This window comes from Brachionichthys hirsutus, chromosome 10, assembly GCF_040956055.1.
Source record: "Brachionichthys hirsutus isolate HB-005 chromosome 10, CSIRO-AGI_Bhir_v1, whole genome shotgun sequence".
NCBI lineage: Eukaryota > Metazoa > Chordata > Actinopteri > Lophiiformes > Brachionichthyidae > Brachionichthys > Brachionichthys hirsutus.
The window spans coordinates 10,140,874-10,209,570 of record NC_090906.1 but is presented as its reverse complement, the minus strand read 5'-3'; the positions used below and the strand labels follow the sequence as shown (position 1 = coordinate 10,209,570).

Genomic DNA, 68,697 nt, shown 5'->3' with positions numbered 1-68,697 from the left:
CTTTGGGGAACACGGAGCGAGGCAGTCACCTTTAAGCTGTGGCTGAGCAATCTGTCTCTGTCACACATCCCCTACACTTGAATCCAGGCAGTCAAGAGGATGAGGAGGGGATGAAGAGGAGGACCAGTGCGGAGGAGAAGATGAAACATTCCGGATTGTGATGAAAACAAAGGAAGAATTGAGGAGGAGGGACACAGATCCATTTGTCAGTTCCTTCTTATGTGAAATATCCTGTTTTGAGATGATGCTAAAGTGGTAATGTAGGTATCTGTATGTACTAATTAATACACTGGAATTGATCAATTGAATACATGACAATGATCTTGAGAGCTAGCGTATTTCATTTTAGCTTAATTGATATTGAGTTCTGCATTAATAGAATCCGGTATGAATGACAGCTTCATCCAGTACAGAAAAGCAGCACATCAATGAGCATTAGCATTAAACTTAGCAAAGGGTGCAACAAGTTTTCAATGCATGCTACCAATAGTGTTTTAGTTTTTTTGTGAGAGCTGTGTCCTGGAAATGATGCCATGTTTGCCCAGACCTGCGTCTGTATGTTCTTTTAAATTTGTGTTTCATCCCATTGCGCTTCCTGCTCAGGTCTGAAGCAGATCAGGGACGTTGACGACTGTAAAAATCACTGTAAGTGTGAGAGATTGATTGTCCATCTGTGTTAGCTCCAACATCGACCACCCAGCATCTGCTGAGATGGACCCACCGCCCCGCCCAGCCCTTTACCAATAGATATCAATAAGAATTAGCTGGCACAGTCAATGAATGAATGAATGGATGCCTGAATGAAAGCTTTGTGTTGGAGCCAACATTGCTCGTTGTAACTGCACAAATTCACCAGGGGTCTGTTGTGGGACTTTCAGTGGGATCTTTTTCACCGTGTGGAAGCAGGAGGGCAAAGAGGCGCACAGAGTGTAATTGACAGTGACAGATAGCAGTCAGAAGTGATTAGTTCCAGCTAGGTAAGCAGTCCATCAGTGGCCTGACTGACAGAAGAGAACAGAGAAGTGCAAAGGCAGCAGTAAGAATCAGATTGGACCGATCCCATCTATCCTCCCCAAAATAAATCAGTTCATTAAAGGCCTTAATTTCTTATCTTATTAATTCAGGTACTAAAAAAAAACCCTTTCATCTGCACCCAATGAGACTACTCTGTACATTAAACGCTAATTTTCCTCTCTTTTACCAGCCATTTGACTCATATTTGGACCGCCTGTCACAGAAATGATTTTTAATTTTCACAATGAATTTCCTGATGAAAATGCGCCAGCTGATTGGAAATGAACTAGAACCAATCCAATTTAACATGCTGAGGTGCGTGAGTAAATAAAACCTCCCAGTCCCACACTCCTGCTTTAAAGCTGCTCACAAACAGGGTTATCTGTTGCAAATGTACACATGAGATGGAAACACAAAGTAAAGGTTAGTCTATGGCTGAATTCTATTTATTGTCTCGCACTGTGCATAAAGTTGCGTGAAATGCTATAAAAATCAAACTACCCTTTTGGGATTAAAGCTAATCAGCAAATCCTTTTTGAAGCACAGGTAGTGATTACAGTTGATACGATGTGAAGAAAAGAGAATCGTGTAGACTTGCTGAGACCCAACAATAGCAGAGGCACTGGTGCACAAATAGCTGACAAAATGCGTCTGCCAAGCTGGAACATGATCTAAATACTAATCAAACATCATTTATAGCTGGCTTTATTCGAGGCCCCCGAGAGACTGTCCCATCCCGCTTCTTCGCCATGGTAACCAGGGATTCATTTCAGAGGTGTCATGCTGCATTATCATCTCACCAGCTCATCCACTCCCCTCCGCCCTCCGGTTCGCTCGCGTTTGTGCCTTCTCTGTTCAGATCCTTCAATCTGGAATCTGCTCAGCATTCTGGAAGGAAAACATCTTCAATCTCATTCTTGCTGACTGCACGCACACACACATACACATACACACCCGCACACACACACACACAACACACACACACAGTGACAAGGCTCCTATTAAGGACAAGTAGAGTAAAATTACTGGAGTGTCCTATACAATGGGCGCTATTTCCACATTTATAAGTAAAATAATAATAAGAATAAATTCATATGTGAGTAAAAAGATCATTCTTTAGCTGATCATTTAAAAGCACAACTTTGAGGTTATTAAAAATGTGTACTTCAATAGGTTGCAAAGCATGCTTAATTCGCCTTGCGTTATGTTCTTCACTGAAATACTGTATAAAGTCAAAAGCATCATACGACACCAGTGGAATTGCACTTGTATTGCATTTTTCACTTTACAAAGTGCCTCTCCTTCACCCACACACAAGCACGTTGGAGGTAAAATACCTGTAATTGGAGAACAACCTGCTCAGCCCACTGAGCCACAGCAGGGCCCTCGAAAAAATGAGGCAAAACAGGTCGTCTTTGTGACAGCTCAAAAACATAATGGGAAAGGAGGGCCCCCAAATAGCCATTTATATTGGCAGAGCACCAAAAAATAAAATAAATGAATATATATACATACATATCACTAAATGGGGCCTTGTCTAGCAAGTGTTTGATCATTTGTTATACTGGACACCTCCTGAAGCTTCCTCAATAGAGAGAAAGAAGAAAAGCAAGGCAGCGATGGGCTTCTTTGCTTAGCATCCCCCCCCCCCCCCCCAGAGCCTTGGATCGCCTCTCCAATATCTCAGCAAGCACCATGTTGTTTGTTGCAACTTCTAAACATGTTTTCATCACCATCGGCCATTCCTCTACCCGCCATTCTGCGCAACCACTCATCTTCGCATTTCCTTCAAAACTTGGTTTTCTGCACCCCCCCCTCTCTACCATCTCTCATCCAGGCTCGATACCTGAGTAACAGACGTCACGGCGTTGAGTCATTTTGTTCCCCAGGTTTCCACATGGGCAGCCCCATCCAACAACTGCTTTATTCTTTATTCATTGTCACAGTCATTTATGGTCCCTCTAAATCCATCCCTGACATGCCTTTACCAGTACATAAAACCTCTACACTTTACATGTAAAAACCTCCAAACGGTCTCTCTCTCTCTTTCTGTAAAAATATCTATCATTTTTTTTTAATCAAGATCAAGTTACCTTCTGACATCATGTGTTTCATTTTGTGTCCTTCTCCCATCTTCCTTCTGAATAAAATCAAATGGAATTCAATGCAAAATTCACATACATAAATGCAAGATATGAAAATGTATATTCCTACTGATTGTGCGCTCAGCCTTCCCAGCTGGAGTTCAGACGCCCGAGATGGAAGCTCACTCAAGCACTTCATTGTTTACACGAGCCTCGCTGATCCGAGGGCATTAAGGAAGCCCTGACCCCCTACACATCCCAGAGAGTGAGATTTGGCATCCTGCCACATCATGCCACACCAGAGACGTGCTGGGGTGTCACCCTTTGTTTTGTGGAAAATGGCTTCCTGAGGCAGCACTTTGTAATGACAACAAAGACAGCGAGCCATGTCTGCGTGATGTGACATGGCTGCCCGCCTCATCAATCCCTCCCTGGAGAAGCTGCCGAATTCTGTACGGTATAGAGTAGACGGGAGGATTTCCTCCCAAGGAAATGAGCAAAGAGAGGATGATGAAGGAGAGTCATGTATTCATTTGCTGTTTTCACCAATGAAAGCTTTATTTTACTCACTCATAAACACTGTGATTCCTAAATACATCTCCATTTGTGATTATATAAAAGATGTAGTATAACAGTACGTATTAGCTGCAGTGATAAGCTGTTATAAAAAAGCCCATAAAGTTAATGAAGGTTAAAAGCAATGCAACAACAATGTAAACTCAAAAACATGGGTGCCTTGCAGCTGTAAAAAAAAAAAAAAAGAAGAAGATGTGTAGCCACTCGTGTTGTCAGGTCTTTGTGAGTAAAGGTCATGTGTGTGACGGTGGCAATCAACCCTGGCACTGACCTGTTTTTCCTCCAGCTGGTGTTACCTGAGGAGAAAGGTGTTTTCAACCCTTTTCCAGATCCCATTATTGATTTGGTATTTCTCCTACTGTACTGTCCTGGTGGAATATTTTAATCAGATGTATGGATTCATAGTTCAGCAAGGCAATGCAGGGATGTCTGTCAATTTTTACACAACATTTAAAAAATAAAAAGTGCCAGACGCAAGACAGAAACAGACACAAATTAAACAATCGATGGCAGAAAGAAAGTTTTCTCCTATCAGTCGGTCAAATGTTGAGCCCAGAGGAAGGAAATGGCTTGAAATTCTAGCACAATTATCGGACTATGGTTCTTCGGCATCAACCCATGTATTTTACTTGGCATACAGCACTGCAGAACTCTCTGAATGGGTCATTATATTAAACTATCCTCCATAATAGGTATCCCTCGGCCCCTGTATGCCCTGGGGCTGCTGACACAGACAGGGAGGTCTAATGGTCTGCTGTATTAGTGGGTTAATTGCCGTGTCCTGGTCTCTACTGGGTTGTGAGGGGAGTGTTTTATTTAAAATGTGAACCAAACTGTCCTATAAAAGCTCTCATCAAGCGAGAGCATGATGGCCGTCATGATGCCGCATGAAGCAGCTGACCCCCTAGTAGTAGAAGACTGCCCCCTGTTGGTAGAAACATAGAACTATTGGTGTCGGGGTGTTAAGGATTCTGGCTTTTCATTAGCATATCTGTGCTTCTCTACACAATGAAATTACTTAATTGGGAAGGTGCAAAATACATAATGCATAACATAAAAGTTATTCATATTCATTTTTATTTTATTTTATTTAGAACCTTTTTTGGCTTTTCTGAAAATATATGTTTTCATTAGTTGTTTCCACATTATTTGATGAAGTTAATGGAGAAATGTTAGCCTATTAGTGATGTCACAATGTGCTTTTTATTTTTATTTTTATTTTTTACATGTGCTTCATGGCCTGCATGTTCTTTCTTTTAATTTATGCTATCATTAATCCTACTGATGTATGTATACTTTTTCAGACATTAAATATTTGATATTTGAAATTACATTCATTCATTAAGTTCATTTGTAAGATTTTTGAACACTTCTTGAAACGCAAACAAAACCGCAGTAATTTCAAATTCATTTCAAAGCAATACATTTTTTAATGTTTCTATTTTTAACTTATCATATCTTCATATCAGTGGCAAGTCCGTGATGGCAGACGTTCAGGTAGTCTGTCAGTGAAGTCAATGAAAAAGCTGATGCAACAGTAGTTCCTCAGATCGGGTCCTATTCTTCAGTCTGCGCAGAAAATTTACATTTTAATGGCTTGAACTGACCCCCCCCCCCCTCCCCTCCCTCCAAAAAAGAATAAAAGAACAAAAGCTGCCACCCTATATCAAAGTGAAAGCTCAGCTGAAATCTCGGGTGGCTGCCCTCAATGTGCCGCTGAAATAAACCGGCCCCCCACACAAGCATGGCCACAAAAACAGACGCCTTGGCATGTTCATAAGAACGCTTCATGTAATAAATCATTGCTCTAGACATTTACACTAAATTAATTTATACAACAAACCATTTTGCAGGATTTCTAAAAGGCCTTATACTATTAGATATTTTGACTTGTTGTGATAGAGAAACAGGCATCCCTGTCAGGATGTCTGGACAATATACCCCAGAAACCAAAGCAGCAGCTTGACCCTGAACATATATCTATATACCTGTATATATAAAAAAAAAGTCTAATCTGTATATTAGACTTTTATATGTTAGCTAGATGGGAATTTATGACAAATTATTAATCAGCAATGGCCTGTATTAGGATCTTAACTTTATAGTCTGAGTTACGGTTAATTGGCTGTGTTCATCCATGAGTGACTCTCAGCACTCATTAAAGAGTCAGCGACAATACGGTAAACAACAATTGATTTTATTATCATCCAGAATATTACAGATACTTAAGATTTGGTTTCCCGGATGTGGTTTCACCAGCTGTGATGGCAAAAGACAGATTCCTTCGAGTATAAATATGCACAAAGGATATGGTCTAACCACAGATTTACCTCGAGCAGGTGCACCACAACAATGTGACACAAAATAAAAACCCAGCTGTTGCACAGGGGATCGATATGATGTTTGAATGCATTGAACGGTAAGTCGGCTGAATCACGAGGTTACACGATGTTGCAAATGAAGGGTGTGGATGCTGAGTTGCGAACACATTTTGCACACTATGCAAATAAATAAAATGCTGCTTAATGTTTGAGGCAGTCTTTACAGTGTAGCTTGCATGATGCAGAGCTGATGGGTCCCACATGAAATCAGATATTGGAGAATTTCTCTGAGAATTAATAAATGCTGTCGGAAAGAAATCTGGCTTAATTTGCTCGTGTCTTCAGGAGAAGCTCTATGACGGAAAAGACTCAACACATATACTGCAGTGCTATAGGAATGGTAGGCCTGTAAATATAAAATAACATGTAGATAAAAGGTTCAGTTTTACAAACATTTCCAGGTGTGGTTTCTCAGATTACAGTCAGTCGTGAGGCACTCATATAGGGCAGGCAGTTTATTTACAAAAAGCACACTCATACACACGAGGAAAAGAAAGCAATGATGGCAAATTTCCAAACTGTTGGGTGTAGAGGAAAATTGTATCTGACGGATCTTAACAATCAAAGCATCACTTACTTCCATCTCTATTGGCGACTGGCCTGCAAAAAAAATACCAAAAACGTATTTCACCAACGGCCATTAGCAATTTCCTTTATAAAAATATCACCATGGTGATCCACAGATTCACAGATTAGACCGCGGCCCAAAAAACAATAATAGCAATATTTACAATATTTCAAGGGAAAATGTAAAGAAATCATTCGTTAACATAAAGGAAGGAGGAAAAGACGAGCAGTGCAGAAAGGGTCCCAAAAGGCAAAGCTTGCGATTCTTGCTTAAAGGTCTCTAAATGGACACCTCTTAATATTTTTCATTTGCCCTGTAAAGACCAGATAAACACAGCAGTTAAAAAGGAAGCAAATTATTACAGCTTATTGTCAGAAGATCCATCATTACATTTTAAACAAGATTATTGTCACATGAATTTATAACTCCTGGACAAGAGTTTTGTGTGTGTGGTTTTTTTTTTATTGTCACTTGTTACTGTCAAAATTCTTTTTCAAATTATTCCACATCTATTCTCCATTTGTTTGTCTTTTGACAGAGCTCATTAATACTTTCTTAGAAAACCAAAATAATTCATCAACACAATAATGACTTAAGTATACATAAAGAGGTGTTATGTACCTTAAATAAACACTAATCCATGATGGTACAAACATAGCACGCAACCAACTACATGAATTGTGGTTGAACACTATTGAGTTTCACATTCTCATGAACCAGTTGCATCCATGGTAGATCTGTGTAGTACTGTCTGTCTTTTGTGCTTTCACACATCTAGTGTAAGTAGATTGATTGATAAATTGTGTTAAGATCGAGTGGTTGTAGAAAACTAGTCCAAATAAAGCTAAGATTGAAAAGACCGATGTGAAATTATATCAGCAGAACAGGAAACAGTTAAAGCAACGAGGGTGAGTGAGTGCCCTGCCCTCAGCATCTTCTCACCTCATAGTTCTTCAGTTCAGCCAAAGTGCAGTGACTTAGACAGGGTTTAGTATCTAGAGTGAGACTGCCAGTGCTGGGGGGCAGGAAAAAGGACGAAAAGGTTCCAGTCACAATTAAGACCGTTACATATAAAGGGCAGTGCCGGAAAAAAAAGATTAAAATCCTCATATTCACACGGGGAACCATGGCTACATGATGAAATGAGTCAGAGGTCAAATTAAAGTCATTGTAAAATTTTATCATAGTGAAATTATGACGATCAATCAACCCTGTAGAAAATAATGAAGCGTATGTTGATCCTGAAGTCACAACTTTTGATGAACAGAAGTCGTCTATTTAAAATGAGCAACATGTTTTTGATGGATGATGACATGATTTGAAATAGGGCAGAGTTGGACCAACACAAGGCAATCCATGACTGAAAGTGGCAACGCCGTGCAGAGTGAAGGAGTGAAGGAAAGGGCCCTTTCTTTTATGTTCTTATGTGCAGCATCCTCTGCTGTTCACCATGCGGCGATGTGACATGAAGTGGGCGGGCGCCCTCTGCTGGTGAAACATGCGATGACAGCGGGTTTGGCAGCCAGATGGGAAGGGATCACGACAGCACACTGGTGTTCTGTGAATCCACGTCTCGCATGCGCATGACATCTGTACTTACTCCGCTCTCGTATACCGGGTTGTCGAAGGCTGACTCTTCGGTCATGTTGTCGTACGGCGGCAAGGATGTTGGCATTCTGATTGACTTCCCTTGGAATCTGAGTAAAGAGCAGTGAAAAACGGAAACATCCTGTAAAGACTCCTTTGATCATGAATCCAGATGAGCTAAATACACCTCTAAGGTATTGCTTACTTTGCAAAGAAGATGTAAATCCCAAGGAAAATCATCAAGATAATTGCAGTTGGAATTAAAACTGCAAGGACAATGTTGGTTTCTTCCATGCTATAATCCATATTTACAACTAGAAGAAACAAAACAACACACCAAAATGAGTTATTTATGTGAAACACGCACAAGAGAAAAATATCAATACACTGCTATTGCAGGGTTTCAAGACATGCCTCACCATCTAGCCTGCGCTCATTCACAGATGTGGTTGAGGATGCTACAAAGACATGATTGAAGTTTAGTGAGTACTTAGAACAGAGTTGTGTGACCACACTTTGCATTACACTTACAAAATGGGTGCAAAGGCTTTGCAAAAAGCAACACAATCATCAAAATATCTATTTCTGTAGTTCCAAATGTTGAGCGTTTCAAACGGAGAACAGTGAAAACTGAAGGGTTCGCTTCAGTGTGTTGGCATGATTTACCTCTGCATGCAGGTGGGGTGCTGTTCCACTGGGACGGGTGTCCAGGAATACAGTGGATGGTGCCCACGCCCTGCAGCTCGTAGCCTGAATGGCATGAGAAGGCCAGCGTCTCTCCTGCTTGGTAAAAAGCTTTTTCAGAGCTCTGAACACTGGTGGAGGCGGCGCCAGGGTTCCTGCAGGGCTCGTACTTTTCCGCTGAGAGGAAAGGGTTAAAAATAAACATTTAAATTTGTTTCACATATCATTTTTAACAGTAGAAATAGATAAAGGCAATAGAAATGGCAAAATAGACTGTAATTTGAATGTCATGAAACTATCAACGTGTCCCTGGGACAGTTTGTTGCTGGTGACTCACGGACACACTTGGGTAGCCTCTCGCTCCACTTGGGTGTCGCTGAATCTCGGTTGTAGCAGGTGAGGAGGCTGTTGCCAGACAGGACGTAGCCTTTGTTACAGATGAACTGCACAGTCGAGCCGACGCTGAAGCGGCTGCCCGTCTGCACCTTACGACTGTGCTCCACTTTACCAGGGTCCTGACATGTCCTGACTGGTGCACAAAAAAACGAATGATGGACGAGGATTATTTGCCATTCTTGCCATTAACAGAGGCAGAGGCGGGAGGGGATATGTCTAACATAATAACAGTCATTGAGATATTTATTTCAGAGTATAAATACATATAAATGAGTAGTTTAAGCACAGGTACATTAACTGTGCAGTTATAAAAAAAAAATGTGGACACTCCAAAAAGGCATCAAAATGAAGAATCGTCTTTTTCAGCCCACATCTTTCCGCCTTGCCAAAACCTGGCGTTCACACTACTCAGATTGTACGTGATACTTCCCTTGCATGTTCAGGCGTGTTGTGTTAGCAGCAGCCAAACTGGTCTTAGTCACCAGCCTCAAACACTTTTCTTTTTTTTTGAGTTGGGAATTTGTCATCTTTTGCCAATGTGGACCCAAGCTGCATAACAGATTCTTCTGTCATTTGGTCAACGATGCAGAACAAGCGCTATCCAAAGCCCGAGGATGCACTTTATTTCATCCTCTGCTAGTAATCGGGGTCAGCGGTAAGACCAAGTCAACCAGTGAAAAGGATTAAAAAAAAGGCTTGGCTGCAGCAGAGAGTTTCTTTGAAATGACGCATGCCCTGAGTAAGCATCACTTTGATGATGTTCCGTCAGTCTCGTGGGTTTCATTACATGAGTAAACTAAAATAGATTTTCTTATTACGTAGTCACCTCACTATGACATCGATTCTCAGAGGTGAGGTCAGTCTCGCTCCATCTACACACACACACAAGAAATGTATCGTACCTTCCTCGCATCTCGGTATATCAGCGCTCCAAGTGAGATCCCACTGACACATGACGATCTCCGACCCCACCAGCTCATAGCCAGGGTAGCACTGGTAGGTGATGATGGTGCCGTGGATGAGGTCGGGGTGAGACGTGCTCTTCCAGCCATTGGCGATCTCGGGCAGCTCGGAGCAGGTGTCATTTCTTGGCACCTCTGGTGGCGGATGATAGAAGACGGGATGATATATGAGAAAGTTCTAATCATGGATACTCTATTCATGAGGAACGTTCAACATGAATTTTCATTCTCTATATGGGATCAAGTTTCTAAAGGGACAGATCAAGGTATTTGTTACATTACAACATTATTATGCAGCATCTTCTTCTGCAGAGAATGAACACAACTGTAAAAGTGTGTGTTCTGTGATCCCCCTAAGCAGCAGCAGTCTGGAGTAAGAGTGTAAATAGAGGCTTGTGATGTTTACTGGGAAGTGAGCAGCATGTTGTTTGGCACCAGTCGATACACGGTTCCCAAACTGCAATGCACGTGGGCAAAAACACTGGGTAAAATCAACTGATGTGTAACCTGTGCACCCCATTATTGCGAGTCTGTGTTTATCATCAAATCCTGTACACATGAGATAAGCCAGAAGTCAGACAGAGCCACAGATATAAAAAGAGGGAAAGAGACAGAGGAATAAATAGATAGTTTTTCCCTAATTGGTAACCTGCCGGGTTCCAGTAAGAGCTCCCTTCCCATATTCCGTGCTACCATCTGCCTCGACTGTCTTGCCTTGTGAATCTCAGCAATAAAGCTTTAAAATTAAAACAGAGAATAAAATGCGTTGCTAATTGAATCACATGAGGTCTTACCAAAGAAGTGGACGACGAAGCCGTTGTTGTAGCCGTAGATATTTGTGGCGGGATCTGACTGAAACTGAATGGTAACATCAGCGATGGAGGTGTAGAGCTTGAAGTGCGTCCGCGTGCCGCTGTATTGTCCCAGGATGTTCGCTGTCAGGTCATCGCCGTCGTAGAAGGTCAGCAGATCATTTTTGCCAACATGGAGACTAGAACACACACAAAATGTGCTTACATGTCCAACTCACATTGTCGACAATCATATGTTTGCAGCTACACAGAATATCCCACATCTGTAGTTATGTGCTGTTTGTGCATTTTTCCATCTACTTGATGAAATAATTGTATTATAACACAAGGCAACTTGGCAAAGCTTGCGGAATATTGATTCTGTTTATATTGGATGGATTTGATCTGAAATAAACACTAAATAATGCATGATGCCCCGCCACACACACTCACACATAAACACACACTGCTAGTCTACATTTGCAAATGCATGAGGGATAATGCTAAAAAAAAGATCTTCACATTAACACATCATCAAAAAAAAAAGATGAAATACACGTCAACCAGACTACTGATGATAAAAAAAAAAAACACCAAAGGCCAGAGATTAATAATTTTCTAAAACAGAATCTAAACATTCAAATGTAGCCCAGAACCCCGTGACACAGAATTAAATATCAGGCAGCTGATACACTGCGCAGTGCACTCTCTGGTGTCAGCGATTACCTTGAGAATGCATTAACCTTTTCATTTGTAGATTCTGACGTCCTTGCCCCCCCTATATAGACCATCAGTAAAGCTTGACATTTATTCAGGCAAAATGTCAGGGGAAACCGGCTGCTTTTTGTTCTCTCTTTCTTTTTTTTTTTTACAGTTTGCGCCTTAAGCAAAGTGTGTCCAAAAAGCACTGCAGATTGGCTGGATCATTATTTTCGAAGTACCAGTAACGTTCACAAAAACTCTGCTGAACAGAAGTTAATGTTAAAAGCAAGCCAACGCTGCACCTCATGAAGGCCATTGGTAAGAGGAGAAAACTAGTTTCAAGAAACAGATAATAATAATAATAATAATAATAATAATAATAATAAATATAAATGAAAACAAAATATAATAAAAATGACTGTAAAAAATTGCAGCTCTGTGACTTGTTGACATCCATTCTTTTTCCGAAATTCCGCATCCTGCGTAAAAGTCGTGGAAGGATTTGAGGTAATTCTAGTTGACTCTGAGTGAGGGGAAGGTAATTCCTGGATTAGATACAAATTCATCACAGGGAAAACACACGGAGACATGGCCACTATTTCACCTGCATTGCCATGATGGAACTCAACAAAAGCATCTGAATGAACGGTAGTAGTCGTTATTATCTGCTATCGGCAGTGCTGCCTGGCGATGCGAGGGAGCAAGCGACCTCTCTTCAATCCCTCATGTACAACCTCCTCATCACTTCAGAGTAGAAAACAAGCAGCAGTTAATGTCAGTGAAATGCACACTCTGGAACTTTATTCATCCAGATTGGAATCCTCCCTGTTTAAAGATGACTGTCAGCAGTCACTCGTCTTCATCAGATTCCTCCATCTTAAATGGTCACAGATCACAGATTCAAACTGCGGCAGTCGGAGTGAAACAGTTGGGGTTAGGGTTTGGCAACTTTGGACAGAAAAGACAGGAATTACAAACCACAATGATAGCTGTAATAAAAACGTGAACATCATTAAAAGCCGTGTCTGCAGCTTCCTGCATTCACGGCAGGGATTGTCTGTCACTCAGCCATTTTACCATGTGATTATCTCCAACGTCTGCATGTCATTGTTCAACAACACATAATCCCATTTGCATACATTCTGCACTGGATTAGCTACCATAGAGATCAGGCTGTTCTTCCTCTCACTGCTTTTACTGTAGTGCATTTGACAATTGTGTTCTTATCAATGGGAATGCCTGTAATCTTTTGGTTGTTCCTCTAATCTGGTGTAATGACAAAGCTCAACAGCAAGTTTTTTCATCTCTATTGCTGCCTGATAACCGTTATACCGCAGACTTGTTTCTGCACTCGATAGGAATACCTGTTTATCTCAAAGAAGCCAGAGATTGATCAAGATTGAGCTTTTGTTTCTCCGTTTCATCTTCATCACGGAGAGAATTCAAAATGTCTCTTCACACTTTGTGCTGAGGTCACAATAAAAGCTGCATCCTGTTTCCGGCCTGAGACATGCAACTGATATGCTCTTCTAAATCAGCTTTACACGATGGAGCTTCTTCCTTGGAACGAAAATTGATCGATGGCATTTCACAAGCAACAGCAATCATTTTGATTTATAGTCAACAGCCTTAGCAATTTGAGACTGTGCTTGTATGTCTCTTCCTAATAGTCTCCCCTGTCATCCTAACTCATCAGGAATGCTGCTGTTGACCATACTTTTGAATTTGCATCCATTCATTCAATGCATGCAGAGGCTGAGGTGTTCTCAAAATCCTGGAGACAAGATGGAATGACAAACCTGCCGTGTCCTCAGTCTAGACTCGCCGCAGGTCGCTCGGATGCCTGCTCTGCAGTAACCTGGCGATCAGTTCACCTGAATGTCATCCCTCCAGACTCGTTTAATGGTTTCTCCTTTAGACAGGAAAGTCTCCTTAAAAATGTCTTCTCTCTGTCTTCACTGCTTCCGTTCCCTTCATTATTTTAGTATTATTTTGACATAAAATAACTGTTGTTTTTTTTTGCATCATCTGGGATATATCATATTTTCAGCATAGTTAACTATTTGTTCTTGTGAAAACTTGACTTGCAAAGACTTTAAATCTGTCACTGTATGATGCACGATGGTGTAAGAGTCTAAAATGTGCAGACAATATTGGTGAACAATCAACTCACTCACTGAATTATTTTACATCTAATACGGTCTGTAATTGGACAGAGCCTCAAATATTAAGATGATATGAACCACAAACCCAAAGCCAGAAGTTAGACTGACTTGAAAATGAGATGATTCTCAGAGTAAAGAGCTGAAATGAACACCCAGGATTGTTTTTTTTCAAAAAGCTCAATACTTATTTTGAGCTGACTTATTTGATTATATATTATCTCCTCTGCCAATGTGGCTTGGGTCTGTTTGAAAAATAAGCTCATGGAATTTCTGCATACCGATGGCACCTGCTCCATCCTGCATACGAAGGGATGGCAGTCACGTTTTTTTAAACCCTAGTCTAGGCACTTTGTCACCTTCATTGACCTGTCAAGGAAAGCCTTAGCAGCCCAGAAAATCTCTAACTGAATAGTTGACCTTTTAAATGTGGACTTTTTTTCTCAAATAAAAATAAATTTGAGTTCTCAAGCCCCAGCATAATCCCAGCAAAAGAGGACCTGCGGATGACGTTTAATGATCAAAATCACCACTAGAGGGCTCTATTACCAAAGTAAGTAATGTAGAAACAAATCTGAGTCCTGACAGTAAATTGATGCTGACATAATAACTACAGTAAAACAGATTTCTTCGCGGTGGTGACACATAAAGCGCCCCCCCCCCCCCCCCCCGTAACATCTACACCTGAATCATCTATCTAACTATATTCCACAGGTGCAGAAATCCGATGTTACTACCTCTTGTTTCCTGCACTTGCTCAAACATGCTCTATGATAATTAGCTAAGAGCCAGCCCTCCTGTTTGGCCTAAATTAATTAATCAGTCCTCATTATGCACACTGCTGTCTGTAATTGCCAGCACAGGCACAGCGATGAATGATAACACAGAAAACATTCTCATTAATGTGAGCAAGTGTGTGCCCACCTTATAATGAGACAGCTCTCATCAACAAAAGCCTTTTGTCACTTCGACAGGCAAAACACGTGCACACATACACACTTTCACGTTAATTATATGTTGACCTAGCCTTCTGGAATGCCACTCTCAAATTGAACAGGCCAGACATGAGGGTAATGGTAGGGTGTGTAGGGATCAGAGGAGATGTGTGTTTTTATTATACATCAGAACTGGCCACGGCACCATATATTTATAAGGACCAAGGCTTGGGTTAAACCACGCTTAAGGCCGGGGGAATTTATTCTAGAAAGATAGATTTGTTTTTCTCAAATCAAACTTGCACCTCTGCATTGGGTAAAAACATGCGAGAGCGCACTGGTGTACCTGCAACATCAGACATCCCTGAGACTTCAGCTGAACAACAGGGAGACATATATAGTGCAGCAAAAACCCCGGTGCGTTATTCACATTGTGTAAATTATTGGTGTCCTGTAATGCTATTATTTCATTTTTGATGGGTTATTGTGGCTAATCTCAGTGGATGCAAGCTTGATAGAGGCAGCGGAATACAAAGCTGAGCTGGTGTAGCAAATATCCATGCTTTGGTCCAACATTCTGTTGGCTGTAAAAGGTCTCAATTTTAGATAATTCAGAATCTAATGAATACATGAATTTAAAACTTGCCATGGGATATATTTAAATGTACTGTATTGCATTTTTTAAACTACAATAGAATGGTTTTTCTTTTTGTTGATTTGCATGTTAACATTATTTTTTACTTCTAAATAATTTTCTTTATTATTTTATCTCCACCAACAAGAGCTTAAAGGGATTATGTGATCATTCATGTTTGTCTGTTTGTCATTTTGTACACACGGTAAAGTTGTCAACAGCTTTTTCTGTGTGGGGGGATGGATCGGATTTGAGTGACAGGGGTGTTGGAGGAGGTCTGAGCTGTTCTCTTCCGTAGAACAGAACAATTTTTTACAGCGCACATACAAATATGTCATGGGCCACATGGAAAGACTGCCCACTAACTCAAGTTGTAAGGTGGAGAACGTAATATTGTGCTAACAGCATTCTTTAGAGAGAGAAATCCAAAGAGATGAGGCAAGAAGGATCCTGCCTTGAGCAGGAGCAATTAGCACAGCTAGGAAAATTATAAATGAACAACAAAAATGTCAAATTCTTTCATAAAGTAAGAGCAAAAACAATTCCAGAAGCTTGAAATTGATTATTGTGGATGGAGCTGCTGCTCCGCCACAACCTTAAGTAATTTATGGAGATATCTGCCCCCCCATCCCCACCCCCATCCTGGTATCATTACACCTGGTACTGACATCGGTCCTGGGAGACCAGATCACAAGCGGACAGCCCTAAGTATAATGTTGAATAATTCTAAAACAACTTTAAAATAGATTTTGTGTCAGTGTGAATCTATGGACACAGCTCCGACGAAACTTCCAGTACAGGGAGCGTAGCTCATTGCAGCGAGCACGAAAAAGCCCATACAGAAACTGAAGGGTGCCGACGCCTGCATGTACAGGAGACCACTGTGCCCAGTAGCCAGTAGCCTCTGCTGGAGATTTGTCAGTAACTCTATTTTTCTCCAACCGCAGGAGGTATTCCCACTGGTTTAATTTGAACATCACTGCACCCTCTTGTGTGCAAGTGCTTCAAGCACTAACGGAAATCAATTATGCTGCTACTTTTTGAGCTTTCTCCAGGATCCCATGTTGATGGAATATTGTGAGGTTCCCTCAAATGAGGCAAACAGCTGAATCCATAAAAGATAAGCAGACAAAGATTCAGATATTTTGGCTGTTGTGTGTGTGTGTGTCTGTGTTTTTTTTTATTTGAAAGAAATCATTTAGTGAAACACGAAGAAAACTGCGCAATGCAATCAATTACACGTCAGTTACTAGCACTACTTTGGATGAGAAAGCATAGAAGTGTGCGTAGGTGTGTGTGTGTGTGTGGTGTTTTTGTACAGTAGCAGTAGTGCATGGAGAAGAAAAAGAGCTTGCTGTGCGCGTGTGTATCTGTGATGATGACATCTGTGTGTTTGTGTGTTGAATTACAGTTGGGAAGACAGGATAAGTGGCTCATAGTAGTGCACTGCCAGAGCATATTCATTTCAAAGCCAACTCTGAGACACACACCAGGGAAGTGGAAGCAGCGAGGCTTACTGGCTAATCTGGTCAGAGAGCGAGCTGGAAGCAACACAGAATTCTTAATGTTGTGGATGAGGAAAAAAAAAAATCTAATTAGTGGCTGCAGCCAGAGTAACCCTTCCCTGTGCGCATGCCATGGCGCGTCTACGTGTTTGGTGTCTGGAGATGAAGTGTTTACGATGTCGAGGCCAATCTGATCTTTCTCTTTGAGTTTCCATCTTCAGACAGGAGCACAGATTCTTACACTTGGATATCAAGCATGATCCTCTTGTCCTCTTCCACGTGAATACCCCAGATGCAGTCCTGCCCTTTGTCATAGGCCTCGGGCCAGTTAGGAGACAAGACCACGCCGGCGGAGTCCGTGATCTCCCCGCTGCACACGGCTGCGACGGACAAACACAGAGACACAAATAGATGTTTTCAAAATGCATCTCGAGTTGCAATCACAACCATTTTAACATAAACCTGACAAAAATAAATTATTTTCAGGTAACACTTTGGGTTATGTGTCTTATTCCTAATATCGTATATGCTTTAATGGGAATAAAAGACAGTTGAAATTGAGTTTGCAGGCCCCTGGTGAACCTTGTAAAATGGCATACTACCATCAAACTTCTTGGTGACCATGATTCACAGGAGCAGAAATTAGATTCTGTCCTACCCAGCTTTACTGAGAATTTTTCAATTTCACTGTGTGGCAGAATGACCACACAGGCATCAGAGAGCAGGTCTGAGGTCAGCGTGCAGTGTGGAAAGAGTGAAAGAGAAAATAAGGGAAGGGCTGGAGCACAGCCGCAGTATTTAACACGGCAGTGTTCATTTCAGGCAAATTAATGTATGACTTTAAATCTTAAGTGCTTCTAAAATTTGCCCTGCAAGCACACACAGCCTATGTTGAAGTAAGCCATTGTTAGAAGTATAAGAATTTATCATGGATCAGAGGAAAGCAGCTTAGGGAGATGACTACCAGTGGTCTTTAATATTTGAGTAAAAAAAGATTAAAAAAACTCCAATAAACATCTCGGTTCGTTAAGTCCAAGTCGCGCTCCATTGGAGGCACTTTTTTCTAAAAGAATAAATAAATAAAACATTTAATGTCACCCAATTACCCAAGCGGAATGGAATCTGTCGACTCACCCCTGCAAGCCGGCTCAGTCTCATTCCACTGTGGGCTTTGTGCATCCACACATTCAATCACCACAGAGCCTTGCTCCAGTGTGTAGCCGGGGTCACACGAGAATTCAACAACAGCCCCCAGACCGTAGGTGGAGTCGGTGCCGCTGAAGTTGCCGTACTTCACGAAGGGTTCGTAACACATGCCTTTCGCAAAAGCTGTGGGCACAAAACGAACAAAAAAAATAAATCTGTCATCAGAAAGGTCAGCAGTCACAGTATGCTGTTAGAAAATGCACGATCAACCTGCCTTCATATCTGATGGCTGCACCGGTGGAGGTCAGTGTCCCGTCTGTGGTGAACTCTACAAACAAGTGACGTCCGGTGCCGACCACACCTTCATTGGGCAAATACTCCACCTCATAGGAGTCGTACACAGCTGGAGAGTCTATGTTGTTGCCATCCTTGATTAGGAGCCTGGAAATCACACGCAGACAAAGAGAAGCAAAAATAGATAAAAAAAATACATGAAAGTGGGGCTTGAAATGTAAGAGAAGCATAAAAGAAGATGCTACGAGCTTTTCTCAGATGTGCAAACTGTTCCTGTCTTTGTTATAATAGTTTTGCGATAACATTTTACACCACTCTGTAATGAGGCGGACGACCATGTGTGACAATAGCCGATATGCAACTGCTGTTTCCTACCCTCTGTAGGCCCTTCAATTCAGTCGCTTGATGATAAAGGATAATAAAGATAAAAGGTCCTATCAAATGCATCTGGCGCTCCCTAAAGATTTTGGTTATTTATAGCCTTTGAGGATTTTTAAATGGTGATACGGTGTTATTCACAAAATGAGTTTAAAGCGTTCAGCCTTAACATGCAAATTTGCACGTAGTTACTATTCACTCTCACTCTCAAAGCTTTCATTTTATCAGCATGCATGCACCACCTGTCATCGTCCTCTGCCAGAGCCACCTTCTCAAAGTGAATATGGAGTTTGTGGCCTTCGGGGGCCTCCAGGACCCAGTGGCACGTCAAATTGTTGCTGTAGTTGCCAGGAAAACCGGGGGAGACAATCCGACCATAGGTGGCATTTTTTATCATTCCCCCGCAGGATGCTGCGCGTGAGCAAAAAGAGACAAGAAGCAGACAAATAGTTGGAGGGGAAGACTGCATGAAGATGGCAAAGACACCAACTATAACAGGAAGAGCGCTGTTGTGAAAAGTCCATGTCTGGCTATAAATTAAACCAGTATCCAGCAGACTTTTGACAACGGTAGGCGACTCACCTGGGTCTGAAACTGTGTGACAGCGTGTGATGGACTTGTACAGAGAACAGTAAAACAGCAGCGCTAACACTATCAGGGCAGAGCAGCTGCAGGCAGCACAGAGAAAGAATGGAAGTGGGAGACGAGCCTTCACCAGGAGGAGAAGGACAGTCGTGTGGCTCAGTTCTAATCACGGCAGCAAGGTCCACGGGCCTTGTGTTGCCCAGTCTCAAAAAATTATAGCTTCCTGCTAATCACATGCAAACACTCATTTGGACTCTGATGTGAACCATTCTAAACAATGGGAAAGAACAAAGTGAAAATAATGAAAAAATCACTTGTATTCTGAAGAGAAAATGACAATTTCCATGCAGGGTTTTTTTTCTTTTTTTTTTTCTGTGTTCCTAATTTTATTTGTGAAATCTGCTTCTTTCAAATCAGTCTGTTGGAAAACATTTTGACAAAGTTAATTGGAAATGCAATTTGATTCAGAGGAATGGCCCCCAGTCACCTGGTGTATTGAGTACAAAAATAAAAAAGAATGTCAAGCTAGGAAGCAATTTTTCCAATTAACCAAAGGTTTTTAAGACTCTATAGATATTGAATCTGGAAAAATTGCATTTTGCTCGATTATTACATTTCAGTAAGCATCACCTCTTCGCCCTGAACTGCTCCGATGACCGGAAGCTGAGGAACATTTGTCTTACCCACACACGTGGGCTCCTTTCCACTCCAGTAAGGGGTGGTCGCGTTGCGGCACGTGAGCATTGTGGGGCCTTGCAACTTGTAGCCGGTGAAGCAGTGAAAGAAGGCTTCTCCGCCGGAGTGGAGGTGCGTTACGGAAACTTCCCCTCCGGCAGGCTCTTTGGGGAAGGTGCAGCTCAGAACAAAAGCTGGAGAGAGAAAGATACAAGATACATGATAAATGAAGCGTAAGAGCAAAATTACTTGTGATATTTAGCAAAAATACCGGGTCACCGGGTCACGCGCCGTGCTGGAACCTGGCCCAGCAGTCAACGGGCGAGAGGCGGGATACACCCTGGACAAGCCTCCAGTTCATCGCAGATCATCATTCAATTATATCACACAATTGTTATTAATTCGTAATCATTGGTTCTATAATGAAAAGCTAATTAATTAGACCTATGCATGTCTTAATAATGAAACTCGTTATTGAAAATCTGACTCTGTCACCGTTCTCAAGTGAGTTTTTTGTTTGTTTGTTTTTGTTAGATGCTAAATTTGCCAAGAACTCAATGTTTCATTGTGAAGAAAAGCCAAATTCTTGCCAAAACCAACAGCCAATAATGTTAACAGGCTCCTTTGTGTCCTGCATTGTGTTTACCCCATGCTGTTGTGTTGCATTGTTGACAATGTTGTCACTCTTCCAACCCACAACCGAGCACAAAAAAGACATTTAGACAGAAAGGAGGGGGAACCAATTGTTTTTCCAATCATTTGCGCATATTAATCAGGTGCAATGTCTCAATGTCTTCCTGCTTCTCTAACATTTATACATTCTCCACAACAAACATTCAAGCTTGTGCATATAGGCGCTCACTCTGTTCATTAATTGTAATTTACCAGTTCACGCATGTATGCAGATGTACAGAGAGATGTTTGCAGCAATACAGTAATGAACGTGGTGAGCTATGAGATGAGGTGTAGAGCCGCTGCAAATACTTTGACAAATGGAACTGCTGCTGATTAGGTGAGCATCATAGTGGGCCTGTAATGTGATAGCTGGAAGAAGAATTGCCTCTGTAGTGTTTGTCAGAGAGTCGTGATTCCAGCAGGGTAAGATCAATGTTCCTGGACTGGCTTTGCATTGTTAGTCTGTCCCTGTTTTTAAATGAATGGTGTAGGATGGGATAGGGTTCACATGGATAATGGAGTGAGCTAACCGAGTCTGTAATGAAAGCTATTAAACAACCTTCTGCTGTCTAATAACCACACTGTTCTACCTCATTAGCATTGGCACTTTAATGACCAGACTAAAACTTTAAAACTTTTGGAAATGTAACAACAAAACAAGCAACATAATTGGATCCACTAAGAGCTCGTGTTGCAAAAAAGCACTTTGATGCTATACCCTGCAATATAACAGAAACCCCCTTTTTTAAAACAACTTTGCTCAAACTGTTGAAGTCATGTTTGGGCTTAATGGGGTGCATTCAAATCCTAAAAAGGAGTTAATTGGAAGGAGTGAACAACAAGGGAAACAGCCATTCTGGAACACCTGTCCATGAGGATTCTATTTGCAAAAGCAATTATGATAATAATCAAGTAATGTAAACACCTTAATCTCATATTATGTTAATGTAATTCAGTGTGTTACCAGAAATAGCAAGTGGACCACAGCTATTTTCAGCTGCGTAATTGAAATGCTGTTTTGGCGGGAGCATGCCAATAGAAATTTACCTCCTTGTTTATTCATTTATCTTATTTTCAACATACAATAATGTGTTTATTTCTGTTCCAAAACCCATAACATAATGTTAAAGTGTTTTTTTTTTTACACGCCGATCAAGTCTAAATTGTCTTTATCAAGTACGGAACTATTGAGTGATTTTGACACAGGCCCTATAATGAAACAACCAAAGACCTTTTCTTTTGGCATCGTGCATTTAAAGCAGAAGCCAATGACATTTGATAGGCAGGGAAATTATGTATTTGGTTTTTTGCGTGCAACGACAATGAGTAAGTGGAGTTTAAACAGCGCAAAATATATTAGAAGCTCTGCAGCAGGGTGAATTTGAACTGCTTCTATGTAGCCAATCATTTGCAAATGTAGAACACTTAAGTGATGTTACTGGCATTACCTCGAGGCTAAATTGGGTATTCAAAAATATTATTCTATCAATCTTTGCACTCTAACTCACTGGGAAACATTATGCCTAAATGCAAAATGGCCATAAAGGCTCGTGAAACTGCCCTCCTCTACTATGTTTTAATCTACCGGCCGTTTTTTTCTTCTACACAAGCTAGTGGTTTCTCCCATAATGAAAAGGGCCTTTCTTCTGCAGTAAATCAGTGAGCCACAGGGGCGAGGTATACTGCCCCTGGGTCATCCATTCCATTCATAGTTTATCACTGGCTCCAATGAACCTAGTTATTGCCATTATCATGGCAGCATTTACATCCCTATTGAGCATGCAGTGGGAGAGCCAGAGGCAAAAATTTGTGGAGCCAATTCCTGAAGTATTAAATTACGTGGTGCCTCCATTCCACTAGATGTGGTGCTGGGCCATAAAGTCTGATTGTTTTGCCATTACAAATAATAGATCCACAATGCAGACAGCCAGGAAGATTAGCTGACGCACCGTGAGGCTACAGCAAACAAATGGGACACTTATGTATTTAGTGTTTCCTTGTAGAACAGAGGAAATGATTGCATTGGTGTGACACAGATATTCCACAACACGACCAGTGTGCAGTATGGGATTTCAGATTGCATTTGATATTCTGCTGGACATGCAGAAAAAAGATTTACTGCAAAGCAAAAAGTGGAATTCTCTGAATGATGAAGTTCTAATTCAAACAATTCGTGCGATTACATTTCAGCCATGCATAAATAAGTCAGTACACAATAATACAGATATTGCCTACTGTCTAATATATAATTATAGAAATGATATGTCACTGCAATGCGTTCCCTTAGTTAACTCAAAGATGCACTATTTAGATGAAGAGCATCACGGATCAAAATGTGAGGTATCACTGGCATAACTGTTAGACTGTCACTATCAAAGATAATATATTCAGAATAGGGTACTTTATATATATTTTTAAATAAGCATCTATAAAAAAAAGAAGCAAAAATAGATCAAAGCCTGTCAGACTTAACTAGAATTTAAGTTCAAAATGCTGTCTTTATGCACAGCTTGTCGCATTCAGTTTGTCATCATAAGGCATCCAAACAAGGGATAAATATTTTTCCATTTATTTTTGTCATTTCACTACTCTTCCACGCAAGAGTTCAAGAGGAACACATCCTGTCTTTCCACCTTCATTTCCTCGCTCTTATTCATGCAAGAGCAACTGCTTTTTTAGAATAAAAAAGTCTGCCTGTTTTGTGCTGCTCCATGGCCTTTCACACCTATCTGAACGTATTTTGTGTCAACAAAATGTTTAATCGCAAATCTGCGTTTTGGTTTCAATAATAAGTTGAGGCTTCCTCAGCCCTCTGTCAAAAGTTGCCAGAGATAAACTTTTGGAAGTCATTTAATGAAAGAAAACTTTTCTGAAAGAGCGCATGGTGTAACTCTTGCACTTTCCTATACGCTGCTCCTATTGAAAAGTCTTATTCTAGTATGACGGTGAAGCAGAGGCAGCGGAGAAGCCAGTAGCACGTCCACACCTGCTGTGTTTGGACAAAGAAATAAAAGGCATTTCAATTAAGAGACTAATTAAGTGTTTTCTACATTTCTTTAGAAAGACAGTGGAATTGACTATGAGAAGGTGAATTAGCAGGGAATAAAAAAAGATGTCAGAAAAAGATCACAAATAATGAGTCTCGTCATTTGTATTTATAATTAATAACATCCCGTGTGGGAAATATGATCCATTTCCAAGCAGGCAACACTATTATGATGACTTTATGTCTCTTGTCACTGATGCTGACGTCCATCGGTTTCCAGCTGTACGACTGTCAATGTTTCCAAAGTCTCTGGCTGCGGACCAAAACATTGTCTTTTACAGAAATAAATCACGAATAATAATGTTGACTCTAGCAAAGATGTGGAGTTGCAGAAAGCTTGAAACACCGTTCTGCCAGGATATGAGCTATTGAAATGGATGTGATTGGGTTGAAAATGTGATTTTAACAGTAACCTATTCAATAAAGCTCATTAAAGAGAAATAACTGCAGACTGCAGGCGGTGCCTCTTCGAGGCTGTGACAAATGTTGGATCACTTGTCAGCGTCGGAGGTCCTCGGGCCATCACTGTGAACTTGGCTTATTAGTTAACTGCTCAATAACTCCTGTAAAACATAAACGCTATTGGTGATGCAATTGATTATGTTCTATCATACAAGTCAAGATCATCTGTGGGAAAGAGGGCAGAAATGGCGGCCGTTAGTAAATTGGGCGTTGTGGCAGTACTTGAAATTATTCATAAGCACAACATTTGAGCAAGCAAATTATCTTTTATCCTCTATTTATATATGTTGTAATTATCTTGTACTGGTTCACTCCTACCTTTATTTTAACATTTGGGCAGAGCATCCTGTAAACACACTTCGTACATTAGGTGTTTAGGGTATGAATGGATGAATGCAGGAATATTTATTCCGGTAATGAAGATGTTATTTACCTTTTTGATTGAGTTCAAAGAGGGACACATTCATTTTGTATGTTTGTGCATTATACTTAATATATTTTAGGTGGGGTGGCTTTTTCTATTGTTGCTGTTGAAATACAAATGATGCATGTTCAAATGTCCAAATATAGAAGGACATGCAAGGAAATTGTGACATCAAATTCTATACATATCAAAACTAAACACGTCTATGATCATGTTCCAAGTTGTCAGAGCCACTGCTGAGGTTATCAGTCTGCCATTTGAGGTGCAGCCAACGATGTAGCAGATATTAATTACCCCGAGCGGAGATCCATCTCTCTGCAGCTCTGTCTCCTTCTCTACGCTTGTCCAATCACATTTATCACAGCCCATTATAAAGGACAAGGTGATTCTGTGCTTACGAAGGAGAGGAGCCCAAATTGAAATATCTACGGTGTATCCAATATGTCTGGTCTTCTGGAAATGCTGTCTGCAGTTTTTTCTCATTAGTGTACATAAATTTGACACTTCATCTTCTACACCAAATGGGTTGTTTGGTGGACATGGAACTTCAGACATCTCACTGCAGGAAATATACAGTATATGAATAAACCGCTATCGCTGGCAGCAATTACCCAGAGGAGGCTGTCTTTGTGGGGGTGTTTTACATGGATCTATAACCATTGATGCCATAAAGCATCCTGGAATATAAGAGAAGCAGCTAGAAAATGATTTAAACTGAATGACCAGGATTTGTTTCAGCTTAATTCTGGTTTGTATTATTATTATTAATAATCAATGAATGACTTCTACTCATAGATGTCCAGACTATATATGATCTTAAAGATGTATTTATATTTGAGGCCAGTGTTAAATTTGATGCTGACCCAGGAGCAAACATCTGACTTTACCGCCATTTATAAGCTGCATTAATCAAAAATGCTTGGATGGAATAGCGAACTGATGGTGACAAATATATCTTCTGATATCCACTGACAGTGCAATATATTTCATACCATTTGCCGGCGCCTGTCTATATCGACGCACACCCTTGTGTGCTGTCGACTGACCCCTTGCTGTTATCATTCAGTCTGACCACACGCCGATATTCACACATCCAAACGGGGATGGGCGGATTTATCCCACTTCGGCGGCGCTGTTTTGATCGCTGCTCTCATTTTGGAGCTGATGAAAGTACAGCTGTAATGTGGTGGAATGAATGCTTTGTCTACCAGCTTCCACCATCAACTCAAATCGATGGGGCATGTAATTGGTGGCCACTTTTTGTGATTGCTAAGACAAACAGGCGATGTTGGGGACATGGAAGATCAGTGTCACGCACAAAACAAGCCCGAGAGAGGGATTTATGAGCCGTCAGATTCACCAACTTACAGTCACAATCTCCGACTGATTCTCACTGCTGCAAAGCACTATTGTAATTACTGTTTGACCAGATTTAACAGGCCATTCTGTAAAGCTGTAACCTCCACGAAGGCCAATGGAATTCAATAGAACAAAACTAATTAAATATTTATACCACTGACAGACAACCTTGTGAACTTCCACTGCTGGACTTCTTGACGATAAGGGTGAAACGATATGGGGTACATGAACAAGTTTTCTTGAAGTTGCAAATTACAGCAACGTGAAAAGTCAATGTTACAGAACATTTTACATAAATAGATATGACGGTGCCTCTGTTTAATGTAAAGTGTTTTTAGAAAAATGTTCCTGCAGTGACGATTATGCCCTCCCAATCCTGCGCCACGATTAGAAGGTAAGTTAGATCGCTTCTCACACATTGCAAGTACATACAGCGTGAATTCATGAGAGGCACCTGCTGCAACATAGCACCGGCTCACCTTGGTACTGCAGCAGAATGAATCCAGCATTCTGCTGCTGATCACTATGGAATCGAATGGAGATCTGGTTGCTCCAACTACGCAGCACGAGCCCCCTCATCAAGACCGACTCGTTGGCGAGGATGAAAGCTTCTCGGCCGCCCGTGTCCTCCACCGTCACGTGATCGCCCTCCAACGCGCTCACATTTAGCACCTGAAAAAAGGAGGAGATGCCATCATCACAAGCAAGTCTCGGTTCAGTCATTTGCTTAGTAACCCATTATTGGATTTCAGATGTGTTTTTAAGTATTTACTGTACAATGTCATTCCATATAAGATTTGTTGAAGATCAACTCATCCTTGTTCTGCTTCCCCATGCGGCTATAAAAGACACTCCGACAACAGTGTTTTATGTCTTCCACAGGTTTGAGCAGCATCTGCAGCTAAATCTGGCACGGAAGCCTCATGAGGATTGAATGTAGTTAAACTGCCTGGATAATGGAGGAGTGGCACATTTTGGAGCAACATCTGATTCATTCCCTACAGAACTATAAGAGCTAATCCAACAGCAGGCCATAGTTATTATTACAAATATGTTTTAATTGAATTGTAGCAATTTGCTTCTAATAACTAAAAACCAATCCACTAAATAGCACTAAATAAATGTAAAATATAAGCTAAGTGCCAAATGTACATCGGCCTGTGGAGATTTAAATACCGGTACCACTGTGTCACTGTGATAATCAGTTTATCTTAAACTAAATGGAAATGAGCAAAAAGCCTAAAAGATAAATGCATCCGCAAAGCTATTGGCAACTCTTGCTGACATTTTTATATATACCTTGCACAAAAATGTGTTTAGATTTTGGGTGTCCCTTGAGGCAGAAAAAAGGGTTCCCCTCCACAGACTCATGTCCTTGAGGTATTGTGTGTGAGGAGTGTTTGGGCAATGGCCTGGAAAAGCTGAGACAGTGGGTACGATGAGCACTTTGCACCACAGCGGCAGGAAGCTGAATCTAGTCAGGTTGACTAACTGTCACTCAGTTGACGGGAGCTGACAATGAGAGTGTGGAGGGGCTAATGGACGCTTTGAGGTGGAGCGTGAAGGTGACCTTTCCCTGAATGATCCATGAGGTCAGCCAGTTTGATTTATTCGATTTTTAATCGCATCCTGAATATAGCACAACACTACTCTCGAGGTTTTCAGACAAACAGAGCAAACGTTAAACCAGAATAGGCAGCAGGGATTCAAGATTCTGTCACCTCGGTTAATTTTAGCACAAAATGTCATATTTTCATTTTAGTTTAAAGTAATTTAGTTTTTGCTGGAGATAACAGTGTCACAGTGAGTAATAAAAGGAATGTCACATGATTTCAGAATCCCTATTTCTCAAGGGCAACAGCAATGACATCACCTCAGGCACAGTTTTTTTTTTCTTCTGCCTTTTCTCTCTCAGTTAATATGGAGGAATTTGACGTTTTGTAAATCAGGTTATCCCACATGCTCATCTTATAACTTCATAATTCACCTCACAGTGCAGCACAGCAGTGCTCCTATTCATACATGTACATCCAAAGTGTTAGAACAAAATGCAGATTTGTGGAATTGCATCTAAATTACATTAAAATTACATTACAACCTTTCATGTGGCAAGATCTAAACATTTCAGATCGTTAAGCCTGCAGGGAAGCAAATTTGTGCTATGTTTTCAAGTTGTTTGTCTCGGGCATTCAGACTGAGTTAAAGATCAAAATGAGAGATTATAATTTCATTCAAATATCAAATCATTATGCTCTAATTTATTTCAGATGCCTTCACGATTATGTAAAGCTGACATGTGGATGAGGCGCCTGATATTGCAGCCATGTTCACAAATATTTCAGCCAACCAGCTCTTAAATATATATATATATTTTTTTAATGAATAGCACATAATACCTGTGTTGTTGATTTGGTAAACGCGCATCGTGAGATGTTTATGCTGCTGTATCCATCGTCCATATGGTTCACATCCTGATATTTATTGAGGTCAAACAGATTGTGTGAGCATAGAAACTTGGTTTACATATACAAGGGAGGCTTATGAAGGACAGGTGAGCAGATAGTGGACAGAGAACATTTGGACTGATAGATAGTTTGGCCCCAGAGGACCCTATCATTTGTCATCCACCCTGGGACCTGTCACTGCAGCCGGCAACAGCTGTCCTGCCTCAGTTATGAATCATTGGCCATGTCAAGAGACATCAGACTACCTTATCTTCACCAGTGCTACAGCCAAATGCCCAGAGGGACTTCTTTCTCACTGTCAAACACACAATGCACACACATAGACACACACACATGTCTACGTACACGCATGCATTTTACTCTGGACTGTAATGAGCACAGGCTTATTGTAACTACTAGATAGATTCTCCACCTCAGCGAACACATTTGTGAGTCTGGGGATTTGGCTGACCAAGCACACTTCTGCACCAAACACAAGATTATCAAAGGACGCCATCTAAATCTTTTATTTTTGGCAGAGGGAGGGGGGCGTTGTGTGGCAAGGAGAAAATCTAAGTATTTTTTTTTTAAATCAAGCTCATGAAATGGAGAATCTAAAATGTTGCAATAAATAAACTGTCCATTGGGGAGGAACTTGTTGAACTCTACTTCTTCCCTGTAAAATATTTTCCCTTAGCCAAATCAAAATGAGAGGACTGCAGGCAAGAGGGTCATCTCTCTCTCTCCTCTGGCCGGTCTTTTCAATCAGACCCCAATAAAGAACAGCCCATCCTACAAGGCCACAACACAATCACGAGGGTGGAACTTCACTCAGGACACAAAGGATGGGCGGAAATCTCTAAAATAAATGTTTCAGAGTGCCTTGATCTTTCTGTGTTTACCATGGCCTTTGTAGAACAGGGAGCTTCCAGCGTGCTGCTGTGTTAAACTGCCTGATAGTGAGCCGGGGTGAAGAGCCATCTTATCACATCCAAACAGAAAGCAGCCTGGCATGGGCTTTAATCTGTAGCTAGAGTCAGCGCCGATATCTGACCGTGTCAGAGATCAAAGAATCAGTTTCATGCAATTAGAGTGTTGCTATCTTCTATTAAACGGGACAAAATGCATAGGCGAGAAATAAAAATATTCTGCAGGTGCATCGAAACAAATGACACTTTTACCATGTGGCATGTAATCTTTCCTCTCTCATTTATTAATTAATCTGTAAGTAAACCGTGAGCTAACTGTCTGCAGAGACCTACTTCCACTGATAATTTACTGTCGAAAACATCTGGTAGTGCTCTGCAATGAACATTTACACTGACTCGCAGGAGCCATTGCTGATGCAGAGATGAGCAGTATGCCATCTAAATGATCCCACCATACATGGAAATTAAAGGACCCTGCTGCAAGGGGGAAATAAATCAACAGCCATTGGACTTACCAGCTGCAGTGTCATTATTACTATGATAGAACACATCGGCTTATGCAGGAGAACACAACACGCACCTGATTGCTCCGTGTCTGAGGCTCACATGTGAATTATCTCAGTGCACCCATCCGGTTGCTGTTTTTTGTGCATCTTCCGATAAACTCACTCGAAAATGAGTTCTGGCGGTGATTGTTATGTAACAACGTTATCAGAAATGAACATTCACCTCTACTGAAAACCGCCAAGGCCGTTTCCGATTAGCGCCGTCTTCTAAAACAATGGATCCTCACCAATCAGCAAGAGCAGAAATTTTAATGAGAATGTGTTGGAGCACAAGGATGAAAACAATGAGTTCAGTTTTAAAATGGTCCCTGTTTTGCTCCCAGTACCTCCACCACAGAGAGACCATCTCCTCTAACGCTGGTGGGGTGTTTTCCCTTACACTAAAACACACACCGAGACCCTCGCTGTCTCAGGAGCCGCCATGAGACGAGAGCCTTGCTTTTCTGAGAAATCCACATCAATTTCTGAAGTCTCTGTCACGCCTTTCTATTTCTGTATATTTGCCTCACTGTGCATTTTCAGCTTGTATTTAAATGCGCCGATTTCTAATTTACTCTCTGTATTTTACCAGAATGCACATTCACTGTCCAATTCTCATCATGCCACCGCAAGAGTTTGGGGAGAACACTGTCTTCTGCTAGACAGCCTTCTCCCTGTATGACAGCTCGCTGGGTGGAGGAGCAATTAGTGTCACCTGAAAGCCTTCGTCTCAGGGTGGCTAGTCCCCGTGAAAACTCATCTCTGCAAAGCCCTGACACCCTAAAACGCTCATCAAGATCAAACTGGCCTCTTTTATGCCCTGTCTTACTCCCCCCCGAGGCACAACATGATGAAGTCTTCCTTCTCCGGCTGCCTTCTATCAAGCTGATTAAAGCCAGCAAGCCTGTCTTTGGCCTCCATTCCTCAGTCGGGATCAGTTTCTCTGGGACATACAGCGTCTGTGTGGCGTGGACCTATTTATGCAGCTGAGGGCCAGAGGTGATGAGGATTACCTGCATCATTGTAGTTTAGAGGGTAACTACCGGTTGTACAAAAGTGTCAAGGCTTGCCTGTCAAGGAAGCGCTGTCTTGCTGCCCTTTTATATGACGAGAGCGCTATCGGTCAGTGAACAATGACAGTGTAAATTGAATTATTTTCCTCACAAGCCACATTTGGCCAGAGTCAGCGCTGGGCGCAGTTTGCTCCCCTTGTAAGGAATGCTAGAATTAAAATGGGAGTTCCCAGATCAATACGGCAATTCACCCAGCACTGAGAGGAGACTGTGTATCAAGTGTTGGCGCTGCTTATTAACGTGGCTATTGATTGGAGTCAAGAGTGCGGTCACAGAGGCGGCATCAAATACCCATCGTTAACCCTCAGGTCAGGGTTACCGATACACATTTGGCAGGTGCTATAGCATCTCAGTCCTTAAAGGGACATCGATGATCAACCTTGAGGCATAACTCTGTGAACATGCAGCTCATTAGCTGTTTGGAAAACAATTCACTTATTTGAGGATGATAAATATGGAGGCTTTAATTTCCCCAAGCTGACACGTGAGGCCGTTGTTTCATATTCATAAACTTGAACAAAATAAATCAAGTAGATTCCAGTTTTCACTTGGTCGACGACTAAATCCTTTTCATACATGTCATAATGGCTCGGCTCGGCAAAGGACTATCTCTAATTTAGTAATCTGCCATTTCTGTAATAATATTAATTTTCCTTAAGATACATACTATTTCCATTTGACTGTTATTTCAATCAAGATACCTAGAAGAAGAAATATACATATATATATTCATGATGACATTTTTCAATCAGTTGAAGCTTTCTTTGTGTTAACATTCTGTGTTCTACAAGAGCTAAAAGTGATTGAGACCTGATAGAGGAGGCAGACAAGAGTGTCAGTGAGTGTCGCAAATGAGAGCCGGGTGGAAATGCAGAAAACAAAATAGAAGGATCACATAATTGTGAGAGGGATGAGAAGAGAAAAAATATAGTTAAACAGCATTTGACCTCAAGATCCTCACTTGCCATCTCCCTGAATGATACTGCTTTAAACCTGTCAGAAAATGGAAGCACTCTCCCAATCAGCCTTTGAGCTACTGGAAGAAATTGGCCACATCTGGGCTGCTAACCCCTGAAATGTGTCAACCACCCTTACTCCTCCCTACACAATGCATTATCTTTTAGCAAGAGCGCACAGATGGGGGCACCATGAAACAGAACGGGGACAACCTGTGCAGAGCTTCAGATGGCAACTCTTTGAGACCCAGGTAGCGATGAAGAGCAGAGAAGATGGAGAAATCAGAGGAGGACAGATGGCCTGGAAAGAACCGATTGCTAGCTAACGCTGCAGATTTATTTTGTCAAAAAAAAAAAAAAAAGCTCAAACAGATTTTAAGCACTTTAATGCCACAGCGCGGTTCTGGGAACTTCCATCTGTCCTGTTCTAAAACCTTATTGCCATAGTTACTCTAAGAAGACGAGCTAAAGAGCCCAAAAATGAGATGGAGATGTCGCAAATTTACCTGTTAAAAACTTTCATTTATGCAATGTGTGGATAAAAGGTCTATTTTTGTACATACCAATAGACCTTTGTTTAAATATAATTTCAGCCATTATTAAACCATTAGATATCTCACTGTTGAAAATTGGTGTTACATCAACCCACCTAATATTTATGCCATTATTCTGTAAATATGTTGTACGCCAGCCAGAATCACCAGATGGGAAAACATATTATATACGGCTAGCTGTGGCCGAGAGGTTTCGGGATGAGGACAGTAAATTCTCCTGATTAAATTTTCATCACATCCTGCCTTGCATGCTGCCAGCTGCTGAAAGAATTGTGCAAACACAGAAAAGGTCTCATCCTGCTTATTTAATCCCTTCCAATCTATCTGATGTTGAATACTGGTGCCTATTGTGCTGGACAAGACTGAAAAGGATTTGTTCACAAATATACATATAGATAAATAAATATGGACCAGTCTAATCAAAATTATTTTAAATACCTTTTGCCTTATTTCCATCCTTTGCCCTTGCCTAATGCTGGTCAGTGTTTTGGACTGGTAGTGTCCCGTTAAAAGAGGCAACTTCCCATCCTATTTGATTAGTACCATTAAAATTACATGTAAATATATAATTAAAAAAGGATATTAACAATAATATAAGCTGTTCATTTCAACTTTTATTTATCTTTTTTTTATATCGGCCTTCAATGAAATGACCCAGTTGCTGGCTTATATGTATCATCTGTTGTTATTAAATTACCTTTGCAACAACTGGTCTACAAGGACACGAGACAATGTCCCATATGTGATATTACTCCTTTGGATACATTTATTGCTAGCTGTCGTGTTTAACACATGACCATGACGCTCCAGGCCTGTGCAGCTTCATATCCGCAATGTAATCTGTCCTACAGCGCACCATTTCCAATGAGCTGCCAAATCAAGCCATACCAATCCATTCGTTCCAAATTTGAGGTAGGAAGAATTGCTCGTCACGTTACAGTTTAACCGATCCGCCTGTAGCCAAGGAAAAAAAAAAAAAAAAAATTACAAATGACAGCGTTCCTGTTCTGTGACCTGCTGTTGACCATAATGTCTCCTGTTCTCGGGATGCTTGTTGCATTTTACCCAGTTTTCTTTATGTGTAAAACATAGCTTGTGCACAAGTCACTACTACTCCAGAACTCTCCTTTCTGATCTCCTTCATTTAAACTCTTTGGACCTGGAAATCCTCGAACCAGACGAGCTTCACAGGTTACTTAAGAGAGCAGGAACGACACACACTGGACTTCAATATCTAGCTTTCAATTTTCTGTGATTTGATGTCTCTGTCAGCAACTCATTCTATTTCGCTGTGCCAAGCAGTTTTCTGTATCGTTTGCCATCAGATCAATATCTTTTCAGCTTTAGGAGAGAGGGAGACTGTGGCCCCATCTGTTCACATGGTGGTGCTGAAACACACAGCTTTCTAATGGTTCTTTATCATGGTATGGTATAGGAAGATAAAATGTCTATATCATCTGCCCGTCTCGTATTGCTCCAAGGGAGTTTCTGCCTAAATGCACAGGCAAAGCAGTAGAAGTTGCGAGCTCATATAGCAAATGTTGTGAAATACACATATGTGTGTGTGTGTGTGTGTGAATGCGCATGCGCAGGTAAGCATGGCTGTGGCTTTAAGCGGTCCAAAAATTAAGAATTAAGTTACCTGGGGGGGGGGGGGTGAAAAAAGAACTCACTCGCAAACATATCCTCTGTCAAGACTTATCTTAGCCCTCCAGAGGCAGCAAGACAAAGCTCACACATTTTGAATTCTCCTGTGGTAAATGAGGTGTTTGAGGAATTGCAAATACCAGGGAACACTCACACACACACACACACACACACACACAGCGACAGTTAATTTTTTATAACCTTTTGTAAAAAGACTTACCAAGCAAACATTCAACCTGAAACAGACCCCAGCACTTTTGCCACCATCCGCCCACTCACCCCAGCACTTTTCTGCCTGTCTATCTCTGTCGACCCACACGAGACCAGAAAATGCTGTAAAAGCTTTAGAAGAGAAAGACTAATATACGTCACTGGTATCGGCAGCATTATTTTATGTTTAGAAGCGTTTTATGAAGACTCAAACAGCGGCACGCTTGTTAGAATGGCTACAATCAATTGTTAATAGGTCAAAGTAATAGTGGGTACCATGACTATCTCTGTGTGAATTATATTGCTAAAACTTACCAACCTGAAATCAATGATCACCTGATTTTATGCTCTGACCTTTACTGTCTTTCAGGTAACTCTTAAATGTGGCTCGTGCGATGAGGCACGGTTTGTTTTGTTTTGTTTTGTTTGCTTGTTTGTCATTGCCTGAAATAAATAAATACATACCTACCTAACTCTTGGTTTTAACCATAACTGTGCTGTTTTATTTGCACTCAGAGATCTGTCTGCTGTAAATGACTTGCTCATCATCAAATAGCTATAGCTGGTAAAAATGTTGGAGGTGAAAAAGAGACAGTATTTTCAGTTTTATCGATGCCCACAACTGCCCAAAAATAGTCTATCAAGCGATACTCGTTAAAGGTGCAACCTTTTTTAACTTTATCATATAGCATATTTTATACTAAAAACTGATGAATTCCTGAATTTCCCTTTTGGGAATAATAAAGTATTCTGAAGGGACAACATCATACATCAATATAGTGAGCTTTCAACTGACCTGAACCTCAATGCCATATCCCAGGTAGACAGTAATCAAGTAGTTGCACTCCAGTCCAGAGTCAAGATGCTGCCGAATTTCAATGTTAGCTTCAGGGTCAGTGAAATTCAGATTGCATGCCTCTGTGGGAGACAGTGAAAAGACAAGTTATTCAATTTTTCCCAGGTGACTGATCTTCCTGACAGCCCACCTGTGTCTCCATTGACCCTTTAACCCTCTAACTAGCTCTCCAGATTTCCTTCCAACACTGCTCATATTGGCCTTCAGCCATCTGTGGCCAGTGGAAAGGACAAGCAGGACACATCAGGGAACATCACATTATATTTTGACACATGAGCAGCACTGTTATCCCCGATGGAGTGACAAATAGTGGTGTGCAGTGTGCAAAATAACACTGAAGTGACGCTGATGACCGGACGCTTAATTTTGCTGTCCTCTGGGATGAACGAGCAAAATCTGGAGGTATTCTGAGCCGGTAAATGTCATTTGGATGCCATGTTTATGTCACAGAAGAGGCTTTTATGTATAACATTGAAAGTCACTGAAGTAAAAGATACCTGCTGTTTGCATTGTGGTGATGGTGGTGGTTGTAGTAATGGTTGTAGATGTCGTAGCGGCAGCTGGTTTGGGTAATGAATGATGTGGGCTGACTTTGTGTTTCACTGCTTCCCTGATGTCCCCTTTTCCTGCAAGGGAGGCCTCTGCAGGAGAAGCACTCCAACTTTGAGGCTGACTTCTCTGCGAGAAAACAGAAGCCACCGGGTTATTCTCAGTGGTTGAATCTTCATTGTTTTGTGTCACATGAGTGGTGAGAGAGCCTGTTGTTGCCTCTACCTTGTTTGGCTCCCTAGTTTTCTCATTTGAAGACATCTTTTGAGGTAGAGGCATGGGCGGCCTCAGTGTTGTGGGAGGAAATGTGGTCAGTGGGGAGGTGGCCGTGGCCGTGGCAGTACTAGCAATGTCTGAGAAAGCTGGGGCATCCTCATGGGGCACCAGCTGAGTGACAGGATCTTGTGCATCTGAGGCAGACTCAGAGCCCATCATGGGGGAATATTCAGCGACAGAGCCATCCCTCCTAAAAAAGTGCTGGTCCCCCTCAAACTCCCTCGTTAGTAGGTGCTCATGCAGCAGCAGGCCCCTGAAAATGGGCTGGTGGTTCGGGATGTTCATTGATGAGGCGGTGGTGACAGCCTGGACTTCACTCTCTGTGTCCAGTGTTGAAGAATCCCTGTCTGGAGCCAGTGTCCTCTTATGTATACTGTTGCTTTGCTTTAGACCTGAGTGTAGAAAAAAAAAAAAGATGTTTGTGGTAAGCAAAAAAATTCAGGCCAGTAAGCTCCAAATGCATCACACAGTACCCGAGTGCAGTATGTTTTCTTGACAGTTTCATTATAGAATCATCAAGTCTGCCTGCCGATAATCTACCACAGTGATGCCTAATGAGGTGAGAGGCTGGCCTTATGTGTAATTCTGCCACACTTACTTGGTTGCTATTAAAATCAGTTCATTATGACCATGAGTGTGTGTGTGTGTTTGGTTTTCAGCTATACAGAAGTGTAATTCCTCGTACTATCCATTATAGAAGCTATAATAAGAGCACAACCATCTGATGGGTTTACATAATGTAGGTCACTGCATGTAGCATGCACAACACACTCATTTATTGTACAGATTCCTAAGGGCCGAAAGCACACAACATATGTAGAATGTTCAGTATGCATCATTTTAGATTAACCATTTCAGCGATATAAGTTCAATTAAACAAGTCACCTGTGAACCATAAGAAGACAATAATAGCGACTGTGGTGAGCAGAATGCAGAAATACATTTTATTATCAAAGAGAAATTTCACAATTAGACCGGCAGTCAGGTGTGAGAGCTGAGAAACACGGAGCTGGAATAACTTTGTAATTTAACCTATGTATAAAAACACATATTTTTCTGTTTTATTTTTTTGCAGGAAAATATCCTTCTTTTTCACACACACACACACACACACACACCACTCAATCATGCCGCAGAGCAGTCAGTGTTACATGTTCAGCTCTGAAGCAGTGGGGGGGGAAATACATGAACCTGTGGGTGTCAACTGTAAAACATTATTGTGTATCCACATAGAAAAAAAAGTATATCTAATATATTTAATTATATGAGGAGTTTTCACACATTGCAAAGATCAAGTAAATGTTTTGTCTAACACAAGCTTAAACAAAACCTTTAAAGTCATCCTTTAAGGTGAAAAAGACAAAATGAAACACATTCTCTGCAGAAACCGCCATTTTAGTGCTGACATTTTTATGACATCTAATAGACAAATTGAGCATCCGTTTTGAGGCAGCAGTCATGTAAACGGTTGCAGTTTAGTACCAGCAAACAGATGCACGTGTTTAATTATTGCTAAAGCATTAGCTTGGTAAAATAATAAAGCAGCATCTTTGTTGGGAAGTAGACATCGCAAACTGCATTCTTAAATTGAAGATAACTGAAGGGTTAAAGCTGTTGGTAGCGTCTGGATGTCTTTAGCCTTAGTCATTGGGTAAATGATTTCATGAGGCATTACTTTAACATTAAATGAGACTGTGAAAATGTTGATTGAGGCAGTTAAAATTCTGGTTTTAGACACAGACCCTTCCGCACCTTAGAATGTGGCCAAATTTAAAGGGACATTTAAATATACTACAAAACTAATTGCGTACTCTTCTCTGCACTAGTTTGAACACACAGCTATTTTAATTTGAGCAGTCTCTTTTCTTATGTAGCTAAATAATTGTACTGTGAGTCTAAACGTCCCGTATTTAGCCAATTATCGTCAACATTTTCATCTAACTGGGGTAAATCTGATGAATAAATGTTTTCCAACCAATGCAAATGCCTCCCAACAGTCTAAACCTTAGGAAATGTGAACTTCTTTGTTCCCTATGTTCTCAGCAGGATTTAACAGGATGGTTATCCTGAAATGATCAAATGTTCTCCATCTGGCTGCTGGTTTGACAAACCCAGATGACTACAAAGAGTTTTGCCTCATTTATGGGCCGTCATGTCACGTGGAAAGAGTTTTCTTCAGGTTTTGAAATTCTAATGCTAATTCGAAGTTATCTTGTGTGTGTGTGTGTGTGTGTGTTGGCAGCTTCACTCTCTATCCTGTGAAGACAGAGGTAGAAATTCAGTTTGTTTCTTTGGGTTCTGCCAATCATGAAAATAAACTTTAGTCAAGAGGTTTTAGGAGGTTGACTAAATATACAGCTGGATCAAATACGAGCTCCGTATTATTCTGTTTTCCTTCATTTATTACTTTGTACTTTATGCTTTCGCCTTATTTTAGTACATTATAATGCATTTTTATTCAACATGGATGTTAAGCCGAAATTCTGTGTGCCTTGTATTCCGTAAAAAAAGACATAAGATGAATATCAAATTGAGTTCATGCAAGGCTCTTATTTAACTATGTAAATGTGGCTAAATGAGACCATTTCATCTGCTTTGACACCTTAATTAGTTTGCAGCCGTGATGACAGTTCATCTTAATGAGAAAGGAAAGCTGCCGGAACACTTTTCATGCTTACAGACGAGAGGATGTTGTTGATGGCCGATGAATGAGTGACAGATCCTCACAGTAAGCATTTCTTTTTGCTCAGCTGTCAGAACGGATGTAAGATTTTTCTTAAAATGCTCTGCAGGTCATTTACAAACACAACATCTAGTAAAATACAGATGCGAGGGAAAAGTCTAAATATATATTTTCAAATGCTTTTCAAGGTGGTTTCTTTATCAATGTTTGTGTTTTGAAGCTCTACTGGAGGTCTGTGAAACTCTTAGTGGTATTTGTACAAACGCTGCTCCATAGTTTCACAGCCAGCCTACTGTCTACGCCTTTAATCACCGTGTGATCAGTTTCTAACCCCAGATTAATTAGCAAGCTCGTATAGTCTGTATTGGACTGCCTCATTTTGGGTGTATTGATTGCAAGTGCAAACTTCTTTTCCTTCCTCTCTGAAACAGATCAGTAAATTGGTTTGCAGGGAGGCTTGTGAAATATTACTTTGTTAACAATGATCCTGTAAAAATCTCCATAATGGGATGCAGACATTTAGGTTTGAAATGAAAACGTGAAAACGGACTGTGCTGCCGGAGGATCTCTGCTTTGCTCGTAAAACTTTGAGCATGGCTGTAAGTCACTGCAACATTTTGCTGATGCAGGCTAGTTTTACTGCTATCAAGCTAATAAAAGATTGATCCGACTATCCAAGAGAGAGTCAACATTTTATTTGAATGCTCTTGCAGGCTAACAGAATTGATAAATGGTTTCATATTTTACTGGCAAACTTGAAAACATCACATGCATCTGTCTTGGGGGCGGAAGCAATTGAAAAACCTTCTGATGTTCTCAGATGGAGGGACATTTCCTTGTAACCTTATTCTGTCACAAGAGCGGCGAAAGCTGCACAATAACGGGAAACTACATGCATTTGACACGGTTAAAATCCAGTGAGAATAAAGAGAATAAAGGGAGGTCTTCATAAATTATAGACGCACATTAGGATCTCAAGCGCACTCGTGTTGTAGGGCAAATTGGCATTTTTTTAAATGTGTTGTTTCTGTTGTGATGCAACAAAAACAACACATAGCAAGTAACCACATCCTTCTCTGTATTTATCTTTGACAGTGAGCATTCGATCATCTATTTGCTGCCCTTCAGTCTCTAGTGAAAGTGGAGCGCAAGAATGAGGAACTGGATTAAACCCTGGGTTTCTCATACACAGATCAATACAGGATCAATGCGTACAGGTTGAAGACATCACCGCGGTGATTACAGAGGAGCAAATCCTCCTGCTTTGCTGTTCCCCTTGCTGACCTTTAATTGGTGTATGAGAGAATAAAGCTACATTTTAAATGCAGTGCTTCCATCAATAGTAATGTGAATTGATTTAACCAGGAAATAACCAATTAATGCCTTTTTTAAATGCATGCCACATTCAGAAGTTGTAAATTATTTGAATTGGCTTTAAACTTTTTTTTAGCTGCTGAAAATCCTGATGGTTTAATTATAAAATAAAGAATTTTATTATGAAATTCATATTGATGCAAAGTGCATAACCTTAAAGCATCCTGGGAAAATGCAGTTTATCCTGAGACTAATCAAATTGCGTAACTGCCCCGACAGATTAAGCAGAACAGATTAAAATAAAATATTAAAATAGCATGCAGAAAAGATAACAAGTAAAGTATGGAGGATGTAATAATATATTTGAATTTAGGAAGGACATTATTGTGTCCATATATAGGGAATATAGATATTTATATATAACTTATTGATTCATGAAATGATCAGCAAAAGCTGCACTGACTGGTAACCCAAGATCGTCTGAATTATTGTAAGGATGACAAACTTTCAACTTGAACCAGTCCCTGATCTTCTTTATAGAAACACAGGCGGGCCCTTTTGTCATATGTTTCAATCTACAGTTAGAAAATCACACCACACTGCAAGCCAATTTAAATTTATTGTGCTTGAAGGACTCCAATCAGGTATAGATGTTATATGTAATACGCTGGCGTAGCCTGTCTACTGTCAGAGCAAAGTGATTGCGATGCGCTCTGTCAGGTTCACAGAATGGGAGTTGTGCTATTAACCCTTCACACCAAAGGATTCTCGTTACAGACATGGAAAAAAATCAGATGACAGATGTGATAATTTGTCAAAGTTGTGCTGCACATTGCACCACACAAACAGTGATTAAAAAAAATGTTTTCTATAGGCTGAGTGAAACCGAATATCCCTCGCTACTCTGCACCTTTGAAAAACTTAATTAACTGAAGTACACCCAACCACTAGAAATCCTTTAGATAGCATTGTGCACATTCAAGACGTTATAATGGCACCTGCATTACATCACACCGCAATGAGGCTGGCTAATTGGTTGTAGTAATTCATAAATTAGAGGTGGTAATTACCATGACAGAATTAGATTACTGTTATCTTATCTTGAGCAGTGGCATGAATACAATGAAATACTATTTATTATCCTTTGAGAAATTGAGTTAGTGAAATGTTTCTTTGTCCATTTACACATTTAGAGTCTCAGAGGAAACCAGAGGTCTTAAAAGTCTGGGGCGGGGAGCTATTTCAAGAAACTGATTGTGTCCTTATGTCTCATCATATCCGGGCATGTAATGTCACACCACCTCTAATGGTTCACAACACTGTTTGGAATCAAATGTTAAAACCTGCAGCGAAGTCTACCACTAATTCAGTCAGTGATGACAATCTGGCTCGACAGAATGAAGTGATGCAATTTAAATGGGATCGTATGATAGTAACTTGCCACATTTACAAATAGCTTAGCACAGTCTGTCTTTAAATTTTTAAAGAATACTCTGCTGCAAGCATTATGCCCGAACAGGCTGTGTTGTCATGGGTCCAAGTTTAATGCATCGCCTATGTGCAATAAGAGCTCTTAATTCTAATACATTATAAATGGCTTCTTAATTCATCACAGCTTTGCATTTTATTTGTCTTATTTTTTACTGTTTCTGTTACTTATAAACTTTTACACTTATCATTTATTCTGAAATCCATGCATATTATCAGCCTGTATGATAGGTAGAGTTGGTTTAGTATATTTGAATTGCGTTATGATTTTTTTGTGTGCTTTTATACTACCTGCTCAACTAGAAATGCATTTAAAGCTCCAAAATGAACTGAGCATCTGTACTGTTGATTTGTTTTTCTTTGGCATACAGGGCTTATAGAGGACTTTTGAAGTTATAAGGCATGTTTGCATCCTTAAGTCTCTTCTCCGCTGTGGTGAAGGGGGTATCTGGCCATCTTGATCATCCATGTCATTCTCTCAGTCTCGACCAACTCTGACAGAAGTGAGCAATCACAGGGGAATTCTCCTCAAGATGGCAACAGACAGCTTCCTCTCTTCGGATGCATATCAATGGAGTCATCAGCGAGCACTCAGCGCATGAAGAGACCACTAATAAGATGGGACAAGCTACACTCGAGGCGGGCTGCTGATTGACATCAATCTCCTCATATCCAGGGGCTTTATTTTCTTATTATTCCAGAGAGCCACTAGACAAGCAAATCAATAAGCAGCTTCCGTTGCGCTCAGATACGACATCTTCAGATTGCTCTACATGACTCCTTTTAGGGTTCTCTTCTCGTGGTTTACACCTCAGGTGAAAATTTCATCAGCGTATACTTGCTGCAAATCACTGCAGTATAGGCACATGTGCAGATTCAAAGTTTGCACAAAGCAATAAGGTAGGCATTTAGGAAAAAAGTGGACGAGGCTGAGATACTATATAACAAATTCATTTCATTTGGTTTGACAGGTGCATGAAAAGTCAAAAGAAATGTAGTAACTGATGGAAAATGTAATGTAATCAATATAAAAATTTAAAATAAAATAATACGTCAAAATTAATTCCCCTCACAGTAATTTTAAATAAACATTTTATTCATGACTGTATATATATTCCAACCAGAGAACATTAAATTTGCCCTTTAACAGTTTGTCTGTGATAACAGCAGATTGAAGTGAGACCCACTCTCATCCTCAGTCTGCCCTTTGACTTCATTGAGCGGAACAATAACTTTTCGCTTTCATTTATTACGGCCCGTCTGTGATCCGGTTCATTGAGTGCTGTCCTTCAGACAGGCTTTAAACAAAACTGTGCTGTAATGGTTCCGGGAAGCTCATAAGGCCTGACCTTTAAGTGGGAGCAGAACAAAAACAGAACCTCCCGGCACCACTATTTGCATGATATCTACTGTAACTTGGAACAAAAGCCTCGGGGGGGTAGATAGGCGAACCTTAAACAAATCAGAACACTGTGCTGATGGGTTGAATGTGGTTTAATTGGCCATAATTTTCTACAATCATTCATTTCGTCAGCTGAATGAATTGGCATTTCCCGTTCCCCATCTGTCGCGAATTTATATTCATCTGTGCATTCTTTGCTTTTCATTTTTATATCAGCATTTTTTTAAACTAAATTTTTACCAGAGAACTAAAGACTAAACGAACCCCTGTCTTGTACAAATTCAAGGCATTAAAATGACATCATTTTCTGTAATCATGGCAGAGTCTGTCTCGTATAGAAGTCAGATGCTCGTTGTATTTCAATTTAGCAATGTGCTGCATCCCACAAAATACTGGGAGGAATGTGTCTTTTCACGCTTCATTTCCTCCCATTAGAGTAATTTATCTGTTCATTTTTTCTCATCTACTCCACAGTGGAGTCAATTAAGAATAGAGCTGTGTAAAAATCAACAACTTCTGAGCGTTTCACATTCAAGAGTTAAGCTTCATTTAGATTTTGTAACCAAACCCTGGTTATAGTATGGTAGTAAGCAGATAATTAAGCTACCTTATAAACTAATGAATACATAATCACTTCAAAAGTAGATGAAGAACAGAGGAGGATGAGGAGTGTCACAGCTCTGTAGTCTGGTGGTATATAGTGAACAATTTTCATAATGCATCATTTGCCAGATGGCAGCAGGGTGAAGAAGCTGGAGCCGGGTTGCGTGATGCATTTCCTTTTATTAACAAATCCCAAGTGTTTGATTTAGCCATGGAAAATTATGTCACATATACACTATATATGGATGAAAAAAGCGTTTGATATAAAAGTGAGCAGAGCTCGTTCCTTCTCTGCGGGATCAGGTTTTACATCTGGCTCTCCTCCTGACAGCACAGACATTAGAGGGTGAATTTAAAAGCGACCTGATTGATAGCGCTCCCTCCACCTCTCCTCTTCAAATCATTTCCCAGCTCTATAACATTTCCATCAGCAGTGGGAAAATATCACGAACGGTTTTGACTTTAGCTGTGTGCTAAATTGAAAATGGTCGAACAAAAGCCTTCGCAATGTGGCACATGTCATTCCTGATGATACTATAGTTCATAGTCCAAAAGGCACTCATTTTATTAAGAGATAATATTGAGTGGTTTCTGATATATACAAAAAGAAAAGCGATTTACATTTCAGAGACATCAAGAGTAGTCTAAGAATCTTTAGATTTTGGTCTCCCGGGCGTTTTTAATCTGAGACTGAGAATGTTCAAGCTGCTTTAAACAATTTGGTAAAAAGTACAAGCAAAAGTTCTCAAGATATCAAAAGGCCCATCTTTAGAACAGATTATATATATATACTAGTTTAGTTCAAAGGTGTCGAAACATTTGCTCCAGATGCAAAATGATTACCCACGGACAAAGAGATTATACTCTCATGCAGGAAGCCAAAAGTAAACTAATTCTCTCTCTCTCTCTCTCTCTCTCTCTCTGAAACACAGGTGAAGTCTGAAGCCGAATTATACCAAAAGACACCATTAAATAGTTCCACTTCCTCAAGCCCCCTGCAAATGCCCATCTGTTGCCCCAGTCAGACTCTGAGGGGAGTTCTTCTCCTGCAGAGTCACCTTCCTTGGAAATAAGACTTCTAGCATTTGAAACCGACCCTGTCTCTGTGTCGCATAATGAGGTTGTTGCATAATTAGAACATACATACTACAATTCCTAAATGGTTTCCAATAGAGTCATCAAAAGCAGTACAAATCTACAGATAGCAGGGAATTAGCTGTGCCTTTCTAAAAGGGAAGGGTTTTCTTTAGAGGCTGTCCATCGGTGCAGTGTTGTAAAAATGTCCAATTGTATGTCTGTGATTGAGTTTGCTGTAATGAAAGGAAGAGCCAATCTTATTCAAGTGTGAACCCCTCGATCTTTATGTATTTCCAGGATCGTTCAAAGGATGAAGAGATCAACTTTTCAAGCAAAAAATCAGTCTGCACAAAAATTTGCTGCAATAAGGGTAATGCGAAAAGCATATTCTTCATCCACTCTGCTGAAGCTTGCGCGCAAAAACGAAGCAGGATTTGTCAACGGGATTAGAAGAGAGGTCAGAAGGAGAAGAGAAATGATGTGTGTGAAATGTTTTTAAAAATTGATGGAAAGCAGATAGAAGGTTTCATATTTTGATTACTATTCTTTTGACAAAGATGGTATTCTACTTCCTCTACACAAGATAAATGGGAAAAGTCTTCCCAAAGAGATTGGCTGCATTCGCCAACACAGAAAAGAAGCTTTATAGCTTTCATCAGCACTTTATAATTCAGCTTGTGTAACTCTGAGTTGTGTTTATGGACAATTATCCATTCAGAATATCAAGCTGTGGGGAGTTTTTGTCATTTACACTAATCACAATGTGGGATGCTAGAATCAGATTGTGATGGCTGCTGTAGTGGCATTTCACTTACAAAGCCGTTTTTAACAATGAAAGGCCTTTTCACACATTCTTAAAATGCAATTTATCACGGGACAACTTCATCATTTTACTGCATTAATTTTTGAAAGCAATCTCATTATAAGAAATTGAATATAGAACAAAAACAAAAATAAACTAAATCCTGCAGGGAGTAATGATATAGAGAGGAGGGGGGGGGGGGGCACAGAGTAAAATGTCTCAGAGCAGAGGCACTTAATATTCTGGCTGCATGTAATGTCGAAATTAGTTTTATACGATTTGGCAGGGGAGTGCCAGAGAGCAAATCCAGGTGAGGGCCTGTGAGTATACACAAGTCTCAAAACATAAATGCTGTAAACTAAAACACAACATGCCATTTGGGAGGTGAGGGGAAACTGCATCAACACTGACAGTGATGGATGACGCTGCTTTCTGTATAGGTTTGATAGACATGGAGCCCATTAAAGCAGAGAAGTGCCGCTGGTGACACAATGGGGCATGCCATGTGTTTTCATTTAACCTGCACTTAAAGGTTGAACACATAGCTGTGGGATCAGTGTGGCGTTGTTTATTTTTTATTTATTGTATATAGATGTGTTTTTTCTGGACACTATGATTTTGATTTTGCAATCAAAGGACTTCATTTTGTTTCAATTTGTTGTATGTTTTTTTTTCTTTTTTGCAAGAAACAAATAAATATATGATGCACCCTGGTGCCTATATGTTTATATCTGCATGAATGATGCTCAATCTTCTCTTGGGCAGTAAGAACTCACTCACTCCACCTGCCCCTCAGAAGAACAGCGACAAGGGAGCTCAAAAGCCCTCCAGCCCTAAAGTGGTGCGTTACCTTGTGCTGCTACACCACAGAGCTCAAATGGATGTTGCTCCTCACCATCACAGTTCTCTTCCAAATTCCAACAAGCCACTCGTGGTATTTTGGGTTTGGAGCGATTGCCTTCAAATTGTCCCCACATGGAGCTTAACTACATTTTTACAGCAAGGGAAAAGGTTAAAGGGAGATAAGGTGCTGGGGGATGAAATAAAACATGAAATTGCCACGGTTGATAAGAAGAGATATGATGACGCTGCTAAGCTGTGAGGCAGATTGAAAAAGCACACAGAAGCGGAGGGGATGCTGCCACACTTTCTACTTTAAACATTTTGGCATGGTCTTGTCATTGAATGGATTGTGTAGTTTAACACATATTTTGAAAAGCAGAATATTCTTTATTACACATGTAATATTGCTGAACTTGCTGAACCCTCCATTCAGTATTTTATATGTAATTGCAATAATTATTTTAGGCACACATATTCTACTTCATGAACTTGCTGAAAATGAAATGCTCTCAAAGAAAGCAGCTGTTATTCTGTGAAAATATAACATTAATGGTTTCATGTTTACAATCCCCCAAAAATGTCTGCACTGCACTAAATCTGCAATGTTGTTTTCTATCCCCTGCTATGTGCCCACGGAAGCCGGTTTATAAACTTTTTGTTTTATTTAGTATATTCTTGATTTAATTTATAGCTTCACCAAAATTGAATTTCAAGCCTGGCTAGCCTAAGAGGATCTACAAACACATTACTTGGACATCAGGAGCAGAGTAAATCATAGACACAGAAAACAGCTTTCCGACCGTAATAAAGTGTATATTTGGCATATTCAACGTAATTGTCCCTCGTCTCCCCCGCCCCCCCACCCCCATAAAATATCAAGAAAAATCTGCTTACAACTTTTATAAACAAATGTCAAAAAAAACAAATAAATGCAGATGATAAGATAACCTCCAACTCTCATTGGCAAAGGAGGAAATCTTGATATAGCTTCTTGCCCACTAATGAAATCAGATCTGATCAGTATCCTCTGGCTTCATCCAAGAAAACTTCCCTCTTATCTGTTTTCAAGGTGATATGGACCGACGCCAGCAGTATCATGCATGAAGCCAGGTGAATAATTCAAGATACCTTTTAAATGGACAAAACACAAGGGGAGAGTGACAAGTCATCAGTGGAAGTAAAAAAATAAATAATGGAATGGATATAAAATGTAACCTTGTGCCATCCATTTTTCTCCAGCACCTTTTAGATATTTGTGTGCTTCAAATCTCCCTGTAAATAGTTCTGTTGAGGCATGTCAAAGCATAAAGAAGCTAAAGTCAAGGCAAGGCTTTCTAGTTCAAAAGTGGTTATGGGGAGAAGTGGAGAGATGTTTATTGGTGACTAACATCGACTGCTGATGCCTTTGGCCACATATGACTCATTTTGGCTTCTGTCAAGGTGAAGTCTGACCAAGTGTGTCCAACACGGCATCCATGCGTTGGGCTGAAGGGGAGTTATAAGAACAAGACAGGATGGAAAGGGTACAGAGCGTAACTAAGGGAGCGGCCAGGAGGCAGGTTCTGCTACGATTTGACAGTTTATGGTCAGTGCATTTATCACAAATGTCATCCTTCATCACTGCTGAACTGCACCATATAACACACGCAGATGGCATACAGATAAAGTCTGGAAAAAGAGAGCAATTGCTGGACATGGAAAGTGTGTTGGAGGATATTTGGCTTTGGAAAATAGCAACATTTCTTAGTATAGCGAAAATATTTCAATTTATTGGCAATGTCATTTCAAATGCAATTCAAGGTATTGGCAATCATGTATGAAGTGTAGGATGAAAGGTTGAAGAATGCTAAAATTTAAAATTAACATTAAAATAAAAGTATATTCCATATTCCTGACACCCAAAAACCAGGCATAAGGCGTACTGACATATTGCACATCTCCAAAGACATGTTACAACCCCGATCTCAGGATTTAAGAGGGAAACCAATTTGATTCTCCTCGTTTGACTGAGATGTTCGGTTAATCCAGGAACTGTATAATCCAGATATCTGTGTAAATAGATATTCCATTCCAAAGATCCAATGCTTTACTTACAAATAGATTACAGGGGGGGTTAAATACCTCATCCTGCTACTGCTCAATAGTTGCTTCCAGTGTTAGAAATTATACATTTTAATTTAGAAGCACATATTATCACACACAATCAGTCTGAAATTTGCTCCTGAAGTCTAAAATACTGGAATGTTTACAAATCAATACTTAAAGACTTTGAAAATGAAAATGTCTTTTTTCCACTAGACATTTCTCTGCAGGTACAGTACACGCTTGCGTTTACAGTGGAGCGGGGCAGTAAATGCTTACCAGCACAAAGCAAATCGGGTAAATGTGTACATTTCCTGGTTAATCCGAACACGGTTGTCACAGTGGCACAAGGTTAAGCGGTTGGAAAATACAACCCTGGTCTAATCCCTTAAATCTTGGCAGATCTACTCGCACAGGAGGGGGGGGGGGGGCATTCCAGCTAGCATGATTGGAAATGGCTACTGTGTGATTCATTTTTGTGTCGTTGTTAAATGTTTGATGAGCTCAGCCCCCTGTGGAAATAGTTTTCCCAATTTGGCCACCTGATGTTTGCCGTATAAATGGAAAGACGAGTTTGATGACGATTGAAGTCATCCTGTTGCCCCCATTATTTAACTGTTTTGCAAATGTGGGAACATTTCATTTGTTATGTTCTGAATTTTCTATCCATTTGGATGTGACTGCTAAATGGAACACTCTTTGTTTTTATAAAGCCAGTCTTAGGAAAAACGGCTGATTTAAGCGGCAGCAGCAACCTGTGACTTAAATACTTAGAAGAGAGTTATTGTTACAACGTCAGCTGGCACCTTTACAGCGCTTGAGCTACCTGTCTGCTCTCTCCCGCAGGAAAGTGACGAAGCAAATAGTCAGACACATCGGTGCGTCAGCACTGCAAGCTGTGCCAGTTACAAGGTTAAACAGGACCGCAGCCTTTATGTGCGTCTGCTGTTAGAGGTTATACAAATTTTGATTTTAACGGGGTCTGAAAGAGTTGTTGCTTTTCCATTTTGTTGCAACACATCATCAGCATTTTTGCTGCTTCCTTCAGGGGTAAAAACAAACACGGTAAAAACTGCATCAGAGATTTTGGTGCACTCAGGCCGCAAGACCTTGTCACTTTTATTTTTATATTTAGGGCCAGAAACACAAACACTCACACATTTCTCCTTTACCCCCGGAGTGATGTGTTGCGGTATATGCGCTAAAAATATAAACATTAAAAATAAGCATATACAAATGTGCCATACTGACAGGAAAGATGGACATTAAATTGAATGTTAAAATGCAAAGGCTCCATATAGATTTTATTTTAACACATTAATTTAGCAATATTGATTTATTTGTATGGTAGGTCTCATCGGCCCTCCTCTAGATCTGCTTTACAGAATTTACCCATTATTTCTGGTACTACCAATCCACTTTAGCTGCTTCAGTCAATCCTCTATACTGTGTTGGATCCATCAAGATTAGCATCAGTAGTGCTGATGTCCGACTGCATGGATCAAGGTCTTTGGAGGCATGTGCAGGACAGTGACAGATCGCTAATCACCTGCTTGTGAGAAGGTTCATTCAGTGATTACAATCTATATATTTGAAAGACATTATATGCAACAAATGCATTGTGATGTGTTTTTTTAATATTATTATTAAATCAAGTTTCAAGTCTTTTTTATTGTAACAAATATTTCTATTCCTTTTTCATTCAATTGGTCACAATAATCACTTGCTCAAAATATGTGTATTCAAAGTGAAGTCATTTAATTTAATTCCCTGGGCTGATATTATATATTTTTTTGATTGTCATTTACAAAACTGATGCCGCCGGGTAGCATCATTCCAACTTCCTTACATGCTGCTATACAATGAGATACAGCAGCAGCCACGACCTGTCAACGTGCCTGTAAAGTAGTCCTCTTATCAGCTGGGAATTGTCAGAATGTGTAGTGCAATAGCTACATTCACAGATAAAGCCATCTATCTCTCTGTGTCCGATGGCTGAGCACAGAGAATTTAGGTCATGTGGCTGCTATAGTATAGAGATAACTGATGAAGTGATGACCCTACAACGTCACAGAGATTGGCACGGGCGGGTTTTGGCGAACCAGAAAAGGTCACCTAAGCTGTAAATAACATCAGGTGGTGGCTCAGCGGCCAAAGTAGTTGATTAAACCTCTAGAATTATCATAACTCTGTGATGACCTTATAAATGAGACACAGTCGCATTGACCAATGGCAGCCCCAGGTGATAGAAGTCAGAGCCAAAGGGTAGTTCAGTGAGTAGATGATGCGGGTAAGCAGCTGATGTTTTTGGGTAACAAGCAGTAAAAATAGAGCACTACAAAAAATAAAAAATACAAAGGAGCTATTTCTTTCTGCCTGAAATGTGGTCATGCACTGTTTGCAAAACAGGGCCGATTACTGTCATGATAGATGTTTCAAAGTGCAGACTGCTGAGCTCCGCTGAGTTGGCAGCATTGCTTTCTGACAGCGGTAGATATGAAACTGTTAGCTTTACAGTATTTGTGCAATTGTTGTTTTCTTTATTTTGAAGATATGGATAAAACCCAGTCGGGATCCCATCTACAACAAACATCTTTAGATATAAGAACGTTACATATCTGGCTGCGTAGGGCAGCAAATAATCCAACAGACTGAGAAGTGAAAAACAAGAAAGGAAAGACTTTTATCTAAAGCCTCCTTTTGCATTTCATTTGGCTTTACAGTTAATGCAGTGCGGCACTATCAAGAGTATTAAAACAGACAGTACAGTGCCAATGACAGTCAAGGTCTTAGATGAACATGTAGCTACAAGCGCCTTTATCATGTGAGGACACTATTATCCACGGGATGACCATGATGATGAGAGATTGATGGACACAGTCCACACATCATGCAAATGTCTCTTTCACACCGGTGCAGTGAAGTACAAATGAAAGCAGTCATAAGTTTGGCTGCAAGTACAATAAATTATTAAAGCGTCCGTCTCACATCGGCCACAGAATATGAAACGGCTTTGCATACTGCTGATGGTGCACAGAGCTGCACTGTGGAATATCTTTCCATTTGTGAACGAGTGTAATTGTCAAGCTATAGTGTACATACATATTTATTTAGCGAGACAGCAGGATTTAGACATCCAGAGAAAGAGAGTTTGTCTCAACAGTTCAGCTGACAGTCTCACGATTCGGCCAATGAAGTTATTTTCAGATTTAGGTTGCAATACGTAATTATCAATGGAGTAAAGTAACAAACAACATAACTTGACATTAACCTTGCAGCTGCTGATTTGTGTTACTACAGTAGAGATGGTCTCTAAAGCAGGGGTAAGCCCTAACCCCAACCTTGGCCGAAAAAATTAATTTTTAACCTTTTTTCTTCATGTTTTGTGCAATTACTCTATGTTTTATTGAAAAGAGACTAAATGACTGACAGTAAAATACGAAAGCGTGTGATATATCAGTGTGGGCAGCGTAAAAAAAAAAAAAGACTTCAAGACTCCAGAAGTAGATGAATGTCGCTGCCAATCTGTAATTTTGGTTTCTCAAAAAGGACTTGGGTGCTCCATGATTATCATCCACTTAAGTGTGAAGGATAATTGTTATTCGGCCCGAAATATAGTGTATTTGATGGAAACTATTGAGCGGGACAAAAGGACAAAGACAGACAGCGAGGGACGTTTGGGGAGGATGTGTGGTGGGAGAAACGCTGGCCATCCAGCAGAATTTTAATTAGTGCAGGCAGCAGCACTTCTCACAGACTAATCTCTTCCACAGTAGGATTTATAGGCATTACTGATGCTGACAAAGTGATTGCACAGGGAGAGATAAAACAATGTAAAGTATGAAAAATGACACGTATAAAACTTCCCTATTGATGAAAGGTTTTCATGTTTGCATCACTAAATTGCTTAGTTACAGATTCCACCAGATAATTAAATTTTTGTAAGAATACGTTTCCTCCTGCGTGGATGTAAAAGCTTAATGAAAGAAAATGAGACATTTGCAGAGAAGAGTGCATCAAGCTGCTTTACGATTAGTAAGCAGCTTCGTTTTATGCTTGACTAAAAGTAGCAAAGGTTGGTGCCATTTTAAAGCTGACACAGGTTCGGAGTAGTAATTATAAACTGTACACCAGATTTCTAACATTTTGCAGCTACAACATACACTCTCCCCACTCATCTATTTTCCTCTTTCTCCTTCCTGACATTTCTATTATAAAGAAACAGCGACTGCAGGATAGCTCGCCACTGCTGCTGCATTATATCCCCTCCGACTTAATCCTCCTGCCATTCCACGGTCCTGCTCTCCTTCCTAGCATACGGCAGACTATTGAATTCATTTTGGATTGGGTTTAACATGCCGCTGGTAAGTTAAATATCTTTCTAGGGGGATGCCCTCATCAGTCGTCATGATCCGATGCCAACCCCCCCCCCCCCCCCCTCCTCCTCTTTGGCTGTTAACCATCAGTTGATTGTGGTTGTTGAGTGTGAACAGGGATTGATGAGAGGCCCGCGTCTGCAATAAGAGCTTCTAATGAACAAATAAATCAAACATCTCGAGCCAGTGTCACAAAGTTACATTACATCAGACTTGCTATGTAAGAAAATGATCAAGGGCACTCATCGAATTGCAGCAGGCACACGAGCGGCGCAGCGCCCCCACCCCCCACCCCTGAACAACTGGAGCTGTCGCATCAGTGGGTGCTGCCTTTAATTTCACAGGCTGCAATCTCCATATGTTTATCTACAGAAATGTAGTTTCTGTTATTAGTGACAGTGCTTTGGCCACATGCTCAAGTGCTCACACACACACACACACACTGCCATGAACAACAAATGCAATACCATCTTCAGATATACTCCGAATGACTGCATACGTATACTATATACTCACAAGATGCAACAGCAAACATGTACAATTATTTCGCAATTTTGCTCAAAGTGAATTAATTCAGCCCATGGTGGAAATTGCCGGCGGATATTAAAGTGAACCATCTGGAGAAAGAACGTTATTTCCCAAAGAGGACACTGATGACTTTGCATTGACATTCAGTTTCAAAAGGGTTCTTTGAGCGAAGGGAGATTTTGACTTTGTGTTCAGCAATTACTTGGGTTGGTATAGTATACAGAAGAACCGCCGAAATTTTCCTTCAAAGGACAGCTGATAGCAGAGCTCTTAAGATCATGATTAATGCATTCGAAAGTTATCTATATATCTGCATAGCTGAGATGTTCCCTGTAATTTTAAACACTGTAAGAGGCCTTGCTGCAAGTCTTGCAGACGGGGAGGATGGGGATCATTACTGGAAAAATCAGGATATATTCTTGTGTGATCAAAATAAAAGCGAGGGCCCCCTCTGGAGAGTTGTCTGCCTAAGAATAGAAAGAGAAACATCAACTTGCAAATCGTGTGAGCTGAACAAAGTGATAGAAATCCAACAGGGCTTATTTCAAAGCATAGCATTCATCGGTTTCTGCCACTGTTCCTTCAGCAAACCTGAAACTTTCCAATAATACATATGAAAGAAGCGTAATGTTTGGCACTCAAAAATATCTTCTCCCAAAATGCATTTAGTTATATTGTGTGTTTATTTTTTAACTGCTTAATAAAAAAAATATATAGGGCTATAATATGCAAAAGAAAATTAAGAGACACTCCTATAGTGCTTAGATGTGGAAGAAATCCTAACTTTGAATTAATTTTTCATGCAAGTTCTGACCACTGTTACAATTAATTACAAGACGTCATGCAAGTATAATCATGTTCATGCAAGGACCTAATCCTAAACCCTGGCAAAATATTTACCCTCTTTACTTCATATTTTATGCAATTTCTCTGTTTTCTTGAAAATAGACAAAATTAGTGACAATAAAACACAAAACAGTGTGATGTATCAATGTAAGAATTTTTTTTCTGATAGCGAGATATTTTTGTTAGAATTTAAAAACAAGTTTTAAAGTAAATATGAGGATAACTTTCTTCCAGGGAAACTGGATGGCAAAACATTTGGTGGCACTGACAGGTTGTGGGAAGGAGTCAGAGTTGAAGGTTTTAATGCAGTGAAAGGCTGTAAATGTCGAAAGAAACCCAAGGGTGAAACATACAAAGCACACAGACTATCCATACTCTGCTGTTGTATTTGTTAAAATATAGGACAAAACTTTCACAATATTATTATTAAGACGGATAAACTGATGCTATTCTCCCAAACGCTTTCAGAATAACAGGCTTGACACTTTCCCCACACACCTTACGACTTACGTCCTCCGACTTCTGGGGCTGGGCGCTCATTAGTGGTTGTGAATCTGCCCATGTGCAACATGGAGGGACGATTAGGTATAATGCCGGTCAGAACACAGCAATCATGGGGTTGTTTACCGCTTAGTCTTAGTGCGCGTGGTTCACAAAAAACATCACAACAAGTGTCTGTGAGATTGGGAACCTGTGGGAGAAGGATTTAGATGTGTCGCCAGCAAGCCGATGTGATCATTGAGAAATTGTGTGAGAGCTCAGCGCACCAGCTTGAGGAACAAGATTTATAACGTTGAGATGTGGATGCAATGTGACGGCAAATATAAGGATTCCAACTGTCCTCTTTCTCCGAGCTTACACGTGATAAGCTGCAACTATCTCGTCTCGAGCCGCCAGGACGGTGTGTAACATGGCCTCATCTGGCCAGGGAGGTGGGCTATGACATTTCACCCCCCCTGCCAAGCGGAGCTTCTTCAATCTTTTCTCTCCAAAGCCCCCCCATGGCCTCCAGGAGCAATGTCAGCATGCAGAAGTCAGCCGAGGTTGATTGAATTAAATGACAAAAAAAAATGGATTGTACTTACTCAACACCCTGGAAAGATGAGTGCATCGCTGATGGCCATTGACTCAAGACGATGTGAGAGTGTGTGTCTCATACAGGCTTCCACCAGGACGCAGGATGCAGCCATTACAACTTCTCAGCAGTAGGTCCTTTACCACTGGGACCATATCAGACCTCAACCCTGGCACCGAGTCCCTCTCTCACGCTTTTGAGAAAGGCTTATTGTTTGTGCACTGCACCAAAAGTAGGCGTGGCTTCTTGATGCGAACGTCTTTATTTCCCAGCGATGAGCCAGTGGAAGCCTCAGGGTACAGGAACAGACTCATTATTAGAGGTTGCTTGGGAAGATTTGGTTGTGGTAATTAATTAGGGACACTTTACTGTATTTGCAGCCGGCAAGCCCTCAAGCAGGAAAAGGCTTATACTGTAATCCGCTGCTCCCCACGACTACGGCCGCAAGGATGTAAAATTAATGTGAGCTTTGAGTAATCTTACTGAGAAATATATAATGTGCACATCATTTGAAACGTATTTAAACTGTTTATGATGTCCAACTGCATTGAGAAATGTAATGTCAAAATATAAAAAAAAACACTGATTGGGACCAGTTTTGGTGAAAATATTGACCCAAGCCAGAATTCATAAATGTTACCAGATTACTAATAAACTCCTGGTGTCAGTTGCATGTTATTATTCAACTTTATCAATTTTCTTCTCTGAATTTAATGTCGCTCTCTCCATGACAAAGGAACTCACATTTGGAACAGCCCCAGAGGATGGAAGTGGTATCAGCCTGGGAGATTGACTCATTGATTTCCTTCAGCCCTTAAGATCCTCTCTGAAAACCTCTCGACAGGTTTGAAGGCTCCTCATTACAGACATGAACATGTAAAGCTGTTCCTTGCCTGAAGCTGTCTGCAGAAGAACCCCAAATTGAGCGCTGCAGCGAGGATGATGGATAACCTTGTCAAGGATACAGATGGTGACTCCGGAGGGGGGGGGTGTTCAGCTCCTTTTTGGGAAGAGTCAGCTGGGCTGAAGACCACATGTTGACTGCCAGCCCCTTTGCTGGTATTTGTCCTACTAGGATTTTTTTTGCAAGGTTCAGGTCAAGCTATTGGAACCGCAGAGCAAGAAAAACACAGTATAAGTATATTATTTATTATTATAAGAAAAAGTGCTCAAATGGATTTTGCTCTAACTTCTCCACTAAGAAGAACTACCATTTCCAACCCTGGGAGTTCTGCACAATGTCACGTCTTCACAGCGCCAGGCAACCACATGGTGTGATGGAATAGAAGGGGACAGAGGAATAGCAGTGCTGTGTGTCACTTTGATGGAGAGAGCATGAGAGCGGTGGGTGAGGGAGTGCACTTTTGTGATTGAGGGCTCCAGGGCCACGTGTCTTTGTGTCCTGTCATTTCAATAGGCCTTGCCCTCCTGGTCCAGCTGGCCCTGGCTCTCCTGTTGGTACAGGTAGAGTTAATCAAAGACCGTGGCACTGGGTCCATGTGGTCGGTCTTGAATAAAACATGGAGCGATAGAATTTAATCAAGAGAGGGCATCTGTGGCTGTCTCAAGCTGCCGGGACCAAAACACTCTGGTGATCTGACACATGTGTCTCTTCATACTAATCAGAAGTCTAAAATGAGGCACAGGGCAACCTCTTTTCATAATGAAAGTGTTTTTATACATGACATGTCTATTAATTAGTTTAGAATAGTCTGTAATATGTGCTCAGAAGAATATAAATTGGCTGAAGAGGATTTGCCCTTTTCTCTGCTGAGCCAATGATTCCTTAGGAAGTATTTATAACCAAGGAGGGCCAAAAAATAGTTTGTGTGTGTGTGTGTGTGTGTGTGTGGGTGTGTGTGTGTCCATCGTTGACTCTCCTTGTCTCTCCCTCTGACTGATTCATACAGCCTATAAATCACAAGCACAGCAGAATTGAAACTGTCAGTAAAGCTCAGCCATGGTAAAACGCATCTAAGCGAGGTGTGTATTTTAAGCAGGAGCACGTAAACACACTTGAATCCCATAAAAAAAAAAAAAAGAACCGTGCTCAAGAAATGTATGTTTAATTTGCCGTGTAATCTCAAGATAAGGCAATATAACTTAAAGATCGAGAGTTTCTCAACTGAATTATAGAGAAGAAAATTATTTTATTCAATACACTGAGAGACGGCGACATGACAAACCTTATTATTAAGATTGCATCCTTTCAAATGCAGCAGCTTCCATGTGTTTTTTATTTTCCTGGAATGACCAGCACGACTTGGATAATTGAATGTCTTCTCTACCCATTTGTGTCCCACCTCCTCAGATAAGATGCTATTAACATCTGCTTATGTCTCCTGCCATTAAGAGTGGTCGTTAAGCTTTACTTCGAGTCCCATGTTTTATTTCTGACAAAACAATCTGGCGTCGTTGCATCCGTTATCTGCTTTTACTCAAACTCTGACTCAATAGAACTCCACGATTCAAAACTACAAATACAGAACCTCCACGGAACTGTATCTGGTACAGTTAACAAGCTGGGATGCTCATTTGTCACTTTTCAGGACATGATCAGCGCTGATGTTTTAGGCAATGTAAAGGATGGAACGGGAGGGAAATTGTTTTCTAATTCTCATTTCACACTCCAAATGCGAAACCAGCCAGGCACAGAGAGAGCCGGTTCGTCTACATACAAAGTGGTCTGGCTCACTGCATAACACCGAATTATCTTTTCCTTGGATTAATTATTCATTAGGCAAACATAATTAATTTAAGAAGCTTCCCTCACAGGAAGTGTTTCAAATAAAGGCCACAAGGACAGCTTTCTGCTTAATCATTAAACGAACAAGGAGCGCAGCCAAGAACCTGGAAGGGTCTAGGTGCGTTTTGTTTTATATATAATGTCGATCAGTGCCAATCGTTTCACAGAGTTTGGAAAAGTCATGGTCCCGTGTGGAAAGTCGCCGAAAAGTTGTTATCAGTTGAGCTGACAATCCCATCAAATTGGAGCTCTTGAATTGTATTTTAATGCCCGCGACTTCCACAATAAATGAGTTAAGAGCAAAACTGCAAACTTAACTTACGTCTGATAAAACTATTTCCAGCCCTCCCGCCCAGACATCGTTTAGCAGTTTGTCTCGCTGTATCTGACAGGGGGCCGTGATGGTTTTCCGTGACTAAGGGAATGAAAGACCCAGACAGATGGATTTGTTCTGTGGCTCCTTTTAGCCAAGCCATCTCCCATCCCACATGTCTACCTGAAAACCACCTAATTACCCAAACAGAGTACGTAGATGCACATAAACTTTGCCCTCTCTTCTCCTTTAATTTCCCTTCCTCCGCTGAATGTTCCCCGACTCCATTGGAAGCATTTCTGAGAGAAGGGGGGATGCTTTGATCTATCTCTCCCGTGATTCCGAGCTTTCCGATCAAGGGAGGGTTTGTCTCCAAGCTCACAAAATCATCACATGGCCCAAGATGAAGAGCAAACATAACCAAGGTGCCCGTTGAAATCCATTTGCGTAATCGCAGAGTAGCGCGTACAAGTGAGCATGTGTTTTTATGGGTTAACCTTTTTCTGTTATACTCTCTCGCACAGCTCTATTCCAGGATTCCTTAGACTATATTTTTTCAGTAGATTATTATTTTCTTTATTCCACTAAATTGAAGGACTGCAGATTCTTTACCACCTTTGCTTGTGTCGGCATTTCACCTTATTTCAAATAAAGTTTCATCCGACCAGTGAACAAACCTTACTCATATCCATGGAAACATGTTTTTTTTTTCCCCCTTCCCTCAGGAATTATTAAAACTGCTCTATTCTGAGGTTCTAGTCATGAATCAATATAAAGAGTGAATATGACACCTCTGTGCCTCTGTTGACTTGGATAATAATTTTTGTTGCAAGTAAACAAGTAGAGATGGCAAGAGTATATTCTTGAAAAATAACCTATAGTCAAGTCTCCAAAGCGAGAGTTTGTCCTCTGCAGTTTACAGACTGTCAAATGAGAAATCTTTTTTTTTACAGAGGTCCATTAATTCGGAGAAAACGACATAAATTATGTTTGTCCTGAACAGAAATAGACTAAAGGACATTGTGAAATGCTATCCTTATGACAACATGCAACTAATGATCAATTATTACTTTTGAGATTATAATAATGCATTATTTCTGAAAGTGTAAATTATCCTAAAAATATTAATCTTTCAAAAATGTGCATGTTCTCGCTGATTGCTCTCACAGAAGAGAATATGCATGAAAATTTCCAAATAAGATTTACATTAAATGGAAGCACAGTTTTTCTTTTGAGGTTACAGTCATTTGACAGGAAAATAATGTATCTATGGAATGTGAATGCTGTTAACATGAACAGGTGGCTCATCCAGGGTGTACCCCGCATCTCGCTCGTAGTCGGCTGGGATACGCTCCAGCTTAACCTGTGACCCATATTTCAACTAAGAGTATGAAGACGAGATGATCATAATTCAAGAAGATTAATAAATAAATGAACATGTAAAAAGCTAAATGCGCAATAAAACACAAATTCAAGCAAAATCATGTAACCGACAATGCCTGGCAATATGTTCATTAATTTGTTTGTACATGCATTAAATTGCATTTGTTTTGCTATTGTAGATCAATGTTTGTTTAAAAATGCATTAGAAAAATGTTAGCAAACCCTCTGAGTCTGAGATGACAAATACAGTCGGCTTGAGACTTTTCTCTGCTTTCATTTACAGTTGAGTAGAGTAAATATGAAAGTCACAGAAAACCCGAACTAATGGCAAGGGATACTGAGTCGGAGAGTGCACAGACAATGAAAGGAAAGGCTGCAGAATATAATGGTTCACAGCAGACTTTGAATCCAATTTTCTCGGGAGTTGGAGTCGCGTAAAGATCAAATAATGGTTTGTCCCCTTTAAAGGCCATATGGATGGTTATGTTCCATCCAAATAGTACGCGGCAAATCAAAAACACCGCAATCCATCAGTCTTCTAACAAGACAAAAACCAATTCAAAGAGAATCCACGGCAGTCGGAACTGAAGGGAATACAAACGTAAAAGTAAATGCATGGTTGGCGGTGCATTCCTCTCTATGTCTTAATATTTTTATTATGTGCATATGAAATCACAGTATGGAAGCCCCCGAAAATGTTCACACAAAATTTATATAACAGAAATCAAACTTCAAATAAATTTCCTGGAAGTGAAATAATCATGCTCATGTTTTCTTCCCATGCAACCAAAGCAGGAAAGAAGAGATCAACTCCTTAAATTTAAACACAGGATTTATCCTCCCTCCCATCTCTGCTTTACTTTTCATCACCACCTCAAATGCACATCCAGACAAAGCATCGGGGCTCTGGGAGAGGGGGGGGGGCGCCTCTCAGCAAAAACAGCTTTGTCAAACTCGGTTAGCCACCTCCGAGGGGAAAAACTTCTTTCCAAGGTAATGCTCCAACTATTCACACCGTGCCCCCGCCTCCGCCGCAGCCACCTCATCAATCCACACAGCAGCAAAGGTAAACAGCCTCACACCTTTCAAGCCGAGGCCCATGCTGCTTTGTTGACACAGTGAGTGCAAACCGCCTGCACAGAGGGTAAGCAACTCACAGGGCAGACTGAGCTTCATTTACAGAAGGTAATTGCACTGGAGCCAAGTGGGGCATTTTTGTGATGAGGGTTTTTTTTTTTTTTTCAGCTTTGCAAAAACCTTGTCTAGATTTGTTTACTCTCTGGATGGAACTATCTTGACAGGGACACACAGCGGGTTCACATAAACTCAAACACGTCAGCTTCGACATGTCGACACAGACGGGCTGTTTACCCACCAGCCTTATTTCAACACACCTGAAGGGAAGCGACAGTTATATGGTCGCCACGTCCAAAGATGCTCTGAAGGGAACACACAGGTGAATATTAATACTTTACAGGGAGAGGTTTTTGCATCTTATTGGATCGTCTGTGCACTACTGATTTGCTAAAATGATTTGTGGACAACCTTGCCGATATAAAAAGAAGAGGAGAAGATTCCCCATTTCTTCCATTTCTCTCCCTGCACTCCTTTATCAAGCTGTTTATATCCTGCTAACTCAGTCAAGCCACGGCACAAAGGAAGCAGCGGGAAAAAAGACAACCAGCACTTCCAGCTCCGATCGTGGAGAAAATGTTTGACTCCTCTCTGTGTGATCTGCAACTCATTTTCCATGCATACGTTTCTGAGATGTAAAAGTCTAACACACGTCTGAAAGTAGCCGTTTTCAGACTGTGCACCGGAGAGAACAGCCCAGTCATTATTTCAACAGCTGTCCCCACACGTCGCAAGCAACAGCTGTGGCAGCGTTTTTCAGGCAATACACAGAAATAGAAATGAAGAAACTCCGAGGAGCGCCAGCGCAAATCGGTAGCGGCGAGGGCGCTACCGATTTGCTGTTAAACATTCAGACAATTGTTTTTAAGATAAATAAAAAAATAGGAGGTTAGCTTTAACCTCAGTCTAAAAATGAGGAATCAGGGGCATTTACTATTTACTATTCAGATTGTCTCTTTAAACTCGGAATGGGTAAGGTATGTAGTCTGCTGTAGAGAGCAGAAACAATGGGAAAGATTAATATGTACTCCTGTAATTAATGCAGATATCACAAGTAATTTTGTTTGTGTGTGTGTGTGCGTGAATCATGTCATTGGGACAAAATTTAATTTACTGTCACATTACAGGGATTTATCTCCCATTTTGGGTACAAGAACTCTCCCCCCTTGACGTAAAGCATTGCATTTCAGAGCGAGGACTTTGCATCAATAATCAACATGGTTGTAAAAGCTAAAAAAAAAAATGCATTTACAGTTAAACAACACACACATTTTGCCATTTTAAACAGCATGTTGATTAGAGATACAGAAATGTATTTTTCCAATGAAGGGGGTCGCATCCTTCTAAGGACCTTGTGTCTGAATGAAAAGGAAGGCCCGGGACGCATTAATGGTTCGGTCTGCGGAGAATTCCACCAGCTATTCCTATTTTTACCCTTGATCAGATGATGAGTGTGTTTTGGTGGTATGTGAAATACAAACAGGCACAGAAGCAGTAAAAGCACTTCAGTTGGACTCGAAAAAGATGCTGTGATACTAGCAATAAAAGCAGCAGCAGCATTTATTGGAATTAAAACTGTTGATAGGCGCAGGTGCACTGTGAATCCTGGGATAAGGTGGACTGCTCACCAAAGAGAGAGTCATCAAAATGGGGACAGGCCTCGTTGTGCTGCTGTGATGCATTGCACCGTGACCGTGTCTTCATATACAGTCTTAGAAGGATGCGGCCCCTAAATTGGGCCGCAGCTAGAGAGTTCAGGGAATTAACGTATGCAATCTATATATAAAGTTTAATATAACGACGTTGTATGAAACCAGCTCAATATGTGTGTGCATCTAAAACCGTAGCATCACAACCCACATCCCAGCATAGACACATAATAATCTGATTAAAGCAATACTATTCTTGTTGTATTTAACTTCTTTTACTGCAGTAAACCTAAGTGTAATTATTATGCAAACAATTACATGAACATATGATTGAAATAAATCTGACCTAAATGATCTATTGATCATTTGACCCAAAGGAGTGAGTGACCGAAAACATTTTTTGGAAACCTGACCCAGTTTCCCTGCTACTTGACAAAGATAAAATGAGGAAACACACACATAGCATCTACTGTATATTATATTAGAACTACGTATCAGCATGTGAAAAGAAAATTAAGAAATGCATGTAGCAGCTTTTACCACTAAAAGCTACATCCCAGCAATCAACGGCATGGTCGAACAGAGCTCCAGCTGTTCCCCCCGCTAAGTAATCCATTCTTAAGGGCGGGCATTCATTTTAAAGGCTGCTCAATGCGTTGACAGATGAGAACGGCCACAATGAGCCGGGCTCTCCATCACCGGGAGAGAAACGACGGCAGGGGATTGCATTATAGCTGACAGACAATTGCCAGACCGCCAAGCCAGTTGCTTTCATTTGCTCGATATTTTGAAGATGGCGGTCGATGTGAAAACCTTTAAATTAAACAAAGGGTCCTCCGGGACGGCACAGCCACAATAACGAATGGAGAAGGGAGTTATCATAGCCCGCCGCTCCGTGTCTTCATCTGGACTGGAGATGTCAACCAGAGAAAATGCTTGGCAATGGATGAACGATTGATGCTTTATTTCACCCGCCGATTCAAACCCAGATCGATCAAGACGTCGACTCCGCTGTAGAAGTCGATGCCGTCGGGGATCTTAATGAAACTATAGAAGCCCTACAGTAACCGCGATGACTTTCCCCCAGCGTCGTGCAGACTTTCTTTGTGTTTGTCTTTGACAATTTTCAATTACTGACTCAGCTACTATCCCTTCCTTGATCTGTCCACAACATTGTTATCTTCCTCTGCTACTTAGAATTTGTTTACTCTTCCTGATGAATTCAATTACATCTTTTCAGAGCAAATTACTGCGGGGGTGGCGCTGCCTGCCAGAGGTCAGCGCTAACTGTGAATACTAAAACTACTCCTCCAAACACATTACACAGCCGATTACCTGCTGCTTTACGTGCTACACTCTCCAACCCCACATAAGCCCATCCGCTGCCGCAGATGAAATGCTTTCTAGATGGGATGTGGCGTGGAGAAGAGGGGGAGAGAGTCGGAGCATGTCCCCAGGCCTAATCGTTCGGGAGAGCCATCCCCACTGCGGCAGCAAAACACGCCAGTCCCACTTAGGGGAGGTGTGTACTTGGCCGGGTGGAGCGTGAAAGGTGTGAAAAGGAGGTTTTGGCCGGGGGGGAAAACTAACCATGCCGACTTCTTTTATTTTTCCAGTAGATCAATAAGTTGCAAGGCCAAATGCAACGAAGGTGGAGGTAAACTAGCAATGCACCGCCTTGACAGACATCGCTTCTTTCAGAGCTTTCGCTGGAGGAGCATTCCTCACTCGAATAAATCAAATGTGCATGATTTGGGGTGGTACCGTTTCTGAGTTTTGCTCCAGTTGTCTGCGTTGAGAGCAGGATTTCATACGAGGAGTTGCCGTGGGTGCCTGCTTCCAATCGAGAGATTTCTCTCCTTTGCCGAGGACGCAGGTAGACAATTGCACCGTAAACCTGTTACTTTTAATGTCTCAGGAAATGATTGTGTTGAGACAAAAACCGAGGTTGTTGGGGGGGGGGGGGGGGGGGGACTTCTCACATTATTGTCTAAAAAGCAATAACCCATTTTAGGTCTACCCAGACTGTCGAAGCGATTTAAAATAAAACAAGATAGAAAATGCTTTCAGGGAAGAGTCTAGTTTCTTTACTTTTTTTTTTTCACTGAATTGTTCTATTCTTAAAAATGCTTTACTACTTTACTGTGTGCACTTTACCAAGTACTGCAAAGTATATCATGTGAAACTAGAATACGTTTTAATAAAGAATTCATGATAGCTCCCTAATCAAAAAAAATCTGAACTATCATCTTTGTAATCATCATATTAAGAGGACACTGAATTACTGTTCTCATATATAATCTATACTCTACAGAGAATCCAGAGACAAAGCTGTGCTAAACCCTCGACAGTAGAAATCAAGTTAATTCAGCAAAGCTCTGAATCTGCATGAGCTGTAGCAGAGTTGTTATATGCCACATATATAACAATAATGATATATGCCAATAGGTTTACACTCAAATGTAATTTTTAATAATAAATAAAAATGAGTCAACCTATAAATATAAAATAAACATGTGTTCCTTAAACCCTCCAATCCTTCTTTATTTCTTTTTTGATTTAAGATACTGACTGAAATAAAATTATTACTACTACTACTACTACAAAGTCTCGGCCTGTTGGTAATTTTTTTTGTCGGTTCAAAAATGTGACACGCAGATCATTTCTTTTACTCACAGGGCATTCTGCAAGGAATAAATGGAAGAGTCTGTTTATCTAGTCACTTTGCAGACTAAAGTGACTGAATAACACCAACTTCAGTTACTAAAGGGGAACCGAATGCCAACCAACAATTATCTCTGAGTCAGCTTTAAGATCCGGACACTGGAATACAAATCGTTACGTAAAACTAAAGTGAAAGCGAACTTGAAAAAGAAAATAATAGTATAATGCATGGCTTACTTAATTTTTTTCTAAGCAGATGCTGCTTTTGGACCCCCAACGTAAAAGCGGGGAAAGAAATGAAATCTTCATTTTCTGTAGGCTAAGAACAGCTGTGAGAGAACGAACAGTAATGAAATCCGTGGAAAAAATCTTTTGACAACGAAAGCGCCACAATTTCTAGGAAGGAAATACATGAGGCATCGACTCAAATTAGGATGCATAGAACATTCTAGCAGAGCGAGACAGGCATTTGCACATGAAGAGCTGAAAATGAGTAGCATTCAGCCAAGCTGTGAGCTCCACCTAGGAGGCAGTGAAAGAGACCGAGCCAGGCACAGAGAGGGGCTGAGGCAGGCAGGCGCCAAGCCTTGAAGAGGGGCATTCTGGCATAATGACTCTCATTTACCATTGACAGGCCTTGGGAAAGTTAAACTAATTATGACAGCCCACAGATGCTGAATAACCCTTAATGAAGTTAATCACTGGCAATCCAACAAACAGGTGTTCTGTTACCTCCCCTGAAATTATAGGATGTTCCGAATTTTTCCCGAGCCACCGCTCAAAGAAACAATCCACCCTAAATGCGCTGGGGTTGGGTTTTTTTTCACACAATCCTGGCAATTTTCACGAACCTTTGTGCAGACGAACAATACCGCCAATGCCAGGAAACAGCAAACCCGCGTTATAACCTTTTCATGCTGGAGAAAGGAACGGGGGAGATACAAAATTCCTTTATTGAGCATGAAATGAAAATTCTTCTTAGGGAACACGTGTCAATATAAAAAAAGACCCGCAAGAAAAGCACCGAGTTCCGGATTTCACTGTCAGATGTGTAGATTTTCCATGCGCTTCTTCCAATAATAGCGAAGATTCAATACCTAAAATGTGAAGTTGTTTTAGAATGTTTCATCTTGACGTAAGAGTAAAATAGAAAATTCCCAAACTATGTCCTAATAATAATAACTATATTTCACACATTACGTAATTCTGAAAACCTGAAACCAACAGGGGCAACAAAGAGAGCTCTGTCAACCAGAAGGAGATCGCAACTCATTTAATGAGCAGTCGGGTACATAACCGCCTGTAATCCAACACCCTGAGCATTACAGATCATTAGAAACAGTAAGAGACTAAGTGTGAGCATAACAAAAATGTGTTCAGGTGAACGAGACACACAGAAGGGCAAAGAATAAAAATGTCAACTCTCCACGCTGAGTGGGTGAATTATTAGATTTTAAATGTCAATCATGGGGGGGTTTTTTATGTTCTAATTTGACCATAAAATACAAATCATTATTGAGCTGCTTTCTAATGAATAAGGAAGATTAAAATGATTGATTTTTTTTATGTTTGGAGGAACTGGGAAGGTTGACATGATGGATCTGGTGCTGTAACATTTTGATATGGCTCTGTGCTTTAAGAGCCATAAGCTACACGTGATGGCGAGCAACATATCAGAGTGTGAATTTGATTGATACTCCTCAAGACAAGTTCAAGCTGCTGCCGTCAGCTTGTGTATCCGAGTCAATTTTCATAACAAGATCTTTGTCCCTTGGAGATTTGCACTGAGATGATTAAAGGCCTGTGGCGTTCTCACTCAGAACTAAGTAGGACTTGTTAGTAATTACATCCTCAAAACACGGTTGCTGGTTACTGCTGCTCCATTTATCAAACTGCATATACATCAACATTTACTGTACACGGTCAAATCTGCTCCACCCTTCATCCGTTTCGTATTGAATCTTGGTCTGCTGTCAACTGATGTGGTTCTAAGGATTAGAACTCGATTTCCTGGAGTCGTACCCTAAACCCAACAGGAAGTGAGAAAGGCATTCCTGTACAGGTTACAGACACAGAAAATCAACCAGATATAGTAAATGACATCAGAATATTTGAGAAAAAAAAATCTATAATGGTAAATTGAGTGCAATGTAAATTTTGATATGACATTATAAAGAAGAGAGTTGTTATAACTTTATACCCAAAACCGCGCTGGACCAATCAGAGAATGAAATCTACAGGTTAATAATCCGTTAAAGTGGCGTCTTTATGGATGTTCTCTTTCTAGAGGAATGAACATATCCAGGCCCAATTAAAATAATAAAAATAAAAATAAAAACTTACGATGCTTTTCTGTGGAATACGTGAGTTTTTATTAATGTTGATGAAATGGAAGGTTCTTGCTGTTCACTCTGCTGCAAACATCTCGTGTGTGATGACAGTCCCATCCTGAAAACATCTGCATGCCAGTAGTCATGTGGGCCATGAAGTAAGCTTTGAAAAATTGCGCAATATAACGCGATGTGACTTATAATCAGTGATTGTTTTCTTCTACCATATAATGAGCATAGGAGGTGACATTAAATTTGTTCCCACAGCATCAGTAATAAGTTGAAATCCAGAGCCCTTTCAACCATAGCAACAAGGCCGTTGCTGCTGAAACGCCGACAGGGTGCGATTTCCCATTCAGAATTGCTTGCGGTTTTAATTATTGTTGTTTTTTTCTGTCAAATGTGTACATGAAGACCAGAGAGGTTCTCATCTGAATTGTAATGATCTTTCCGCAAACGGAGGTAATCTCGCTCTGGCTCCAAATTATCTCTTTGTAATAATGAAAAATTAAAGGGAAAGAAGTCTTTGCCAACTGATATGCAAATCAACAAGGTTTTTGATTACAGTCTTACTATCATTTACTTTATGTGTCTTGGTAATTGCTTTTGTAATTTTAAAGTTTTTCTGTCTGCTCGGTGAGTACCATGCAAAACATGTCTCATGCTAAATATGCAGTTCAAGGCTAAGTCATAGTACACAAAAAAAATATCCCAAATATATTTTTTCTGACTTTGAAAAATGGTGAAATGTTACAACACCGGCAAAATGGAGTTGTGTTGTTCCCCACGCTTGTGATACAAATAATCATGATAAGCTATAAGAAATATTCGTCACCATTTACAAAAGCTGCATGAATTGACACTGATATCAGAAATTGGATGGAAAGGAAAGTAACCTGACAAGGAGAACTCAATCCCTTCTCATTCTGAAAATGATAAATGACAATAATGAAACGTAGATACCCCATTTCAACAAATTAACTTTAAAGCTAATTAATCCTGAATGATTAGGTGAGAATGGCTGCAGATGGGAAAATGATGGTACCGTTTCCTAAATGAAGTGTCTCTTTTCCCTGACAGTGAACTAGAGGGATGAATGTTCATATCCTCTGCGAGGGAGCAGGCGGAAGGAAGTAGAAAGTAACAGATTGTACCGCCAATGAGAGATTAAGACCAGAGAAAAACAAAACCTTACTCATTCCTGTGCCTGTCTAAACATTCCAAACTTCTCACAGTTGCAAAAACATCACAACCGTGAGAATTAAAAATTGAAATGGCGCACCTTGGAGAAATTT

General features: G+C 40.6%; 1 protein-coding gene across 1 annotated transcript; it reads right to left on the bottom strand.

Moving 5' to 3' along the window:
- Positions 1-8,160: 8,160 nt before the first annotated feature.
- LOC137900193 (seizure protein 6 homolog) lies at positions 8,161-36,527 on the bottom strand. Its single transcript, XM_068744256.1, is given in 17 exon segments — positions 8,161-8,320; positions 8,416-8,524; positions 8,630-8,668; positions 8,877-9,071; positions 9,232-9,423; positions 10,193-10,387; positions 11,047-11,243; positions 17,223-17,361; positions 18,116-18,310; positions 18,402-18,568; positions 19,042-19,210; positions 20,068-20,253; positions 26,505-26,697; positions 35,180-35,301; positions 35,737-35,917; positions 36,014-36,479; positions 36,481-36,527. Coding segments are annotated over 17 exon segments (2,952 nt in total).
- Between the last annotated feature and the right edge of the window lie 32,170 nt (positions 36,528-68,697).